At 37.7% G+C, this 57,998-nt stretch overlaps 3 protein-coding genes and 2 pseudogenes across 9 annotated transcripts; 3 read left to right on the top strand and 2 right to left on the bottom strand.

Annotated features, from left to right (window-relative positions):
* The first annotated feature begins 8,783 nt into the window (after positions 1 to 8,783).
* On the top strand, positions 8,784 to 42,132 carry LOC145815453 (alpha-1,3-mannosyl-glycoprotein 2-beta-N-acetylglucosaminyltransferase-like). 2 transcript variants are annotated; one of them, XM_082912177.1, is made up of 19 exons: positions 8,784 to 9,199; positions 14,036 to 14,086; positions 15,305 to 15,392; positions 16,917 to 16,979; positions 25,210 to 25,238; positions 25,376 to 25,452; positions 25,548 to 25,593; positions 25,718 to 25,780; positions 30,128 to 30,194; positions 30,280 to 30,348; positions 30,443 to 30,512; positions 30,630 to 30,691; positions 33,483 to 33,573; positions 33,673 to 33,766; positions 40,439 to 40,501; positions 40,605 to 40,643; positions 40,756 to 40,926; positions 41,550 to 41,677; positions 41,851 to 42,132. In XM_082912177.1, exons 1-18 carry the CDS (start codon positions 9,131 to 9,133, stop codon positions 41,667 to 41,669), a joined length of 1,332 nt encoding a protein of 443 aa, XP_082768303.1. In that variant the 5' UTR covers positions 8,784 to 9,130; the 3' UTR covers positions 41,670 to 41,677; positions 41,851 to 42,132. The 2 variants fall into 2 exon arrangements, with proteins under 2 accessions (XP_082768303.1, XP_082768302.1); XM_082912176.1 differs by having other exon boundaries at positions 8,789 to 9,199; positions 25,210 to 25,244.
* On the bottom strand, positions 19,970 to 23,692 carry LOC145815427 (uncharacterized; annotated as a pseudogene). Its single transcript, XR_014358363.1, has 2 exons — positions 23,573 to 23,692; positions 19,970 to 21,289 (listed from the first exon to the last, which is right to left on the bottom strand). The product of XR_014358363.1 is annotated as an uncharacterized LOC145815427 (transcript).
* A 464-nt stretch (positions 42,133 to 42,596) lies between the features above and the next one.
* Positions 42,597 to 49,255, top strand: LOC114264779 (glutamate receptor 3.1). Of its 3 annotated transcripts, none has more exons than XM_082912173.1 (7): positions 42,597 to 42,853; positions 45,456 to 45,771; positions 45,947 to 47,295; positions 47,373 to 47,650; positions 47,794 to 47,825; positions 47,939 to 48,333; positions 48,424 to 49,255. In XM_082912173.1, exons 2-7 carry the CDS (start codon positions 45,519 to 45,521, stop codon positions 48,862 to 48,864), a joined length of 2,748 nt encoding a protein of 915 aa, XP_082768299.1. In that variant the 5' UTR covers positions 42,597 to 42,853; positions 45,456 to 45,518; the 3' UTR covers positions 48,865 to 49,255. The 3 variants fall into 3 exon arrangements, with proteins under 3 accessions (XP_082768299.1, XP_028061276.2, XP_082768298.1); XM_028205475.2 differs by lacking the exon at positions 42,597 to 42,853 and adding an exon at positions 44,420 to 44,540; XM_082912172.1 differs by lacking the exon at positions 42,597 to 42,853 and adding an exon at positions 44,953 to 45,275.
* Positions 49,256 to 50,400: 1,145 nt separating this feature from the next.
* Positions 50,401 to 52,369, top strand: LOC145815454 (homoserine kinase pseudogene; annotated as a pseudogene). The gene has a single exon (XR_014358385.1). The product of XR_014358385.1 is annotated as a homoserine kinase pseudogene (transcript).
* A 237-nt stretch (positions 52,370 to 52,606) lies between these two features.
* Positions 52,607 to 57,638, bottom strand: LOC145788570 (monosaccharide-sensing protein 2-like). Of its 2 annotated transcripts, none has more exons than XM_082912174.1 (6): positions 57,392 to 57,638; positions 56,476 to 56,575; positions 55,611 to 56,177; positions 54,519 to 55,438; positions 54,105 to 54,292; positions 52,607 to 53,193 (listed from the first exon to the last, which is right to left on the bottom strand). In XM_082912174.1, exons 2-6 carry the CDS (start codon positions 56,552 to 56,554, stop codon positions 52,773 to 52,775), a joined length of 2,175 nt encoding a protein of 724 aa, XP_082768300.1. In that variant the 5' UTR covers positions 56,555 to 56,575; positions 57,392 to 57,638; the 3' UTR covers positions 52,607 to 52,772. The 2 variants fall into 2 exon arrangements, with proteins under 2 accessions (XP_082768300.1, XP_082768301.1); XM_082912175.1 differs by lacking the exon at positions 57,392 to 57,638 and adding an exon at positions 57,075 to 57,213.
* Between the last annotated feature and the right edge of the window lie 360 nt (positions 57,639 to 57,998).

Here is a 57,998-nt window from a genome sequence, read left to right as displayed (position 1 = left end):
ATTATTATTATTATTATCATTTAAATATGTTTCTATTTAGGTCATATTTGGAAATTGACTATTGTAGTTACTTTTTAGGTTTTTTTAAAAAAAAAATAAAAATAAAAAAATAAAGAGAGTGGTGTGATAATTTTAATAATTGTTTTGCTAAAAGCCCAAGTCCCCAAATGGCCTTAATTTCAAAATAAAATTATGAGGGATTTACACGAATATCCTTTAAACTATTGAGAAATATTATTTTGATCTCTTAAATTATAAAAACATATCAATGGACTTCCTAAACTATTCAGATGTATCAATTTGTCCCTAAATTATAAAAATGTATAAATTAACCTCGTAAACTAAAATAAAAAATAAAATAAAAGGTACAAATTGGACCTACGATGGAAGGGGTCAAAGTGAAATATGCCAATAGTTTGAAGATAATTTGCTCTTCGGTTAAACTAGTCAACACTCGGAGTGAAGGTGACGTGACCCGAGAAGTTATTGGACAATTGCAATAAGACGTCTTGTTGGACTACTCTTGACCCATTGGGATGTTAGGGATTCTTGGTTTGATGTGACTAACGGGAAAGGTTCTCTAAGGAGTTAAGAATGTTCTCGGACCTCCATTAGTCTCAGTAATATTTGGGGAAATGATGAGAGATGTCCTTGGGAATGCAACTTTCCTCAAATAAGGCAGTTAGCGAGAGAATAATTCCTATATGATCCCTTGATCACATTGGCTCAACCTTGACTAGTTACTACTTTCTCAAATATTTACTTTTGGGGGCTTGTAAATATGCACCCAAGTCATAACGTTCAAGGGAAAGAATGAAATTGGAGAGAAATCCATAGTTCTTTATTATTGAGAGGTAAATGTGAGGATCCTATGGGAGCTATGCCATTTTTATCTCTCTAGCCTCTTTCTTTCTCTTTCACCAAACCATCCATCCTTCTTCATATCTGTAAATCAAATATCACAAAACTTGCAGCGGAATAAAATGTTTAGATCATACCTGATTCGATCTAAAACCTCATGGATAAATCACGTGCTTCCAGAATCTAATCAATCAATCCCAGCAGTGGGGTGATATTACAATGGTGAATATCACCCACACAAACCACAGTGCAAAATGACTTGATCGTTGTTTCTTGGGAGAGAGTCAGTTTATGGGTTGAAAAACAAAAACTACGTTGTTTCTCTCTTAGGTTACCCATAACCATATATCAGATATATATTATATTATTATTATTTATCCATATCAGTTAAAACTGATAATATCTATATCCTGAGTGGTTATCCTAAATAGGTTTGAATTTAATTCAAAACCTATTTGGATAAGATCCAAATTATGTTCAAATGGTCATGCCACATGGGCGCCCGTTACTAACATCTCCCACTCGCACATGAGTTGGCATGACACTGCCACATCTCTGTCTCAATCTCCCAAAAATAAACAATCTCATACTAGCCACTGCACCGTGCGACTGCTGAGAACACCTGCATGTGGGAGCTCTATACTAGAAACTCAAAATGAGCCAGCATAGAGACATCAACCCAAAAAGAACAGAAATAGTGTCTCATATACCCCAGACCCATCTAATTACACCGGTCCAAAAAACATCTCTAATCCCTCAAAAAAGAGCATGTTTGACCCTCTCAATTCTTGCAATATATTCACACTCAATTCGCCTCTCATACAGAGCGATGTGAGTTGCCGGCAGTGAATATACAACAGTGGTGTAATACTAGATGATCTTCCCTTTGCACTCATGCCATTTAGTTTAGGATTGACCGCTTTCCCAGTGATGTCCCTTAAGGCCGAATCATGCATGACCGCAGGCAACATACCAAAGTAGCAGAACATCAACCCCTTACCTTATGACATAGTCAAAAGTCACAAAAGGGTACATAAATGAAAGTCATATCAATAATGACACGTAAGACTCACACGGTGAGGAAGCAGGGATCCATTCTCTCACCTCATTACCCGGTCGCCAAGCACATATAGTATGAATACATGTTACGGTGGAGTAACTCTTCCATAAAGAGTGATGTCATACTCGATACACCGTACAGATATTAGTCTAGTCGCTTTCTAGCGCCTAACCCGAATTCTCTATTTGCTCGCCTTCTAGGCGCCAAATGAGATCTCGTATCTGGCTAATCATAACAGGCACAACATGGAAAGTGGGTACTAACATCCATGTTTGGTCCTTAACATGACCTCATCTTGGTTATAACCAAGGCGACATACATAGTGGATGATTTAAGCCTCTCTTGGCTCCAAATAAAATAAACCACCAGTCTCATCCTTGCTCGCTCCCAAGCGTCAAGGGCGATTGCTCGTGTGAGTGAGCCAATCTTGCCTGCTGACATCATCATTTGCTAATCATTATGACACAAACCGTAATAGTGTCAACATCCCATCATCTCAAAATAAGTGACCGATTTTAAAAAAAATTGACCACAACTTGCGCAATTATAGATTCCAAACATAAGCCTTATCAGCACCTCTTGCGATAAGTATATACAACGGAATCCACCATGTGCGCCTCACATGAAATGATTTAAGATCACTACCTCTTGCGCAATAACCTCTCTAAAGATATTTTTGGTGACCAATTTACGTTCATTCTTAATGCGCCCAACTAGCGCAGATGCGCCCAACTAGCGCATTGAATTTTACAAGGAGCAAATTAATATGCTTCTAATAAAGCATTTTATCCACAGTCTAATGAGCAAGGTCAATGTCTAAACAACTCAGTTAACCATTTATCAAAGATAAAACTTATCATGCCGAATACGCCCACATAGCGTACTTTAGGCTCCCACAACAAAGAAAAAATCAAGGAATATAGGTCATCTGTTTCTCCCAAAGACAATCCGAGGATTCACTCAATAGCTAAAGCTCTGGCTTTTACCGATAGGTAAGTCAATGGGTTTGCAATTTTGCATATAGAATCGTTCTAGGATATTCCTTATGTAAGTCATCGAAGACAAACCGAGAATTTTCCTAAAACAATCCCTAAGGATCGTACATCCGAGCATATGAATTACATCACCCATGTCCATCATATCTAAAATGGAGGACTGCCCACCCTAGGTGGCGACAACCTTATAAATTCCTGGCTCATAATGACTAAGTAAGGAAAAACTTCTTTTGGACCATTGATCATGCCTCAGTGGTCTTCATCGATCATCGTTGCCCTATCATGGCTTGACGAAATCTAAGAACCACTGTTTGGATAACTGCTTTAGGCTGTAAAAGATTTATTGGAACTAGCAACCTTTTTGCGCTCCTAACTTTTCACCATAAAAGCAGAAGGTAAATCCCTACGGATCTACTTATCCAATTCTCTAATGAGAAATCGGGTCACAATGTCCACAAATCAATGTTCCGAACTTATGTCAATTATAGCCTAAGTCAAAATAACCTCACTCCCTAGGAGGAAGTCTTCTCATGGTCTACATTTTCCTCAATGGTGCGACCATTCGGTATCTAGCGAGCCTTATGCCTCAACAATGACTATCCAAATTACGCATAACTTTATAACAGTTTTGCGTCATAATGGAAAGTCAACCAAATTATAAAAATGGTTAATCCTCAAAGACTTTGTCTTAAACTGCGCAACATTGATCCACTTTTTAAAAACAGGGGACTAGAGCCTTTGGCATTATCCTAGGCTCTTTATCATCTTGCAGAGCAATCATGAATGTTTCCCTCTCAATCACCCAGTGATGACGTGGAAAATTTTCACATTTGCTACCACGCAACTAAGAATGTAGAGTATTCTGCTCTAATGGAGTAATCCATTAGTAGACACATCGCTCTCACTATCCCTAGGATATTAGAAATTTCTTTCCATTCTCAACTAGGCTACATAGAGTGCTATGCTTGGAATTCTCCATCTTATAGAGTTCCAAAAACTCTATTCACGTCACCTTTACTAATAAAACTTTATGTGACTTAGTTACACTACCACAAAGCTGCTTACCTATATGCACATGACCCGGAGGGTTTGCATGACCGCATACAATAATGCGCCACACGACCCTTTGTGTTTACAAGACAGCATACAATAATGCGCTATAGAACCCTAGGTCTTAACTTCACAATCTTATGAGAAGTAGAATAAAGATAAGCTGCTTAATGGTTACAGATCGCCCATAGATGGCTCTCTGCTAACCCATTACTCAAAATGGAGTGTAAAATCTGATATGGAGGGCACTTAGTTAGGGATATAGGCAACAAACTAGTGCAATTCCCAATTGGGAAACATTTTGCGCCATTATCTACCTAACATTAACAATATTTAATTCCTTATCTCTACTACACAGTGTGTTGTTGAGTACTAGGAATAATCAATTTTCTAAGCATCCATCTCTCTTCACAGAGTTTTTCTGAAAAAATAACTCAAATAGATACTCGCCACCTTGGTCAAAACTAAAAGCACAAAAAACTCTTATCTAATTGATCTCGACCTCATATGTGCAATGTCAAAAATCGTCTCAAAACTTTTGACTTATGGGAGATCAAATAGTCTTGACTCAGATGCGTATCGTAATCTATAAATGTGTCGAGATTGAGGCTTAGCTATCATACCCTCACACATATCTAGTCACAAAATATCATAGTGGACTAAATGCGCCAAAACAAATGACCTTCTGCGGCTTTCCTACTTACTTGTGCGCACCCATTGCGAACAAAGTTACACATTCACATGAGAGCAGGATGTCATAAGCGAGTGGGTCCGAGAAGGCCTACTCAAACCATCGTGTCATCATCTCATTAATGTGATTAAGTATAATAAGCCACTGGTTCATGACCAATGTCATAAACTAATTCCAATCATCTTAATGTGTGAGTTCTCGAAGACAAGTTTTAAAGGTTCAGGCCCAACTAGGTAATGACTCACGACTAAGTCATATTCACTAGATCATAAAAAGGATGTCATGGAGATATCAACTGCGCCTAAGTCGCAAATTTAACTAGTAAGTGCTAATCCCCTGCACCTTCAAGTCAATTTTATTCTTCATACACTTTAATACATCTAGTTGAAAGATGACGATACTCCTGTTGCCATCTCTATTTCTCGCTTCATAGTTACTTGCAATTAATTCTACTATCCACAAGAAGGAGAGAATAAGCTATCAACTATGATAGCTCCTGAAGTAACTTAAGCGCGAATTAGGCTAAAGAGTCTAATTCAACACAATGCTCTTACAAGCGATGCGTTAAATTCTTAGAGTCATAACAACCTTGTCAGCCTTAACCTTTTCATTACTATGCTGCAACGTTTGCGCTTAGTGGTAAATGTTATTCAAAACGTTAGCCTAGTAAAGGAATCACACAAAGAAGCACCTCATCCATGTTTCACACTCAAGTGTGGAAACAGTAAGTGTCCACACTTAGACAAGTTGGCAATGCTAATAGATTTTGCAGCCACTAAGCGCCAATCTTTTCACTCAGTGTTAATAGATTTTGCAGCTTCTAAGCGCTAATCTTTTAACTTCACGTGATATTTCAACGCACACTATTATAGTGCATGAAATTTCGCTCAATCCACTCCCAATAATTGGGTAGAGAGCAAAACACTGCTCGTACTGGCTACTCGTCTTACACTTAATGACTAATTTATTTAAGCTCGCATTTCTTGGATGACGTGACTCTTGAATGTTACTTCATCCAATGATGTAACATTATTTACAAGTCAAATTGTAAAGTCAATCCGCGCAGCTCATTAGTCAAGATCATATACAGATCTATTGAGGGCTTACTAATTTCATAACTCCAAAACTCGCCAACCAAAACTATGTAGCGTGCCGCTAACTATAACGCACACATTAGTTTTTATTGTGCCAAACAAGGCAACAAAAACACGGCGACTTTGAGTCATGTTTCCTTACTTTGGCTCAATTAAGGTTTGACCTAAAGTCTCCAAGACTTTTGCTCATCTAAAGAATGGGATTAGTTTATTCACATTTGAATATCTCTACTAAGTTTAGGTCAACCAAATTAACTTCCATAAGCTAAATCAATTTAGAGAGAAATTCGCATTGGGATTAATTTGATTAGCATAATATAATTTTGCCGCAAAAATCTAAATTAAATAGTGACAATATTACACAAGTCGCAAGATCGAAAATCCGCTATGCTCTTGATCATCTCTTGCGCCACAAGTGACAATTATCCAAAATTTAGTTTAATTTATGCGCAAAATATTGGTTTTCGGGAGTTAATCTACAAAGATTTCTCTCAACCGAATAACCTCCCACTGACTATGGCATATACAAAGTATGATAAATTCCATACAATAGCATCTTAATGTAAATCTACAAATAACTCATGCTATATTTATTTAATAATGGAATTCTAATAAATAAATAAATAATCATGCTCTTGTAATTACAACATATTACAAATCCAAAAAAAAATATGTTGTATTCAATATTCAGATTATGCCATAATTAAAGTACATCATCCTGAAATTTTCTGGAATTTTTCTGAAATATTCTGGAATTTTAAATAACTAATAAACACACATAAAATTAGAAAATAAAAAATCCAGAAACTGATAAACTGAAACAATATTACCAGTAGATAGTAAAACATTTCAGAAGTCCACAATAAAAATTTCAACCCCAGAAAAATAATCATGCAACACCAGATGCATTTTAAAGCAAAAAAAAAAACATTATTAACACAGGAAAAATATTACATATTTTCGTAAAATTTTCAAAATTTTACAGAATGTAGAAAAATTAATTCTGAGTCTAAGGGTACCAACCATGCTTAAAACAAAGCTATAACGAATAAATTATGGCCAATTAACGCAATGCAGAATTAAAAAACAAACAAACAGAGCCTTAGAGCCAAGCCAGGCGGAAAAAACGGCTCGGCTCGGCTTGGCGCCGCTCAGCGCAACTCGGCGCGAGTCGGCTTAAGGGGCGGCTCGGCGCTCGGCTCAGAGCGCGGCTCGGCGCTCGACTCCAGCACGCGGCGCGCGTGCGTGGACAGCGCCGCCGACGCGCGCGTGATGGCGCGTGCAGGCACGTCAGCAGGGCATCTGGCGCGTGGCTGCGCATGGTGGCGCGTGGCGCCGCTGGGAGGCGTCATACAGCGCGTGTATCATACGCGCCGCCTTCCCGGGTGTTTTCTGGTCCGATTTTTATATTGCCGGACTCCTTTTTCCAAAATAAAATCATTTATGCTCTTAAAAATGACATTAATGATCATAAAAAATGAAATATTTTGGATCTCTACCTCTTTTATAAATATACCCATGATAAAAGAAAGCACGAAAATACCCATCAATGGCTCTGATACCAATGTAAATCAAAGATCACAAAACTTGCAGCGGAATAAATTGTTTAGATCATACCTGATTCGATCTAAAACCTCATGGATAAATTACGTGCTTCCAGAATCTAATCAATCAATCCCAACAGTGGGGTGATATTACAATGGTGAATATCACCCACACAAACCACAGTGCAAAATGACTTGATCGTTGTTTCTTGGGAGAGAGTCAGTTTATGGGTTGAAAAACAAAAACTACGTTGTTTCTCTCTTAGGTTACCCATAACCATATATCAGATATATATTATATTATTATTATTTATCCATATCAGTTAAAATTGATAATATCTATATCCTGAGTGGTTATCCTAAATAGGTTTGAATTTAATTCAAAACCTATTTGGATAAGATCCAAATTATGTTCAAATGGTCATGCCACATGGGCGCCCATTACTAACATCAAATTCCTTTATCAAAGCATTTCCACGAGCCATTCGTAGCCTTTACTTTTCATTTTCCATAGTTATTTGTAGATTTATGGGAAACTTTGTCTTTTCTTATTAGTTTTTTGGCGATCTGTATAGATTCTGACGATCTCTTTTAATCCTACTACATACATACTTGAAAGAAAACATGTTTACATAAATGGAGAAACTCTGACGTAGTAACAGAAAAAGAAGAAAATGAAGAATAAGAAAGAGAGAAGATAAGGAGAGGGTCGGGAAAAAGAGCGACGTTAGAGATAAAAAAGAACTTCAATGGATGTGTGGACTTCTTCTATCTCTCTTCATTTATCAGCGTTCTTTCTTTCTTTCTATTATTTTATTTTTTATTTTTTCCCTATTAATCAAACTGATGTCGGTTTGAATAACTCCACAAACAATCTAAAAAATTGGAATCGACAGGATCTGAACGCTGTTCGAAGATTCAATTTTTTTTACCAAACAGTCACGTCACTATGAATTCCACATGTGTGGGTTCATATATATGTGTGGATTTTACATGTAAGTATTTGATAGATTTTTTTGGGGCAAATTTCACCTATACACCTCAACTATTATCGTTTTTAACTTTATCCTATTAAATTCAAAATTGATACAGCATACTCATTTTATTTTTTGAAAGTTTTCAATATAATATTTATGTTTCCGTGCACATGTCACATTTATGACATATCGTTAAATGATATTTTTGTTTAAATATGACATGTGCACATTATATGCACATTTTCTATTTGTTCTATTAACATAATAGAAATGTAAGAGTTAAATTAAAAAATTTAGAAGATGAAAGAATACATTATATCAATTTTTAATTTGAAGAGGTAAAGTGTATTTTACGCAATTTTTATTTTCAATAATATTTGGTAGTCTAAATTTTCATGACTTGAATATCTCAAAATAATGTCATTTTAAAAATAAATTGATATTATTTTGATACATTCGAACAATTCACGCCACACAAATTTGAATTACCAATTATTTTTCTTTTAATTTTATAACATTGCTCTCATAGGTGGGCCTGCGTGCTTAGGCGGTGCACCAAGTTTGATTTCGGTAATTTGTTCGGTCTATCGGTTGGTGTCCGTAGCATCTTTGAATGACCAGGAATACGATACGACCCAACGAACACGCACGACTGTCGTCCGTCTTGGTTCGCACGCACAGACGGAGGTGGCTTTAGAAATCCGATTGTGATTGTGTTGAGTCGTGGACCGCGATCCGATTGAATTCCAGAGCTTCCCCCGCAACATAAACCAAAAAAAAACCAAATCAGATTCCGTTATTTGCGAGATCGAAGCTTCTTTTTTCTGAACCTTTTTTTTGATTGACTCTCTAAAAACGATGGTGAGATGTTCTTGCGATTACCGATACCTTCTCCTCGTTGCGGCGGTTGCATTCATCTACATCCAGGTTACGCACTTTTCTCTCTTTTTCTTCCAGTTGTCTCTTTGTCATTGCTTTGATTATTCTCCTTTTAGATGGTTCGAAGCCCTAATCGGCGTAATATATATGCGTATACGTTTGTATAAACTAGTTTATATATGCTACTTGTATGCAATTATTGAAAATTCTATGCTATGGAATGGCGTTTGTTTGTTGTTCGCTAGCCGCTCTTCATATCGTTGTAGTTAGTCTGTCCTCGTATGGATCATAGATGGAAGAATCGTTGCATAGCATGTTCTATGCACTGTAATTTGCTATTCTAAGTTCTCAAGCCGTGTCTTATATTTTGGCTCCCTACTTGGGTGATCTTTGATTTTTATTTTTATTTTTATTTTTAAAGTAAGCGTCTTATTACAATATATATATATATATATATATAAAAAAAAAACAAAAAAACAAGACTACAGAAGATATACAACAAAGTTCAATACTCATGTCCAAAGGCTCACAACTTTACAAAAAGGCAACACAAAACAAACCTAGCTTAGACAATAACCACTCACAATCCAAAGAGTCTAGGCCAACTGAATTAAACACTCTCTAGCAACATAACAACAAACACAAAACCAAAAAAATTAGATTAGCCCCCCATCACCTTCTTCTAGCAAGCTCAAGGTTGCAATTTTTTTTTTTTTCTCTCAAGTTTATTTTGGTTTTTATTCCTGGAAGGATGTGTGTTCTCCAAGTTTTCCATCACTGCATTAGGTGGATCATTTTCCTCCCTTAGTCCCTTAGAGGAGATTATCACAAGAGCACCACTACCTTCCATTTCAGCAAAGCCCCTTGAACCATATTCTTTGGTAGAAGAACTTGCTTCTCTCTTGTTATTTAATTCGTCACTTGATTCATTTCGTCATTAGGAATACATGAGGAAAGCATGGGGAAACTTTTCCCTTCGTTTGATCTAGCAATCACAACACAATTGCCTTTCCTCTTCTTCCCTTCTTTCCAATCTCTATTTTTGGGCTCAACTGACCCCTCATTTCATACTCCATTCTTGTTTAAACTTCGATACAATTGGAACCACCGGCTTTACAATATATGCGCATGCCTAGGTAGAATGACCAAAGGCCTTACATTCATCACATTTTTAGGGCTTCCATGGAACTTGAACTCAAATTTCATAATGTTCCCTATACCCTAAATTAAGTCTGAAAGATTTTGGGATCGCAGTGTTTGCTTGAATTTTAATACACACCCTTGCAAAAGTAAGTCAACTAAGAGATTGGGTGTAATCATCAAGGTACGAAAAGTGTACCAATTACGCTAGCTACATAGCTTAAGCCATCATTTGTCCATAACTCAAGAGGAATATTATAAAACTTCACTCAGATTGGACACTGGGAAATTCACTCTTAGACAAATAAATATCAGGATTTCATATTTTCAGAACAACTAGTTTACTTCCAAAATAAAAAAGGTCCATGCTCAAGATATTCATAACTTCACTTTTAATCTTGAAAATGAAGAAAACTAGTGTCACTGTCAAGGGTGACAACTTCATCATGACTATCCACCCATAATTTTCAGCCCATTGCTTAACATAAATCCACTTCTAGATATTTCTATGGGAATGTTCTACTTATTATTCTCATACTTCATCTTGAATTTCTTAAGCTTTTTAGCTAATTTTGGGATCTTTGAATTACTTTTAAAAAGTTCATTCTGAAAAAAAATTTGATTTTTGGTAGGGAGATGCTCACTTGGTTCAATTATTTGTAGACCAAGTTTGTGTCAGATCCCCAGATTTGGTCACCTTAGATTACATGTGCATAGCCCCAACCTTCTCTTCATGCGCATCACCCAAAGAGTCATCACTAAAAACACTTTGTTTTATATTTTATTTTTATTTATTTATAAATTTTGAGGGGTTAAATTGGTACCCAAAAGGACACTTAGTCCCCCCCTACTCCTTTGCTGCCATGACTTCCAACCTAAGAAGTACGGACACTTCTAAGAAGGTGACGTATCCGTGTCGGACACCGACACTCTTTGAACACTCTTAGGACACGTGTCCGACACTCTTCAAAACGTGTCTTATTTTTAAAATTTTTTTAAAGACCCGAACACTCTTTGGACACTTAGAAGACACACATGTCAATCGCATAAACACACATGTCTATCGATTGGACACATGTGAAACTAATTATAAGTTTAAACAAAACAACTTAAGGTACAATAATAAAACAAAAAGCATATAAATTTATAAGAATTAGTATCATATTATATTTTTTATTATCTTTGAATGATATATTCATATATATAACATATAATAAGTATATAAAATTGCATATTTCATGCGTGTCCGTATCATATCCGTGTCGTGTCACGTGTCCATGCTTCTTAGCTTCTAGCCACATCCAAATCTATTTTGTCTAAACCACTCAAGCTAATGGGTCTCACTGACAAATGGGACGAAGACGTGAGATGACTTTTTGTTGTACTGGGCATAGTTGTCAAATCGGGATTCATATCGTGAATCGAAATGGCCTTGTACCGAATCGCGAATCGAATCAAATCGTGAATCGTAAAGATTCAGTCACTTTTTCTAAATTACTTAAAAATATATATCTACACATTTAGATGTTAAATATATCTTATGAATATAAAATATTTAGACTTAAATCAATGAAAATGTTATTTTAAATAATAATCACGTAGTTTAATAGGTAAGAAGTTAACAAAGGTTCCTATGTAAGATCACCATATTACATTTTTTCTTTTTTAGATATTTCTTATCAACCATTCTTAATAAAGATGTAATATCATCATCTTGTCTTTTTTTTTTTTAGATATTTCTTATCAGCCATTCTTAATAAAGATAGTAACCAAATAGACAAATTATCAATTTTCAAAGTAACAATAATTAACAGCAATGTTGATATTTGGACAATAAGTATATATACTTTTCTAAGTAACAATGAGCAAATAATAAGAAGGAATTATTTAGAATCTTTTATTTTAAAGTCTAAAACATTTAAAAAAATATAACTAACCTCACACATGTAATATTCAATTTAATAAAATAGTAATAAATAATTTATAGTGTAACTTTAATCTTAAACATCTTTATAAGATATATTATGATTTTTTAAAAGAAAAAAAATGAGAAGAAAGGTTAAAAATATGTCGGGTCTGACTGAATCTGATTGGATCCTATTGAAAACTTCATGATCGCTAAAATAACAATAAATCATGTATATATGTTGGTTATTTTGGTATTAAACGCTATTAAAAGTTGTATTATGCCATTTTCACTAAAAAGATGGAGAAAAAAAGAGTCGAAAATATGTCGGACACAATAATTTCAAAAGTTGCATGAATCGTGAAAAGTGAATCGAATCGTGAATCGATTGTGAATCGTGCGATTCACTAGAGATTCACTTCCAAAATAGATCCACCAATAGATTCGTATCGATATTGCAAAAATTGCGAATCGAATCGTGAATCGTAAGATTCTGATAACAGAGGTACTGGGGACCACCTCCCCGCCATGGTGTATTCTTGACATTCACAAAGGTCTCCACTTCATCCCTCTTTGAAGCCCCCAATTGAGGTCAACCAAAGTTACCGCATGAATAGAAGCCCACACAATCACTCAAATCATCTGTAACAATATCAGAATCTGTATCATGAGAATTGTTTCCTTCCCTCTTGTTGCCGGAAGTTATTGAAAGATCCATCTTATGCCATTGCCCAATGAAATCACTTGCTGATAGAGAGTTCAGAGGTCTCCGGTTGAAATTTGAGAGACAAACCATCTCCCAGATTAAATGGAGAGACTCGCCGCCAAGGAGTTGCTACTTCTTGCCTTGAGTCTGCACTAGCCCGGCAGAAAGAGTGGCTATTAGTGGAATGTTTGTTTTCTTTCATTTGGTGGTGTTGTGCCATACATAACAGTGCAAGACCTTTGGTAGTGTTTGATTCACAGAAATGAAGGTAGAATGGCCTCCTCATGAAATGATCATTTATTTACAATGGTGAATAATGATTCCATTTGCAATGCATCTTTTATAATTTTTTTCAGTGAACAAATGTGAGAATGGACATTCCACTTCCGTTCTAATGAACTAAATACTATCTTAGGGTGCGATAACGATTGGCAGCATGGAATTGGAATTGCTTGTATTTTGGTCGCATACTAATCTGTTTCAAAGAATTAATTTTTTCATGATTGTTGCAAATTTTTATGGAATTTTTTGGGGTATTTGACTTCATGGGAGGGTGAATTTTGTTATTCAATTTGTTTTTTTTGCTTAGTTTTCTTCACACACACACACACACACACACACACACACATATTTGGGTGAAGATCTTATTATGTTCTCATAGATTTCTTCCAAAACTGCCACAATTCTAGAAGGTTTGATTTTCTCCCAGATGATAAAATCTTAAAAAAGCAAAGCATATTTGGTCAAAAAATAGAACCATTTTTTTGTCAAGCCTTTTCAGACTTGTAGCTTTCACATTTTTCTTAAACAAATTCATTTCATTGTCCCTGCCATTCATTATCAATTGTCAATATTGTGAACAAGTATCTGTTTTATGTTCATTGTTGTATACAATTTTGCAGATGTGATATAGCATGACTGTTTTGGTATTTGCTTCCTATTTGCGCATTTCACCTGCTTCTGATGTTGTTTCACTTTGCATTCTTATTTGATATAAGCTAATCAAATTTGCTTTTTTCAAGACTTATATTCGCCTATTATTGGAGTTATATATATATATATATATTTCTGTTATTACTAATTATTGCAAGTGTTTTTTTCCCTCTCTTTTTTTCTTTCTTTCTTCTTCCAGATGCGCCTTTTTGCTACACAGTCAGAATATGCTGATCGGCTTGCTGCTGCGGTATGTACAGCCAATTTCACTTCAAGACTGGCATTTGTGTATCAATTATTAACCTTTTTTAAGAATATGAGTGATATATGTGTGTGTATGTAGTCTGCGATTTTATGTTATGTTGCTATTGTCTAATCTCTAGGATCATATTCATGGTTGACCATACTATGTTTTGATTAGCACTCAGGCTGTTGTTTTTATTTATTTATCAGCAAACCTCTTTGATAATAAAATCATCTTTGTTGAATGTTATATGAAACATAGATTGTTATGATATGTGGTATGCTTCTTACAAATATTTTGTCATGCTCCTGTGCCTTGGACATGGGAATTAGTTCATTTGGATGCTTAGATTAGACACAGACCCTGCACTCGAGACATGTACCTGAGTCCATGTAACATAGGCCACTAAATATTTAGGAGTTGTAATGCATTCTCTTACTCATTCTATCAATTGTGTGGGAACTATATCATTCCATAATATAAAAGAGAAGTTCCCAATCTATTGAGTCATATGCTTTCATGAGATGTATTTTGATAGCACATCTAGGGGATAGATCTTCTATGTGGTAGTTTCTCTTGAGCTCTTTGTGCAATCAACTACCTTTCAGGTTGCGTAACCTGGATTTGATATTGATTGTGTAATCCATTTTCTGGTTACATTATCTTGGTTATGGTGTTGTTTGCATACAAGATTACTTCGTCATGGATGCTTGGCATCACATAACAGAATAGTGCTTTATGTAGTAAAACATACGGATATAAATTCTTTGGATTATACACCAACTAAATAATCCTATTTGATTAGAATGAAGCTGGAAGTGCAGTATAAGCTTCAAAAAGGGCACAGGTGGTGCAATGTTATTGTCAATGTGGGTGGTGTGATACTATTGTCAATGTGGTTGGTGTGATACTATTGTCAATGTGGTAATTAGCTGATTCACTAGTGTTCATCCCCTTCAGCCAACCCTTTTTAAATTTGATCCAGATTAGTGCACTTGAATTCTTGTGCATGTATTCGAAGCAAACTATCATAAATCCATGTGTGTAGTTTTTTATGAGAAAAATTATAATTCATTTGTTAAAATGCTTAGTAATTTCTTTATATTCCTTTTAGTTAATAGTCTCTGGGTGTCTTTGGATCTGTTAATCTGGCAAAATTTTGATCATTTCCAGACGTGCTAGTTGTCCACTTTCTTATATATGATGTTAATTTGATCATCACAGATGGAATCAGAAAGCCATTGTACGAGTCAAATGCGGTTACTAATTGATCAGATAAGCATGCAACAAGGGCAAATTGTGGCCTTAGAAGGTGTACTGTATTTTGAAATGCTATACTAGTCTCTCTCTCTCTCTCTCTCTCTGATTTTATCTGTTACTTCCATTCAAAGGAAGGAGTTTGAGTAAAGGCAATATGAATCTTGTTCTAAGTAAGCATGTTTGTTGTTTGTATTTTAGTTGGATTAAACATGTGTACAAAGATGCTAATGATTGTTGGCACTTTGTTGTTTCTTTTTTTTTTATTTGCTCAATGGTACATCTAAATGGGTATGTAATGAGCATCACTTAGCCAACACCTTGCCTTGTAGATTGAGACTCCTTAGGTTATGCTTGGGCATCAATACTGGTTGATTACAAAGTTCTTTATATTATTAGAGATATCTATACAAGGCACTAATAATGTGAAAGGGAATGAAATTATAGTCGAGCAACATAGGACCTTTTGGTATCACTTTTGTTTTTTGTGTTTTTGGAAACCAAAACAATGAAAGGTTTGAAAACATCCATTGTTTTCATTTTTGGTATGAAAACAGTTTTTGAGAATTCAAAAACAACTTTTGGGGTTTCCTACAACTGGGTTGGTTTCAAATAGTTCACCAAACAAGTTTTATTTATTTTATGTAAAATGAAAACAGAAACAGAAAATGAAAATGATACCAAACAAGCCCTTAATTATTGTTTATTGGGTCTCTTTCATGCTTCTTTACGTGGGTGGTTCAAGGACCAGTTTTTGGGCCACAAGTGTATATGAAATTACACTTTTGTACATAAGATCTATATATAGCTTGAACGGTGAGAGAGTGAGAGAGCTTCAATTCAACAGTTTTTGCTAGAAAATTGTAGGGAAAACTGAGGGTGTTTGACTTTGGTTTTTTTTCCATGTTCTCATAGCAAACTACAAATATATATAAAAGAAACTAAAAACGAAAAAAAATGAAGTATTTTTTTATTGACGAACTGGAGATTTTGTTGTATTCTTGGATTTGAATGAGATATTCTTGTCACTATGTTTGAGAGTATTTTATGCTTTTCAATATGGAAAGTAATGAATTTAGGAAGATTGATAATTGCTAATCTTCCATATGATAAATTCATTAAGAAAATTCAACATATAACAGAAACATCTGGAGTTTGGGACATGAAGCGAATCTCCGCTTCTTTAAAAGACCACACAGAGTTGTTCTTGCTGGACAGTTGGTAAAATAGTTATTTAAAATAGTTATTCTTTTGTAATGGCATTGCTAGCTATTCTTAGTTAAGGCATTGCCAGTGGTTAGATCTGGTAATCTTGTTATTACGATGTATTAAAATATCCCTTATGCTGTTGTTACTCAATAGGCCAACTGCATAGCTTTTTTTACTCGAGCTCATTTTTATTTTTTTCTCTTTGCCTTTTTTTGCCACTTTTTATTTTGAATAATGGTAGAAGTAGCTGATACTGACCCATTCAATCTTTTCTTTGATTTTAGATTTCAAATTTTGATTCCTTTTATTAGCGAAGAGAAATCCATTACTTATCTGGCATTCTACAACTAAGACCCTGTTACTATTTCAGAAAAAAGGAATCGCCAAGACCAGGAGTGCAGACAATTGAGGTCTCTTATTCAAGATCTTGAAAGTATGTTCTTATTAATAAAGGCCTCTTTCCCCTTGTTTGTTTCCAGAGTAGTTGTTTTCCCCTCACTAAAAAACACATAACAAGTAGTATTATCTGTAACAAGTAAATCTAGTAGTAATTCTTTGTGATAATATTCAGTCTAAATGCAGTGTGATCTTTTCCATTCGGTTAGTCTATTGAAGATACACATTATATAATTGGTTGTCCATATGGTGTGTGCAAGGTCCTAACCATATACAACAGACTGATCTTCTGGATTGCACAATATAATCTCAAAAGAATAGGAAAATTGATGATGTATTGATTATAATGTCATTTGTTAGGCAAAACAATGAAACATTATAGCAAAGTAGGCAAAAACATGAAAGTTTTGTGAAATTTCAGAAAATATCAGTGTAGAAAATTTAAAATTTAATGTATAAAGAGAAATAGAGAATTGTATTATTGATTGATTGATATTTTTTTACAAATGGTGAGGGGCTCCTTATATAGGAGATGTAGTGGAGTAGGTGGTAGTAGGTGGTAGTGGTAGGTGTGTAGTAGGTGGTAGTAGGTGGTGGTAGGTGTAGTAGGTGGAGTAGGTGATGGTAGATTTTAACAGCCCCCCGCAAACTCAAGGGGGATAGGAACTAACCAACTTGAGTTTGGAGAGAGTAACAAAACAAGAAAATAATCTGAAAAATAAAAAATGGATAGGAGACACTGTATGGTCGTGTCAGACCGTTGTAGAAGACTGTATGGTTATGGCAGACCGATGTAGAAGACACTGGCTCGTGTTGGACCGATGTAGAAAACAGTTTATGGGGTCATGTCGGACCGTTGTAGCAGACAATGTTGTGACAGTTGTTGTGACAGTTTACGGAGTCTTGCTGGACCCTTGTAGAAACTAACCGGAATCAATGTCGGGACAGTTTACAGAGTCTTGTCGGACCCTTGAAGGAGCTAACCGGAATCAATGTCGGGACAGTTTACAGAGTCGTGTCGGACTCCTAAAAAGTCGCACCCTCAAAAGGTGTGCCCAATCTTTCAAAAGGCGTGTCATCAAAAGGCGTGCCCAATCCATCAAAAGGCGTGCCATCAAAAGGCGAGCCCAAGTGTAAAATTTAATGTATAAAGAGAAATAGAGAGAGAATAAATTGTATGTATTATTGATTGATGAATTGATATCTTCTGTCTATTACAAATGGTTCCTTATATAGATGTAGGTGTAGTGGGTTAGGTTTAGTGGAGTAGGTGAGGTGGTAGTGGTGGTCTATTACAAATGGTTCCTTATATAGATGTAGGTGTAGTGGGTTAGGTTTAGTGGAGTAGGTGAGGTGGTAGTGGTGTAGTGGGTTATGTTTAGTGGAGTAGGTGAGGTGGTAGTGGTGGTAGGTTTATTGATAAATTTTAACAGCCCCCCGCAAACTCAAGGAGGATAGAAACTAATCAACTTGAGTTTGGAGAGAGGAACAAAACAAGAAAATACATAAAAATAAAAGAGGATAAGAGACACTGTATGGTCGTGTCAGACCATTGGTGAAGACACTGGATGGTGGTGTCATAACGTTGTAGAGGACACTGTATGGGGGTGTCATAACCATGTAGAGGACACTGTATGGTGGTGTCATAACGGTGTAGAGGACACTGGATGGCGGTGTCAGACCGATGTAGAAGACAGTTTATGGGGTCATGTCGGACCGTTGTAGCAGACACTGTGTGGTCGTGTCAGACCGATGTAGAAGACAGTTTATGGGGTCATGTCGGACCGATGTAGAAGACAGTTTACGGGGTCTTGCTGGACCCTTGTAGAAACTAACCGGAATCAATGTCGGGACCGTTTACAGAGTCTTGTCGGACCCTTGAAGGAGCTAACCGGAATCAATGTCGGGACAGTTTATAGAGTCTTGTCGGACCCCTGAAGGAGCTAACCGGAATCAATGTCGGGACAGTTTACAGAGTCTTGTCGGACCCTTAAAAAATACACTGTATGATGGTGTATATAGGCTGCCCAAATATATATATATATATGGATATATATAGTGAGCCCTCAAAAATCGCGCCCTCAAAAAGCGCGCCCACTTCATCAAAAGGCATGCCCGACAGAAAGCGTCGAGCCATCAAAAGGTGAGCCGGAGACGCGGCGAGGCACGTGAACGACAGAGTGGCGTGTCGGCCGCATCGTCAGTGTCGATATAAACCAATGCGGAGGCTGTGCTTGAGGCAGAAGCGAAGACAAAAAAACCTGGGAAAAAACTTCTGAAAAAAACTCTTCGTTTTGCTGAGAGAGATAATGCGTTTTGCTGAGAGAGATAGTCTGTAACACGCTGTTTCCCAGAAAATGGCCTCGTCCTCGTCTGCCCGTGGACTGCTCACCCTCTTTCCCGACCTCAACAAGTCAACAAGAGAGAGAACTGGTGCGGTGGCACTGGAACCTCAACCAAGCGCCCTGGAGTTTGCTCCGTTGAACTTTCCGATGCGGTCTGTGGAGCAAAGAATGGCAGTGCAGTCGGATGTGGAAGCCAATCAGTATACATTGAAGTCATGTGTAGAAACCATGACTGCGGTTACAAACTTGTCGAACCGGCTGCAGAGTAGGGCAAATGAGGTGCAGCAGTTAAACTCCCAGCTGGCTCTGCTCCAACGCATGTATAAGGATGCGCGAGCAGAGATAAGTGTGCTAAAGGCAGAAAACAAGGAGCTGAAGCGGAAGGCCACCGTAATATTCCGTTTTGGAGGTCCGCCATATTCTGCAGTGGAGGAGCAGGGAGTAGTGATCATGCCCAGTGGAGTGGGAAACACGGAGGCAACACCGGCAAGGGCCGCCCAGGACGGAGGCAAGAAGAAGAGACCGGCGGTAGAGTAGAGAAGGGATGTCGGCGTGTGGCCGTCTGCAGAAAAGAAAACAAAGCCGTTGTGGTGTTGGTTGTTTTTTTTTTTTGGTGTAAAATGGTGATCGGGGTGAGTCCCGACATGAATAAAATGAGTTTGTGTGCAGTTCGTCTTCTTCCTCTGTTTTTTTTTTTTAAATGAAAAAAAAAATAAAGAAATAAATAAAATAAAAGAAAGAAAGTGGAGTGGTGTCTGCCATGTGCATGCGTGTGATGAGTGTTTGGGAATATAGTATAATAAAGAGATATAGATATATATATATAAAAGATAAAGAGGGTTTGAAAGTGGCAGAGAGAGAGAAAAGAGATATACATGGGCAAATCAATGTGTGTGTCGGTGAGTGGTCTGGAAAGTAAAAGAAGTTTGGTGGTGTAAAATAGATGAAAAGAATATATATATATATATATATATATATAATATAATGAGAGATGGAGAGAGGTCCAGCTTGTCTGTGTGTCTTCAAATTCTTACCATACTTGACCAATGATTCGAGAGTGCTCATTTTCTGTTCTGCATTTAATGGTGATCTCACTGTGACCATTGCCTCCTCAAGGCAGGGAATCACAAATCTCGAATCCACCTTTTTCAAGCTGTTTTTCTGACAAAGAGCAGCAAACATGGCACCATGCATATCGAATTTTCGCAGCTTGGGATGGCTGTTAAAGAATTCGACAAAATCAATCTCCGGAAAGGGCAAGAGGGCTTCAAAATCCCCCGTGAACTCCACCTTCATATAGAGATGCTTCACTTTATTTGCCAATTGAAGCATTTTGCTTATTGCATCCCAACACCACTGCACCCCTCTAATGGACAAGAACTCAAGACCCACAAGTTTTCCAAAATCCACCATGTAAACTCTCCCGGAATTATTGGTAATGGAAAGATTTCTTAAGCATTGGGTCTCTCGAACCCTAATCCAACTACAACCTTGCACCTCGAGCAATTCAAGCTTTGGAGAAACAATGGAAAGTGAGCAGTTACCCAAGCCATAAAAAATCAAGTCTGCATTGCTCTAGCTGGGGCAGCTCAATTGAAACAGATCTCAACCCCTCACACGCAAGCAGAGATAGATGCGTCAGATTTGGGCATGCCTGAAGTGCATCGGACAATGCGGGGTCCTCCAATCTTGCACCAACAACTTGCTGCAGCAGAGTTTGATGGCTATTGTGAAGGTGAGCTAATAAAGGTAACACTTTCTGGTAACCAGCAGCCTGTGCGCACTGAGATAACTGAGGCTGCAATGGAGTTGGGAGCTGAAAAAACTCTCCCTTTTGGTCACTGAAGCATACAAGGATGCGCACCAGAAGAGTGTTGAAGCCATGAAAGAAAGGATGAGTAATCTTGCCCAGAGCCTGGGAATGCCGCAGGGACTTGGTGAGGGATTGAAGTGACGCTGACCCATTAACGGAGTCAGGGTATGTGTAGAGAATTTTAGCGGACTAGGTTGAGGTCCGGCGGGCGGCTAATGCGAGGTTGCCGCCCGCCGGTGAAGCGAAAAATACTAAGTGCTTAACCTTGCTCTGATACCATGTAAAATTTAATGTATAAAGAGAAATAGAGAGAGAATAAATTGTATGTGTTATTGATTGATGAATTGATATCTTCTGTCTATTACAAATGGTTCCTTATATAGATGTAGGTGTAGTGGGTTAGGTTTAGTGGAGTAGGTGAGGTGGTAGTGGTGGTCTATTACAAATGGTTCCTTATATAGATGTAGGTGTAGTGGGTTAGGTTTAGTGGAGTAGGTGAGGTGGTAGTGGTGTAGTGGGTTATGTTTAGTGGAGTAGGTGAGGTGGTAGTGGTGGTAGGTTTATTGATAAATTTTAACACCAAGTCATAAAAAGATGTGCCGGACATGATGGCGAGGCGCGTCACCACATTGGCTTGCGCGCCCGTTTTGTCGTCTGGCGTCAAGTGGTGCATGATGCGCGTGTCTGCCTCTTCGTCATGGTCTTTATAAACCGAAGCGGAGGCTGAGGCTGAGGCAGAAAACTTGCTAAAAAACTCTGAAAAAAATTCTTCATTGTCTGAGAGAGAAACTCTGTAATACTCTGTAACAACTGTTGCCCAGAAAATGGCCTCTTCTTCCCGTGGTCTACTCACTCTCTTTCCAGACCTCAACGAGTCAACAAGAGAGACAACTGGTGTGGCGGCCCGTGAACCTCAACCAAACACCTCTGGTTTTGCTCCGTTGAACTTTCCGATGCGGTCGGTGGAGCAAAAAATGGCAGTACAAACAGATATTGAAGCCAATCAGTATACATTGAAGTCATGTGTGGAAACCATGACTGCGGTCACAAACTTGTCGCACCGGCTGCAGAGTAGGACAAATGAGGTGCAACAGTTAAACGCCCAACTGGCTCTGCTCCAACGCATGTATAAGGATGCGCGAGCAGAGATAAGTGTGCTAAAGGCAGAAAACAAGGAGCTGAAGCGGAAAGTCACCGTGATGTTTCGATTTGGAGGTCCGCCATATGCTGCAGTGGAGGAGCAGGGTGGAGTGATCGTGCCCAGTGGAGTGGGAAACACGGAGGCAACACCGTCAAGGGCCGCCCAGGACGGAGGCAAGAAGAAAAGACCGGCGGAATAGGCGAAGAAGTGAGGTCGATGGGTGGTCGGCTGCAGAAAAGAAAACAAAGCTGTTGGTGTTGGTTTTTTTTTTTTTTTTTTTTTTTGTGTGTGTAAAATTGTGATCGGGGTGGATCCCTGAGATGAATAAAATATGGTTTGGTGTGCAAAGCTATATGGTATGAAATGAATTGGAAAAAGATTAAAAATAATGTGAAAGAAAAATAAAGAAAAAATAATAAAAATATATTTGAAATAAAAAATGAAAGATGGGGGAAATAAGGAAAGTGGTTTGGAGAAAATAAATAAAAATAATGGAGTTGGAAATCAAACGGAGGAGAGCACCAATTAAGTTTTATAATAAAAAATAAAAAGGTCGGGAAAGTTAAAGTAAGAAAAAATAAATAAAAAAAGAAAAGATGAGATTCAAATATCTATACAAGAAAAGGTGAGATTCAGAATATATATATATATATATATATATATTTTTATTGGTATTTATTTTTATTTATTTATTTATTTTGTGTGTTTTGTTGTTTTATTTTATTTTATTTTATTTTTTGTTTGTTTTTGTTTGGGGAAGTGAATGTGTGAAACCGTGTGAATGGTTCACATGGGGCTGTCTCCCTTGTGTGATAAAATAATAAAAAGAAAGTTGGGTGGTTTGGGGAAGTGAATGTGTGAAACCGTGTGAATGGTTCACATGGGGCTGTCTCCCTTGTGTGATAAAATAATAAAAAGAAAGTTGGGTGGTGTGGTGTGGATGGATGTCTCTTAAAATGGGTGTGTGTATGGCCCTCTCCCTCCCTAACCCGAGAGAGAGAGAGTGAGGTGGCAGTGCGTGTGTTTGCAAGTTCCAACTTCTGCAATGCTCTGTGAGAGATAGAGAGAGAGGTTGATGCCGAGAGAGTAAAAGAAATTGAGAGAGAGAGTAGATGTGCCAAGAGAGAGCCAGCCTCCCCTCATGCACACCACCGAGGAGAGGAGGTTACTTGACGAAGGGCTGAAACTCTTCCCGTCATTTTTCAAATTATGGTTGATGCTTGGGCAGCTGGAGGAACGGCTTGGTAACTTGGAACAGGCTAAGGAAGCCTATGAGTCAAGTTTTGAAGCACTGCTCCAGTTGTATTCCCCTTTGGCTTTCGCTTGCTAACCTTGAGGAGAAGATGAATGGATTGAGTAAAGCTCGAGCAGTTCTCACCATGGCCAGGAAGAAGAATGCTCAGAACCCTGAACTCTGGCTTGCTGCAGTCAAACTTGAATTTGAGAACCATGAACCTGAGAGGGCAAGAATGCTTCTTGCTAAAGCTCGAGAAAGAGGAGGTACAGAAAGGGTATGGATGAAATCTGCCATTGTTGAGAGAGAAGAAAATTCCAGCGGGCAGCAGAGGCAAAGTTGCCGGCCGGCTGCCCGCCGGTGAGAAAAAAATACAAGTTTAAATCTTATAGCTCTGATACCATGTAGAAAATTTAATGTATAAAGAGAAATAGAGAATTGTATTATTGATTGATTGATATTTTTTTACAAATGGTGAGGGGCTCCTTATATAGGAGATGTAGTGGAGTAGGTGGTAGTGGTAGGTGTGTAGTAGGTGGTAGTAGGTGGTGGTAGGTGTAGTAGGTGGAGTAGGTGATGGTAGATTTTAACAATCATAATGGGAATAATTTATGTTTGGACTGGTGATTTTGTTGGAAAAAATTCATGGAAACTTATGTTGTGTTGAAGGGCCCAGTTTCTTGTGCTTGCCTCATTTCTATGCTCATGTTTGTTGACATTATATTGTAAATGCAATGCAAAAAATGATAAGAGCTAGAAGTCAAAGCATTTATGGAAAACCCAGAGGTTATACTAGTTCGTTTACAAAGGACCAGAGTCCATAGATATTGGTTCATGAGAAATGATGACTGAAGAATCCAATAGCTGGTTTGTAACTTGTCATCCCTATTGGATTCTCAACCCAACCAGAAAATAATCGGATGCAGCGTTAAACTCTCCCTTCATCTTCATAAACGTGTCAGGCAGTTGGTAAACGCGACCAGTAGATAAAGAAATGTGAACAAAAAGAGAGATGAAAAATGCTTTTTTGGTTGATTGCCTCATGGAAAAGTCAAGTGGTGACACGTCTATCAGTGATTTCCTATTTTGAAGGACATTGATACAAAGCTGACTTCTGAACTAGTCACAGATGTCTCTTATTAAAGTTGTTTCTGCTTGACATTTTGTTATATTAAAGATAACATGAGCCATACTGTCATGGTACTACTGCTCTTAAACAAGACATCTTCTCTACCTCATTTCAACATACACAGACAACAACAACCAAAAAAAAAAATAAAAAAAAGGAAAAGGAGAAAAAAAGAAAGAAAGAAAAAAAAGCAAAAAAAGACAAAAGGAAAAGCAGTGGAGAAAAAACGTCAGTGTCGTGTCGCGTGTTTGTGCTTATTAGATCCTACTTACAGACTATATAGTATGATTGGAGAGAGAATGTGGTGTTATTTGTGGCCTTCTCTTCTTCTTTTTTCCCAGCTAATATTCTTGATACAAGGTACTCTAATACATATGTCACAATATCAGGTGCAGCTGTTTGGCACATTCAGGAAATATTCACATCATCTTTATTTATTTATTTTTAATAAAAGCAAAACTAATATAAGCAAATGTGCCTTAGTGGAGGTGAACCTTGTACACTGAAAAGGACAGTCTGTTACACTATTTCCCTGCACATTATTTCCCTGGTATGTGTGTGCTTGATATGAGTCGTATGACAGTTAATATGTTTTCATGTTGCAGGGAAAGGCCTTGAGAAAATAATTGACAAAGTACAGGTTTGGATGGAGTGGAGGTTTTCTTTTCAATTCTTCTATTTTGTTTTATTTTCTCTTTTTTCTATGGAGGTTTCCTTTTAATTCGTCATTGGTTCTAACCATGCAATGCATGCTCTTTTCTCAACTATAAGGTGCCAATGGCAGCAGTCGTGATTATGGCTTGCAATCGTGCTGATTATCTTGGAAGGACTGTCGAATCTATACTAAAGTATGCCTTACATTTGTGAGCTTTTTTTAGTGCTTCTGATTAAGTTGAGCATACTTCAGTGGACCCATTTTTACCAAATTCTTTGTGTTCTCCAGGTACCAAAGTTCTGTTGCTTCAAAGTATCCCCTTTTTGTATCCCAGGTACCTATATATGTATAGAGATTCTTCTAAACACAAGTTTAGATTTGTTTGATTCGTATAAATATTACTCGTTTGACAAGGATTTAGGATGGACAAGGCACCTAAAGCTTCTACTTTTTTGTAGGATGGAGAAGATCCTCATGTCAGAAGTAAGGCTTTGAGTTACAATCAGCTAACTTACATGCAGGTAAATTATTTTCATTTTCCAGCATGGCATGCTGATAACGAACATGGTTCAGCAAAATTTCATCGACTCGTACTTCTGTTGAATGAATTATGCCATCAAATGATTCTTTAGAGGGACAAATAAAGGCCTTGTTTGGCAAGAGGCTTTTTGGCTTTTTTTTTTGGGGCTAAAATTCACAAAAAGACAAAATAGGCTAAAATAGCTAACAAGACAAAATGTCATATCAAACCCATAATCATTTCACTTTTTCTCTCACATACATTACATCCAACTACAAAAAAATCTAACCATCTTCCCAAACACACAAATTTTAGCCTACTAAAATAGCCAAAAACTAAAATGACCTACGAAAATAGCCAACTTCCCAAACGAGGCCAAAATATTGCATTTGTGTGCTTATGCACTTATCTGTGGGGTGTTTTGGGAAGTTGGTAAAAAGCTAGCTTTTGGCTTTTTACCAAGTTTTTTGGCTTTTTTGGGGGTGATTTGGGAAGTTGGTAAAAAGTTGGCTTTTTTGATTTTTGGCTATGAAGCACGGATACTTCAAAAAGGGTGACGTATCCGTATCGGATACTTATCGGATACCGATACTCCTCGGATACTTGCGGATACGTATCGGATACTTCTTAAAAGTATCGGATACTTCTTAATTAATTTTTTATTAATTTTGAAGTATCGGATACTTAATTTTGAAGTATCGGATACTCGAAGTTACATATTACTTATAATATTTTGTTTAGTTCTTTCATAAGAGGAATATAGTGAGAGCTTAAGTAATAGAATTTGTCAAATTGATGTATCCTTGTTGTCTCTCTCACTTCTCTCTCGCTTTCTCACTTTCTCACGTTTCTTCTCTCTGCTCTCATTCTTTTTTTGGTGTTGGCATGTAAGGATGATGTTTAATTTGCATTTGCATTTGCATTTGCTTTTGCTTTTGCTTTTAGTTTTGGATGTTTTATGAATGTTTGAGCACTTTTAGGTTAATAGGAATCCCTCTCTTTATTTATTAATTTACTTTAAGTTTTATTTTCATGCATATTACATTATTAAAATCACAAAAAAAATAAAAATAAATTATGAATGTATCCCCGCTGTACCCGTATCATACTTTTTCAAATTTTGACATATCGCCATATCCACATCCCCATATCACCATATTTGTATCCGTGCTTCCTAGGCTATCATTGATGACTTAAAAAAGTATATTTGCTGAAATTTTTATTTAAGAATGGTTTTTTGGCTTTGGCTTTAGCTAAGGTCTTGTAATATTCACTGATGAAGGGGAACAAGTTGAAACTATTGACCTTGAAGACTCTTAGTTTTGTAGGAATCTTTCTTCTTTATCAAGTTGTCTTTTGCTTTAAGTTTTATTTTTATGCATACTGCATTACTAAAAATTATTAAAATAATATTTTTTACGAACGTATCCCCGCCGTACCCGTATCCTAGTTTTTCAAATTTTATCGTATTGCCGTATCGTATCGTATCCGTATCCGTATCCCGTATCTGTATCCGTGCTTCCTAGATTTTTGGTTTAATATTTATTTATGGCATCAAATCAAAATAAAATGACCAATATACCCTTGCCAAACTTTGAAATTTTAAGTAATTTGTTAACATGGAGGGTATTTAGGTAATTTCACAGGGTAACTTTTTTGTCACTCGCCAAATGCAACAAGGCAGCGTTTTCGGCCAGACAGCTTTTTTTCACAATGCCAAAAACGCGTTTTTGGCATCTTCCCAAAATGGCACTGTGTCAAGAGTTGGCTTTGATTGTCAAATTGTGATATATTAGCCATAGCATATTGAACATAAAATGTTTCCATGAGCTAAAATACATTGAAATTATGAAATAATGAAGAAAGTAAACATATAAAAATTCATTCAAAATGCATGATATGTACATTTTTTTAAATATTTTAACCGTAAAATAGAAGACCTGTTTTTATTTAGGAAAGTCAGTTGCTCAATTTCGAAAAAGATGATATATGAGGCTGATTCGATTAAATTCTAATTATGTACATACATTTGGTTAAGTGTGAGACCACCGAGTTGGTTTTGGTGGGTTTTTTTTTCGGTGTCCATGGATTTTCTTAAGGTACAAAAGTTTCTGTACTAGTATTATTATATTTTTTAGTAAGCACTTGTATTATTTGGAGTCAAGTAAAATAAATTAAAATCTTATATAAATCAACTATAATAGAAGACATAGGAAAATTTTGGAGAGAATAAAATTTAAAAAATATATATTTTTTGAATTTTCAATTCCATCTTTCCTAGTTTTTCTCTTAGAGCCCAAAGCTTACGAGTTCGATCCTATATATGTAGGGAAAACAGATTTCTGAACAAAATCATGTTCTATGAGCATTTTCAGCCTTGATCCGAGTTTATTCAGGTCCACTTATAACTATAGTTGGTGGGGCTGCAAATGGCTAGGTCACTATCCTCCATTAGCATAAGAGGTGCATATTACAAACAGAAGTCAAAGTGGAAGTCTGATGAGTGTCTCTTACTTGGTCTGAAAGCCCGTTAAGCCTCAAGGTTGTGCCTTGAGGTTCTTTCTTTGAGCATCATCTAAAAGAATGAAAAGAATTATTTGGCTTACCCATTAATAAGGTAGATGCTATATATATATAATAAATTTATGATACGATTTAAGAAACGATATAAATCATGAAACGATATAAATAAGGAAACAATATTACATCAGTGATTGACACAATCACAGATTATATGTTTAATACTAAAAATAAAAAGATTCTATCTACTTTAATTTCTATATTCAACACTTCCCTTCAAGCTAGTGTGAAGATGTTCAATAATCCCAGCTTGCCAATGGATGACTGGAAGAAGTTGGAAAAGACTCAACGGTTAGTCTAAATAAATGCTACCGAACAAATCTGGTAATCCACTAAATAAAAAAAAGTCAAAAAGTACTTAATACATCAGCACTACACCCTAGAAAGGGGGAAAAAAATAGGGACTGAACTACCCTAGAAGAGTTGCCGAAGTGTCTATGGCTAGGAAACACTCTGGTCGGCAACCAACAAGACCCTAGTCAGCATTAGAGGCCAGAGCTAATGCCGGGAGATAGTTTATGGTCATCCCAGACCGTTGTAGAAACTGGTTGGAATTAATGTCGGAACAGTTTAAGGTCATGTTGGACCATTGTAGGTACTGATCAAAATCAATGTCGGGACAATTTATGGGGTTATGCTGGACCATTGTAGGAACTAACCAGAATCGATGCCAGGACAGTTTAAAGGGTCATGCTGGACCGTTATAGGAACTAACCTGTTTCAATGTCGGGACAGTTTAAGGGGTCATGTTAGACCGTTGTAGAGACTAGCTGGAATTGATGTCGAGACAGTTTAAAGGGCTAATACAGAACCGATGTAGAAAACTAGATGTTGAACCACCAAGCGTGGCGCACACATAACTTATAACGTGGTGTTGAACAATGATGGCAACAAATAACTGAGTGCGCCAAGTGGCGGCTTATTAGAAAGTGTGTCAGGGGGCGGCTTTGGTGGTGCACCAGAGGAGGCGGCTTTAGTTGTGTGCCAGAGAGGGTGGCTTAGATGGTGCGCCAAGGGGGCGACTTGGGTTGTGAGCCGGAGGGGGCAGCTTGGGTGGTTCACATGGTATATTACCATGCTCACCATAATATAGGTATAATACCTCCTCTCAAACTCAAATAGGTTTGAAGATAGAAACCTATTTGACCTATTTGAGGTTGAAATAGAGGGAAAGACAAAGTGGAACAGAAACACACAAAAAATGTATTGCAAGTAAAAAAAAATATATGATAGAGATATTTGGGATAGGAATAAACTAGTGGATAGAGGAAGAGATCACAAAGTGATACTGAAAGAAAATATGGCAGTGGAGTGGGTTGAGGTCCGGCAAGAGGCCAAGGCAAAGGCTGCCGCCTGCCAGTGAAGCAAAATTACTAGGTACTTAACCTAGCTCTAATACTAAAAAGAATGAAAAAAATTATTTGGCTTACTTATGATTGAAGTAGAGATCATTTATATATAATAGATTCATGATACGATTTAAGAAACGATTTAATTAAGGAAACAATACTAAATCAGTAATTGATACAATCACAGATTATATACATAATACTAAAAATAAAAAGATTCTATGTACTCTAATTTTTATATTCAACACATGTTGCCTTTTGCCTTGTGCTTGAGGTTTAACATGGAGAGCCTTTTGAACCTGTGCTTGAGAATATTACCCATGTTCCACAAAAAAGTGGATTGGCTAACTTGTTTCTAACGAAAAGAAGCTTTTCATATTTTAAATATATGCTTGAAGAGTAACTTCAGTTGGTTGCAGCACTTGGATTTTGAACCAGTGCATACTGAGAGGCCTGGGGAATTGATTGCATACTACAAGATTGCACGTAAGGGTTTCTCCTTTTTCTTAACTTTTGTAAGTTTTCTTCAAGCTTCATTGTTGAACATTATGTTAATGCTTGTGTTTTCTAGGTCATTACAAATGGGCAATGGATCAATTGTTTTACAAACATAATTTTAGTCGAGTTATCATACTTGAAGGTGCAACAATCTTGCCTTGGACTATCTTCTTACCTTTTCTTTTTCAGTGGGAATTGTGAAACAATTTTCTAAAATTTATTTTCATGGAATACAGATGATATGGAAATTGCCCCTGATTTCTTTGACTATTTTGAGGCTGCAGCCACACTCCTTGATAGTGATAAGTGAGTCCTGTTATGAAGTTATGATCTTAGCTACATTTCATTATTTGAACTTCAAGATCAGAGCTCCACAATCTCTAATTATCTTTTTTGCATTTTATTGTCATGAATCCATTATAGGTCCATCATGGCGGTTTCTTCATGGAATGACAATGGACAAAAGCAGTTTGTGCATGATCCTTGTAAGTTCATTTGGAAGTTTTATTGCTATATATTTTTTCTTCTAGCATAGCTGATTGAGAAACCAATGTAATACTTACCCTTAGTATAATCATTTTGCTTTAAATCCAGAGATATTTTTGCTTCGCTGGTTCTTGTGAAGCATTGTAATTGTTATGTTGACCAGATTAGTGTTATTTGCTCCAGCCCCTTCAAAGAGACACGTTTAAAAATTGATCTTTTGCATTTGCTTTAATTATGTAATTTTGTTTATGAATTTATTATTTCTTTTCTTTTTTGAACCTTTTTTGGTTGGAATATAAATATTAGACTTGTTGGAAAGGCAACTTTGATATTGAGAATAAAATTGAGTTGAGAATATTGTCAATTTTGTTATTTTTATTTATATTTTTTTCCCTGCTGATTTTTTGTTATTGAACTGGGTTGACTGGGTTTGTGGGTTTTGGTCTGGTTTCTGGATGTAGCTTTGTCGGTTCGGGTTTAAGGGTTAGGAAGATGGTTAAAAGCTGGCTTTTTGGTTCTTTTTGGCTTTTTAAAAAAATTGTGTTAAAAATATGAGAGATTGTGAGACTCAAAATGGTTTAAAAGCTGGAAGATGCTTTTAACCATCTTCCCAAAATAGGGCTCTTTTGGGAAGATGGTTAAAAGCTGGTTTCTGGATGTAGCTTTGTCGGTTCGGGTTTAAGGGTTAGGAAGATGGTTAAAAGCTGGCTTTTTGGCTCTTTTTGGCTTTTTAAAAAAAATTGTGTAAAAAATATGAGAGATTGTGAGACTCAAAATGGGTTAAAAGCTGGAAGATGCTTTTAACCATCTTCCCAAAATAGGGCTCTTTTGGGAAGAGTTAAAATAGCCAAAAGCCAGCTTTTAACCTATTTTGGATCATATCACCTCTCACATTTTTTACACGTTATTTCAAAAAAAAGTCAAAAAAAGGCCAAAAAGTCAGTTTTTAGCCATCTTCAGTCGTCTTCCTTAGAGACCATGATAGAAACCAACTGCTTTTATGATGGGACATGGCAGCAGCGATGATGCAAGGCAGCAATGGTGTAGTTTCAACTGAGATTTCTGATGGTTATTGTGGTTGCTTTCTTGGTTTAGAGTGTCTAACAATGTGCTACCAATGAACAACAGTTGCTGAATCGACTGTGTTGAAGTTCCGATGGATTATGGCAGATCAGACGTTGGCTGAAAGCTTCTGTTATGAGTACTGCTCTTGCTGAGACAATCGATGAGGATATGATGGTGTGAGTTGGTGGTGATAGTTTGCGGTTTTGCTCTTGATGTCGGATGGTTGGCGTGAAACATGCAACGGAAAGAAAAGAAATAAAGATCCATAAAAATAAACCCCTAACAATGACAATATTCCCACCTCAATTTTATTCTCAATATCAAAGGTGTGTTCCAATAACAATAAGCCTAATATTTATAGGCCTACCAAAAATAGGTCAAATAAGAAAATCCCAAAAATAAATGAAATTGCATAAAATGAGTTGAGAATATTGTCATTGTTAGGTTTTTCTTTTAATTTGTTTTATTTGTAGCTGTTTATTTATTTCCTTTTGTTGCTCCTTTCATGTGGACTGTCCGGCATCATTAATTCTAATCATTTGGGGACTCACGGAAGATTTGGGGTTGGTTCCCAAATTCCAATCCCACAAAACCTTGTTCTAATTATTATGGATTTGTGAATTTTGCGATTGAATCCAAAGAATCCAATTCCAAGGCTCCTCTCTATGAAACATTTAAAGTAAATTGTTGATGGTCTTGTTTCACTCTATACTTCAATGCATAGCCTTCAGCTTATCCTCACCCTCTAGTTCCTAAAAATTTGCCGGCAGTGTTTACTTTTGCAGTTAGTGGTACTTTTTTTTTTTTTGATTACTCAGGCCTCGTTTGGGAACAGGCTAATTTAGTAACTTTTTGGTTATTTGGCTAAAAAGGTAGGTAAAAAAAACTTATATGTTTGGGATGACTTTTTGGCTAATTACGAAAAGATGTGCAAAAAGTAGAGAGAAAAGAGAATCTTTGACTTTTTGGTATGAGTTGTTGGCTTTTTGGCTAAAAAGGTAACTTTTTGACTTTTTGACTAAAAAGACAAGTCTCCAAACGGGGCCTATCTGGCTCAATCAAACTGACTGGTCCAGGGGACCAATCCCACCATCCACTAGTGGGGGGTCCAATTAAAATCGGCCAAAGCCCTATATAGTCTGCCCCAAGAAATTGTTTGCAACTAGAAGGTTTTGAACCTGAAACCACGGAGGGAACACACCCCCAAGTCCCAGGCCTTGATCATCAGGCCAACCCCTTGGTGTTAATCAGTGATACTTATATATGGGATGCTAGAAAATTGGTGCCACCTGTAACCTCTCGTAATTTCTTTCCCCCCATTGAGTTTTCTATGTTTTGAGTGAGCACACAAATGGCACAACTCATCAAGCAATGAACTTTTCACCCTTGGATCACTCCGTAGTGGTGATGTCAGCGAGTTTTATTACTCATGAAATCATTGCCTAGGTCCTCGTTTTATCTTCTCGCTGCTTTACACTTTCAGTTAGTTCCCATGAAAACAATGAGTTTCTGATTCTAAGATAGTTTTTTCGCTTATCCATAACGTTTCTATTTCAGTTAGATGCCTTATTTTATGGACGTTTTTGTTTGTGTGCCGTTGTATCCCTTTATACTTGTATCTGGAAATTATCCTGGCAGGCTGGCGAATATAAATTTTTCCTTTGACAAATGTTGCATAGTAAACTTGGAAAAGCTCTTTCTGATCAGCTTTATAATACTCTGCAGATGTGCTTTACCGTTCAGATTTTTTCCCCGGACTTGGGTGGATGCTGTCTAAATCTATATGGGATGAACTCTCTCCAAAGTGGCCAAAAGCATATCCTTATTGATTTAGTGGGTTATAGTTTGTTGGTCTAACCTACATATCGTTTTGATGCATCTCTTTTAAAATATTTTCTTTGACAAAAAATTTCACTTACTGGGATGATTGGTTGAGGTTGAAAAAGAATCACAAAGGTCGACAGTTTATTCGTCCTGAAGTGTGCAGAACATATAATTTTGGTGAGCATGTATGTACACCTACAATTGTGTATCAGTATCATAATATTAATTATCCAAGCCATTATTGTGTGTTCAAATTGGAAAATTTATGCTTTGAACTATTTAGTCGTATACTTCTAAAAGTCTATTTATCTGTATGTGTTCATGGCACCTCCAGAATTGCTACTCTTTCTTGAAGCAAGAAGCTCACAGAAAAACATAAATATTTTATTGTTTTGATTGCTTTAAAGTGTCTTTGAGTTAACTTTTTTCTTTCTTTTATTAACTACAAATCTGTATGCTGAAACGACCTAGATATGCACTGCTTTCACGGTGTACCAAATCTCATCTAATGATATCACGGAGAAAGATTCTTTTACATATCGTAATATGTGGATTCTTGACAGCTGTGCTAGTGACAATGCAAAGATTTGTGCAGTTGTGTACACTTCGTTGATTGTCTAAATAATAGACATGATCTTCTAACCCAGTGTACACTATTGGGTCATGCAGTTCCGGAAAAGTTAGTTTTAGGTTGAGTTAGAATGTAAAATGAAGGAATTTAGGGTTGGGATTTAGAAGGAAGAAGAAGAAGAAGTTTATATATTGAAATAAGCATTAGCCTCAACTTTACATCTGTCAAATATATATACAAAACCCTAACATAACATGACCATCTTACCCTCAACTTAAGTAAATATTAACAATAGAACAAAAGAACAAAATTCAGTATTCTAACACTCCCCCTCAAGCTGGAGCATAGAGATCGAACATGCCCAGCTTGACGGATAAACGATGAAACGAAAGCCGAGCCAAAGGCTTGGTTAGAATATCACCTAATTGATCTTCAGAACGAACATAAGGAGTCACAAGTTGTTTGCGGAGTAAGAGATCACGAATAAAATGGCAATCAACTACGATATGTTTGGTGCGTTCATGAAACACAGGATTATTGGCAATGAAGATAGCAGCCTGATTGTCACAAGACATGGTTATGAGAGTGGGAACAGAAAAACCAAAATCTTGGAGAAAAGATTGAACTCAGAGCATCTCAGAAGCAGTATGAGCCATGGCACGATATTCAGCCTCGGCACTAGAACGAGCAACAACAGTCTGTTTTTTGCTACGCCAAGTAACAAGATTACCACCAACAAAAGTACAATAGCCCGAGGTGGAACAGCGGTCAGTTTTATTACCAGCCCAATCGGCATCACTGAAGCCAGTGACAGACAAAGAGGAAGAGGGGCGATAGAGCAAACCCTGACAAGGAGCACGCTTTAAGTATTGCAAGATACGACACACAACCACAAAATGGGGTTGACAGGGAGCATTCATAAATTGACTGACTACACCCACGGCATAGGTAATATCGAGACGAGTGACAGTGAGATAGATTAACTTCCCAACCAACCGACGATAACGACCAACATCGGGTAATAAATCTCCAGTGTCACCATCAAACTTGACACTAGAATCCATGGAAGTATCACTGGGGCGAGTGCCTAAGAGGCCAGTCTCAGTAAGAAGATCAAGAACATATTTCCGTTGAGAAAGAAACAAGTCCTGAGAAGAGCAGGCAACTTCAATCCCAAGAGAATATTGAAGAAGGCCCAAGTCTTTGGTGTGAAATTGTTGTCCCAAATACTGTTTCAAATCAGCAATACCAGTGGAGTCACTCCCTGAAGTGATGATGTCATCCACATAGACAATAAGAACAATACTCCCAGTAGACGAGTGGCGAACAAAAACAGAGTGATCAAAGGCGGAACAGTGAAATCCATAGGCAAGCACAACAGCAGTGAAGCGATCCAACCAGGCACGAGGGGACTGCTTAAGACCATACAAGGCCTTCCGCAATGGATAAACAAGATGCTCTTGGCCGGGAACAACATAGTCAGGGGGTTGATCCATATAGACTTCCTCTTGGAGATCACCATGGAGAAAGGCATTCTTGATATCAAGCTGATATAAAGGCCAAGATTGATTAACTGCAACAGAGAGAAGAATCTGAACAGAATTAAGACAAGCCACAGGAGAGAAAGTCTCCAAGTAATCAACACCATAGGTCTGGGTGTAGCCTTTAGCTACCAAGCGAGCCTTAAGTCGCTCAACAGTTCCATTAGGAAGATACTTAACAGTATAGATCCAACGAAAACCCATAATAGATTTGCTAGACGGTAGAGAGGTAAGTTCCCACGTCTGATTCTGATGAAGAGCGTGCATTTCCCCATCCATGGCATGCTTCCAACCAGAGATGGACATAGCTTGCTGATAGGTGCGGGGATTGGAAATACTAGACAAGCTACAAGCAAACGACTGAAGGCCAGGAGAGAGGCGATCATAAGAAACGAAATGAGCAATAGGATATTGAGTGCAAGTTTTGTTAGAATACTTTCAAAAATCGAAAACTCACATCAAGGATGATCAAAAAATTCTACAAAAATCACCATAAATATCAGGAGGCAATTTCGAGTCTAGGGGTGAAGGACTCGTCCGTACAGTGCTTACGTTATACTGACGTCATTGTACGACTGGTGACATCAGCACATCTCGGTCACCTCAGATCGATCTCCAGAGTCTGTAGAAACCTTTTTGATGAAGAATAGGTTGCTCTGATATGATACCAAGTTAGAATGTAAAATGAAAGAATTTAGGGTTGGGATTTAGGAGGAAGAAGAAGAAGAAGTTTTATATATTGAAATAAGCATTAGCCTCAACTTTACATCAGTCAAATATATATACAAAACCCTAACATAGTAATATGACCATCGTACCCTCAACTTAAGTAAATATTAACAATAGAACGAAAGAACAAAATTCAGTAGTCTAACAAGTTGGAAACATGTTCCTGAGAAACCCATGTAGAAGGCAACTTTAAAGAAATTTTAAGGGAAACCTCTGAGAAACAGTTTGGATACATTCTAGGAGTTCTTGTGAAACTAGTTGGGAGCTTCTTGAAAATGCTTATAGGAAATGGGAGGGAAATTAATTACAATTGTTTTCCCCATAATTTTTTTTTTTTTTTTTTTTTTTTTTTTTTGCTTTGTTTGTATTTTTGTAGTCCTCAATAATCATGAGATAATTCTGTTATAAGTTTCTAAATTTTTGTTTCTTAGTTTTCTTTTGGAACTTCTTTTGATAGTCATATTAGTTTACACCACAATTTACCACACAACTTTCTTCATGGTTGTGTCGGTTTGACTAAAGGTTTTTAGTTGTCCCAGTAAACTTTCCCATTTGATCCCCAATTTCCCAAATAGTGTCTTGCTTCATGTTTGCCATGGCAGTGATTGTTTAAATCGTGTTTCTTTTTTTTACTTATATTTCTATTGACTAGGTTTTCTAATATGGTTATTATTTAGGGGGAAAAAATGTATGCTAGCCTAAATTACTATCATTGCATTTGTAGTTCTGTAATTTTTGTGGGATACAAACAAATTATTGAATATGGCTCTCTCTCTCTCTCTCTCTCTCAAACACACAAACATCCTTAATGCATGCACCCATGCACACACTACATTGTTGTTAAAATGTACCAAAACCTACCATTACACCTACTCCACCCACTTCACCTACTCCACCTACTACATACCTACCTCCTTTAATCTTCTATATATAGGACTCATTGTAAACACAATATATATAAATCAATAATACATCAATTTTTACATGGTATCAGAGCAGGTTTAGAACCTAATATTTTCGCTTCCCCGGCGGGCGGCAACCTCACCTTAGCCGCCCGCCGGACCTCAACCTAGTCCGCTAGAATCTTCTTCACCGAATCAGTTCTTCTGCCGCTTGAATATTGCTGTACTCTAAGAAAATGACCCTCCGATCTACTTCCCTCTCTCTCTCTCTCTCCATACATATACACCCAAATCGAAGATGTATATGGCATATGGATGGCCAGAGGTCATCCCTCTCGAATCTGGTCCCTGTCCTTCTTCCAAGCGGATCATCTATCTCAAACTCACCGATCGCCTGTTGCTCGTTGTCGCTCCTTCTCATTTGGAGCTCTGGAGCTCTTCCCAGGTTAAGCTTTCAGACAAGTTATCACATGGGCAGTTTCTCTGTATTCATGAGATGACTGTACAGGCTTTTAAATGCGTTCTGCGGGCAGTGGTTGCTGCTACATTAGTTCTGATGCTTGGAGAGCCTGAAAACGGGCCAATTAAATCGATCCTGTAAAAAGTTTAGTCTCTCGTCTGGAGGCAGCTGGACATAGTTTTAAAGAAGAGATATGAATGGAATCTCTGCAGCTTGCGAGGAAATTTGCAATTCTCTCTGGCTTATGCCATAAAGTGAGACTCAGAGTGTGTAGACAAAAGATGCATAAGAAAAGCAACAAAAGATTCTTCTTGTTGCAGGTTTGTGTTGGTGACAGCTGTGGGATATGAACCCACGCTCTTTTTCTCATCTATCACACATCCACCACCCACGTTATTTCACACTTTTCTTTTATTTTAATATATATATATCTATATTTTTTTATTATAATATATTTTTCTTATCCCTACTTTTATTTTATTTTCTTTTTCCATCAATATTTCCTTCTTCTACAACTCGTTAGTGAGCATCACCCTTTTTCTATTATCTTATTATTATTTTTTATATTCCACAAAAAAAAAAAAAAAAAAACCATCCCCAAATATTTTTTATCCGTTGTTTTATTTTATTTTATTTTTATTCTTACACAAAACAACAACACCAAATAACACCACAAACATTCCACACACTTGTCATTTCTTCATGCCGGGGATCAACCCCGATCACCATTTTACACCAAAAAAAAAAAAAAAAAAAAAAAAAACAAAACAAAACAAATAAAAAAAACAAAACAAAAAAACAAACAAAACCCAAACAACCCCATCCACAGGCGGGATTTTTCTTCTCTACTCTGCCGCCGGTCTCTTCTTCTTGCCTCCGTCCTGCGCGGCCCTTGACGGTGTTGCCTCCGTGTTTCCCACTCCACTGGGCACGATCATTACACCCTGCTCCTCCACTGCAGCATATGGCGGACCTCCAAATCGAAACATCACGGTGGCTTTCCGCTTCAGCTCCTTGTTTTCTGCCTTTAGCACACTTATCTCTGCTCGCGCATCCTTATACATGCGTTGGAGCAGAGCCAGTTGGGCGTTTAACTGTTGCACCTCATTTGTCCTACTCTGCAGCCGGTGCGACAAGTTTGTGACCGCAGTCATGGTTTCCACACATGACTTCAATGTATACTGATTGGCTTCAATATCTGTTTGTCCTGCCATTTTTTGCTCCACCGACCGCATCGGAAAGTTCAACGGAGCAAAACCAGAGGTGTTTGGTTGAGGTTCACGGGCCGCCACACCAGTTGTCTCTCTTGTTGCCTCGTTGAGGTCGGGAAAGAGAGTGAGCAGACCACGGGACGAAGAGGCCATATTCTGGGTAGCTGAACGGGAAGACGAGGCCATGTTATGGGTTGCTGAGTGTTTCAGAGAAGGGTTGGTTACAGAGTGTTTCAAGATTTGCAGCTCTTAGCGACAAGCTCTCAGAGAACGAAGAGGTTTCAACTGGTTTGTTATGCTTCCAAGCCTCAGCCTCCGCTTCGGTTTATAAAGACCATGATGAAGAGGCAGACACGCGCATCATGCGCCTGTCGGTGCTCGCCGACAACTTGGGCGCGCCTTTTGATGGCACGTCTTTTGATGGCACGCCTTTTTATGGATTGGGCACGCCTTTTGATGGCACGCCTTTTGACAGATTGGGCACACCTTTTGAGGGTGCGACTTTTTAGGGGTCCGACAAGACTCTGTAAACTGTCCCGACATTGATTCCGGTTAGCTCCTTCATGGGTCCGACAAGACTCTGTAAACTGTCCCGACATTGATTCCGGTTAGTTTCTACAAGGGTCCAGCAAGACTCCGTAAACTGTCACAACGACTGTCACAGCATTGTCTGCTACAACGGTCCGACATGACCCCATAAACTGTCGTCTACATCGGTCTGCCATAACCATACAGTCTTCTACAACGGTCTGACACGACCATACAGTGTCTCCTATCCTTTTTTATTTTATGTATTCGTCTATTTTCTTGTTTTGTTAGTCTCTCCAAACTCAAGTTGGTTAGTTCCTATCCCCCTTGAGTTTGCGGGGGGCTGTTAAAATGTACCAAAACCTACCACTACACCTACTCCACCCACTTCACCTACTCCACCTACTACTCCACCTACTACATACCTACCTCCTTTAATCTTCTATATATAGGACTCATTGTAAACACAATATATATAAATCAATAATACATCAATTTTTACAATTGTTCACTCATTTCCTGACCACCAATTAAATTCTACATATCATTATCTTTGTTTTGGCAGAATTTGTTTGGTTGAGTTTTCAAAATTTGTTCTCTCTCTCTTTTTTTAAAGTAGAAACTAGTTTGACGAAAAAGCACCAACAAAATGTTTTCAAAATTTCAAAAAACATTTTCACCCCAAAAAAGGAAAAAACTATATGAAAATGATGAGTGTTTTTTATTTTTTCAAACTAGTCTTTAGTTTTTTAGAAAACTCAACCAAACAGGGTTGAGATATCTTATATTTCCTGTACTGTGAGGGCGTTTCCTTTAAACGATTTTGACATTTAACATCAATTATAAGTCATCATTCCCTGCTATTGGTTTTCTTAAAACCTTTCTTCTCTGAGTCTTACGGTGGTTTCCTTGCAGGGTTCTAGTTTGGGCCAGTTTTTCAAACAATATCTTGAGCCAATTAAGCTGAACGATGTCCAGGCATGTGACTATTTCTTCTGCATTTTAAAAAAATTAAAAAAATCTGGTCTTAGTTTGTATAAATTTCTCACAGCATCAATGATTTTTTAATTTTGCTGAAAAGGTTGATTGGAAGTCGATGGATCTGAGCTACATGATGGAGGTATAAGATACATGCAGCTTACCAATAAGATATATGCAAAAATGATCATCTGCGATGAACTCAGTTTTTTCTATATTTTTGCCTAATCCTTTTTTTTGTTATTATTTTGTAGGATAATTATGTTAAGCACTTTGCTGACATGGTTAAAAAGGCAAAACCTGTCTATGGAGCTAATGCTGTTCTGAAGGCATATAATATTGATGGTGATGTGTGTGTCCATTACAAAGACCAGGCAGATTTTGAACGCATTGCACACCAATTTGGCATTTTTGAGGAATGGAAGGTACTTCAATTCATATTCTTTTGTCTAACTATAACTAGGTGGTTTTTAATTGATTTGATTTGATTTGGATCTAGTACAGGCTCGGTTGCTAGATCAACAATGAAATGCATTGGAATTTTAAAATGAGAGAGTTGGGTCATTATTTTGGATACAATACTTAAAGCTCAATCTCAATTCAGCTATTTGAACCGACACACACCTTTTTTGGCTCTTAGAAAATGATCAGTGGAACCTATGTCATTTAAAACTTTTGGCATTATTCTTCTTCTCCATTAAATAAAGAAAATCTTAATGTTACATTGTTGCTATTGCCTCCTAGTGACTAATTTGTAAAGCAATATCCTGTTGTGTGGTGTTTTGATTGTGTTAATTAAGCACCCTGTAATGAAATTATTTTCTAACTGTAACTGATATCAAAATTATTTTCTCCCTCTTTCTCACCCATGCTCTGATACACTTAACACGCAGATATAGAATATAGTTTTCCTAATGATGTACAGTAGTAAGGTATTTTCCACGTGTATTGTATGCCTGTTCTGCCAGTAGTTCTCATCGTTTAAAATTGTTTGTTTGCATTCCCTCTTCCTAGAAATGACTCCTTGTATTATTTCCTTTTTTCTCAGGACGGTGTGCCAAGAACAGCATACAAAGGAGTAGTAGTTTTCCGATACCAAACCCCAAGACGTGTATTCCTTGTTGGCCCAAAATCTTTCCAACTGCTTGGAATTGAACATGCTCAGTAACAATTGAGGTTAGTGATTGCATGCCTTATTTTATCTTGTTTGGTAGCATTGGTTTTGAGCAATAATCTAGAAGATGCATATGCTTCTTTTTCATTTATGTCAAAATATGTGAACTAATGATGAATGTTCTCTCTCTCTCTCTCTCTCTCTCTCTCTCTCTCTTTCTCTCTCGTACTGACAGATTTTGTTCAGAGAAAATAATCCAAGAGTTAGGCTTCTGCAAAAGAATTGCTTTGGAGACACGGAAAGTTACACTTCTAATCAAAAGAGAGAGAGAGCCACAACCATGCTTGTTATTGCTTGATTTTCTTGACAAGCATGGATTTTGCTTTAACACATGTAAGACCTTCAAATTATTTGTAAAAAATGCCACATCTTTATGGTACTCAAAGTTGTTATTTTCCTGAGACAAGTAAATACACAACACAATTGAATACAGAAGAAAATGATAGTTTTGTGGGTTTTTGAATGTTTTTTTAAAGTTATTTTTATGTTGAGTTCAACCCATATCTTCAAAGCGAGGCATTACACTATTTCTTGGTATGTGCCTCATTTGACTTAGGCAAGCTTGTTTTTCATGTTATCTTGTTTTTTACTAGTACGGTCATCTGTTAGACAATTTAGATATACATCAATGCTGGTAGAGCCAGGGTGTAGTTGCAAATCTTCTCCACCTATTATGGTGAATTGGACTTGATCCTGTGGTCCAATTTGTTGATTTTAAAATAGTACAAAAAGTTCACCAGACTGCTTTTTGTCTTTGGATTACCCAGGCGTTATTATCCTCGAGCATGTTTTGAGTGTGGCAAACATTTTTGGCACTCACTATTGTTTGGCTTATGGTGATTAAAATGGCCATAGATTTGTAATTCTTTTTAGATGTTTTTACACACACTATTATAGCCAGAATGCTTCTCTTTGCGTTAGGCTTTCCTGATCATGGAACTGGTAAGCATGCTGGCTGCCAAATTCGGCAAGTCTGACCGTATCAGAAGTACACATGGCTTGAGAATCAAGATCGAAACTGCCCTGGAAGTTGTATGTGAAACAGAAAATACTGGTGGCATACTTGGTGGGTATGTCTTGCTTTACTGTTCTCTCTCTCTCCCCCCACCTACAGGAGCATCTCACGGCCTGGACTTGTGGTCCTGGCTGGGATTTTTCAGGGATACAAATGTTCAGGGGTAAGTTTTAGGCCTCTTTGAACTCATTCAGCCGTTGGTTTCATATAGAAATTAGCAGATAACTGGCCCCCTAAAGTTTTTACATGGTAGTGGATGAGTGAGTGCCTTGCAATTTGACAAAAAGGAAAAAAGAAAAAGGAAGTCTTGAAATATTCATAGTGCCGACATGCGGGATACCACCTCTTTATTTCTCATTTCTCACATCACGTGGGTCTCACATTTTTCTCTTGTTTGTGTCTCATTTGTAAAATGTTCCTAGCTTGACACATAATCCAGTTGTGTTGCTGTCATTCCATTCCATTCCATTCCATTGATCCTCCTCTTGCTTGCCTGCCTGCTGGCCTCACCCCTCTTCACACGCAAAAATAGAAAAAAGAAAAGAATATTAGTAGGATGAAGATAGATTGATGGTGTTTAGAGCAACAAGACATTCCATTTATTATTTTAATAAATAAATAAATAAGTTGGTGGCAGCATGAGCATACAGGACAGTATGAATGTTCTCATCATGGAACTAACCCCTTCGAGTAGTTCAAGATCTGATTCTCTCCCAAATCTCTTACCTCAACCATGCTTTTCCAAAGTTGGTTGGGGGACCATTGTGAAAATGGGTGTGCAATCCAACATCAAATGGCTGAGAAACATCGGGTGATGACAATCTTTTGAAAGAGAATATTATATATATATGTAACCAAATATATGGGTATACTACCAGACAAGACAGACACCACAGGCAAAGGATGATAAGAAAGACCTCTAAACCTCAACTTCACAAAAAGATAAAATAATGTTTAAACCATGTTGAGTTTGGTTGGGATTCTTTCAAAAAAAAAGTTTTAGGCTTATTGGGTTCTCTCTCTCTCTCTCTCCACACCACCCATGACCCAACCAAGCCACCAGCAGGGAGAGAAGAGTGGTAGGGGTCCCACCAGCATACATACAGTACAGGCCAGCAGCAACAGCAACCCATAACAAAATCCCACCAGCAACACCCCTTCAATTGTCTATTTTGGTGGTTGAGTGGAGAGACGAAAATGGAATAAAATAAAATAATTATTTTATTAAAATATTCGTTCTTTAAAAACCTAATAAATTATGATATTATTAAATCTCAACTCATTTTAATGAAACAAATAAAACATTAGAATTGGGTAGAGACCACACCACCTACAACATCATCAGCAACAGAGAAACACTTTTCAATCATACCAATGAGAATATCTCATATTCCTGTCCTCGTCGTTATCATCACTTCCATAGTCGTTAATTCATGAAAACGACACCATCCAATAATAAAGAAAACAATTTATCAGTCATTCTGGCAGTATGTGTGGGGTGGGGTGTATCAAATTGTCTTATATTTTTCATCAGCTCTCTTAACCAGTAGCTCCCATCCCATCCCATCCCATCCCATCCCCATCATTTTCCATGGTTGTCATTACCGTATCTACGATTAACACGTCATATTAGATTCTGTGTCTGTCCTGTCTTGTATACACACGCATCACATAGATGATACATGTGTTAAATTAAATCTGCAATTCAAAACTAGTCTTCCTCCATCTACAAGGATTTCAACGCTGTTAATATTGATGGGGTTGACTGTTATTCCCAAAAAGCAATCCAACTTAACTGGTGGAGGTGGTGGTGGAGGTGGTGGTGGAAACTGGAATACCCAACTTATCAAGTTGTTCTCTCTCTCTCTCTCTCTCTCTCTCTCTCTCTCTCTCTCTCTCTCTCTATTGTCTTGTCTCTGTCTTTGTGTTGAAGTATTCCTTATTTCTTTCTTTCTTCTTCTTCTTCTTCTTCTTCTTCATAATTAAATATGGGATTAAATATGGGAAAGTGCCGCTGTGCCCCACTTCTAAGCCCAGGTTGCTTTCTTCCCTTTTACGTGAAACTGTAACCCTTTTCACTTCTCCATTGCTTGGCTCTCTTTTGTTTCCCTATTTATTTATTTATTTTCTATCTCTAATTGGTTAATTTGTTTATTCCCATTATTTCCCTTTCAATCCTTTGTAAGCACTTGCATCATTCCTACCATCATATTCCTCCCTCTCTTTTTCAAGTGGAAAATCCGCATGCTTCCCTGCCCTACCACTGATTTTGATATAAATCTCTTTCCTTTGTGAATGCTTGTTTTGGGGTAGGCACTAGTAGCAGTAGGTCTTCTTGAAAGAAACAACCCATCTCTCTTTCTCCCCCTTCCTGCACAAATATTGATGGGTATTTCTAGTTTATCCAAAGATGCTCTGTTTTTTTGATTTATAGTAGAGACAGATTTCTCTTTTTTGAAAAACTGGTTAACTGGATGCTTCTGAGTTTCTTGAGTTAATTGACTTGTCTGTGCTTTTCAGAAATTGGACCACCCCAATTTCTTCTTCTCTTCACAGCCACTAATCCATTCCTCTGTTTTTTCAAGGTTAATTCCGAGTTCACTGAGGTTTTTCAAATTTTCCCCCCTTTCTTTTTAGAATTCTGGCTAGTGGTTTTTAAGGTTCTCTTTTCCTGTTTGTTCCATTGAGAGTTTCAGAAAGAAAAGAAAAAAAAATTCTATTTGCAACTTTGATTTTTCAGCTAATATTCTCTTCAATTTTGATAGATGTTTGGTTAGGGAAGGCAAACAACAGGGGCTAGGTTCTTAACCATTTGATATCGAATCATCATGGGTTTGGTTTGGCTGGTGCATATATCATCCCTTCTCTTCATTGGTGCATTCTGTGAAGAGATTTCAAAACCCGATGTCATTAATATTGGATCTATATTCACATTTAGCACCATCAATGCAAAAGTTGCAAGGATTGCCATGAATGCTGCGGTGGAAGATGTCAATTCTGATCCCACCATTCTTGGTGGTAAAAAACTGGCCATTTCCATGCATGATTCCAACTATAGTGGATTTCTCGGCATTATTGGGGGTAATTATCTTAATTTATCTTTAGGATTTTGTGTGTGTGTGTGTGTGTGTGTGTGTGTGTGTTTTCTTTCATTTCATTATATACCCAATTAAAGTTCATTATCATTGTTAGATGGGATGGGATGGGATGATCTTTGTTTCTCATGACTAATTCATTTCTTCTGTTGCTCACACAGCATTACAGTTCATGGAGATTGACACCGTTGCTATTATTGGTCCCCAATCCTCGGGGATGGCCCATATACTTTCGCATCTTGCAAATGAACTCCATGTCCCACTCTTGTCATTCACAGCATTGGATCCCACACTCTCACCGCTCCAATACCCTTATTTCATCCAAACCGCACCAAATGATCTATTTCAGATGACTGCTATTGCAGAAATGGTTAGTTATTTCGGTTATAGAGAGGTAACTGCCATTTTCTCTGATGATGATGGTAGCCGAAATGGCATAACTGCACTAGGTGATAAGATTGCAGAGAGGCGTGGTAAAATTTCTTATAAAGCAGTACTCCCCCCTGATCCCACAGCAACGTGGGATGATGTTAAGAATGAATTACTCAAGGTTAGATTGATGGAATCTCGAGTAATCGTTCTGCACACTTACACAAAAACCGGTCTTCTTGTTTTTGATGTTGCCCGGGATCTTGGGATGATGGATAGTGGGTATGTTTGGATTGCCACTACTTGGTTATCCAGTGTTTTGGACTCCTCTTCAATTTCTCCAAATACCACCAAATCCATCCAAGGAGTACTCACTCTTCGTCTCCATACCCCTGACTCAGAAAGGAAAAGGGTGTTCTCATCTCGGTGGAATCAGCTGAGTAATGGTTCTACTGGGTTGAATTCCTATGGTCTATATGCTTATGATGCTGTTTGGATGATTGCTAATGCAGTTAAAACGTTTTTGGATCACGGTGGCACTATTTCATTCTCGAATGATTCAAATTTAAGTGATCTGGGGGGAGGGGCCTTGAATCTTGCTGCATTGAGCATTTTTGATGGCGGGAAGCAGTTACTTAGCAACATACTGCAGACCAATATGACGGGTCTAACTGGTCCTCTTGGGTTTAATCCAGACAGATCTCCAATCCATCCTTCGTATGATATCATTAACGTAATTGGAACTGGGTTAAACCGGCAGATAGGATACTGGTCTAACTATTCTGGGCTCTCCATTGTGTCACCAGAGACGCTTTATGCCAAACCACCTGACCGTTCAAGTTCCAACCAACAATTGCATAGCGTGGTATGGCCCGGTGGAACAAAAATTCAGCCTCGTGGATGGGTGTTTGCAAACAATGGGAGGCAGTTAAGAATTGGAGTTCCACACCGTGTTAGTTATCAGGATTTTGTTTCACCAGTCAATGGTACTGATAATAATACAGTCCAAGGATATTGCATAGATGTTTTTCTTGCTGCAATAAAGTTGCTTCCATATCCTGTGCCTCATCAGTTCGTTCTGTTTGGAGACGGTCACAAGAACCCAAGCTATACTGAGCTTGTAACAATGATCACATCCAATGTGAGTAGAAAAATTACTAATACTTCTATTAGGATACAGAGTTTCAGAATTTAATTTTTGCAATTTTGTTGTTGTAGGTCTTTGATGCTGCTGTTGGTGACATTGCAATTATCACAAACCGTACAAAGATTGTGGATTTTACACAGCCTTACATAGAATCGGGGCTAGTCATCGTAGTGCCAATCAGGGAGTTGAACTCAAGTGCTTGGACTTTCTTGAGACCATTCACTCCGCTAATGTGGGGAGTCACTGCAGCCTTTTTCCTTATTGTTGGATCAGTGGTATGGATTCTAGAACATAGGATAAACGACGAATTTCGCGGTCCACCTAAGAAACAGTTGGTCACAATTCTGTGGTGAGTACTTTGGTTTTGTTATGAATTATCTTGATATAGATGTCTACAAACTTGTATTTTTGCGTATCTGGTAATCTTTACCATAACTTGCTCACCGTGCTCTCTTGTAACTTCTCATCTGCCTCGGCTTTCTTATCTTGCAGGTTTAGCTTCTCAACTATGTTTTTTGCCCACCGTAAGTAGACGTCCTGAAGATCTATGTAGACTTGTTTTTTTTTACTTCAAAAGAGTTAGTAGTGTAGGCTAGTCAAATGGTGTAGGCTCACAAATTGTGCTTCAAATTCTCAGGAGAAAACACAATGAGCACGCTTGGACGCTTGGTTCTACTCATCTGGCTATTCGTGGTTTTAATTATTAACTCGAGTTATACTGCAAGCCTGACATCAATCCTCACGGTGCAACAACTATCCTCTCCCATTCGAGGAATCGAAAGCTTGATAACTAGCAATGGCCGGATTGGATTCCAAGTAGGGTCTTTTGCTGAAAACTATTTAAACGAAGAGCTCAACATTGACAAATCTAGGCTTGTTGCGCTTGGTTCACCAGAAGAATATGCTATGGCCTTAGAGAAAGGAACTGTTTCTGCTGTGGTTGATGAACTACCATATATAGATCTCTTCCTCTCCACCCACTGCAAGTTCACTGTTGTAGGCCAAGAGTTTACTAAAAGTGGGTGGGGATTTGTAAGTATCTCATCACTAAGCAATTACTAATTTCAAGCCTTCCTCTATTTCTTATGCTGATAAATCATTTTTTTCCCCCCCTGCTATTAGGCATTTCCAAGAGACTCTCAGGTTGCCATTGACATGTCAACCGCCATTCTCATGCTGTCAGAGAACGGTGATCTTCAAAAAATCCATGACAAGTGGCTAAACAAGAGAACTTGTGGTTCGCAGAGCACTCAGCTTGGATCGGACCAGCTTAATCTAGGGAGCTTCTGGGGACTTTTTCTAATTTGTGGGATTGCATGCATTCTCGCTCTGCTCATATATTTCTGTTTGATGCTGCGAAAGTTCAGCAAACACTTTCCTGAACTACACGATTCTTCTAGTTCTGGGGGTGGCAGTTCTCGTTCTGCGCGTGTCCACAGATTCTTGTTGTTTGTGAATGAAAAGGAAGAGGTATCAAATAGCAGGTCGAAGAGAAAAAGGACAGAAATGTTATCTGGTACTAGCAACGGGGCGATATTGGAATCAATGAATGGATCAAAATGAGAAGCAGGCAGACATAGGAATTTCGGAGGAGAGACAACATGGTGTTTCTTAAATTCATTAGCGAGTCTAGTAAGTCCTAATTGCATCTCAATTTTTATCAGAAAAACTCACTTCACAAGACTGTAGTTGGTGAAACCATAAATGTGTGTATCTGTGCGCGCGCCTGCTGTGCTTCCAGATCATTGAAGGAGGAGTTTGAGAACTGGGAGGGAATGTATAGAAAAACATACAGAGCCAAAACTAACAAAGAGAAACTTAAATAGTGCATAAAAGCTCATTCTGTAGAATTTTTGTTTGGCTCATCAAGGGAAATTTTGTTATTCCTTTCCAGTTGGATTGGATTGTGTCACGTAAAAGTGTGGGTTATAAAAATCCTAATATCTTATTTCAAGTGTATCATGTGTATTGAATATAATATATTTGCGGTGATGAAAGAATAAATAATCTAATTACGAGCTTGGGACCCGATCACTTATCTACTAGTGGATAAGGTTTTGGGATTTGACTAAGTTTGCTCTCTAGTTCAAGACATGATAGCTGCAACACCTCATGCCCAATGGCAGACTCCCGCCATGAGTAGAGATTAATCGAGGTGTGCATTAAACTCGCTCAAACACCCGTGGGAAACAAAAAATAAATAAATAAATAATCTATTAGATAAGCCAGGTACCAATTTGTGGGAATGGAATCAAATCAATTAGCATGTATATCACAATCTTGGTTGGGTTATCATGTGCATTTAGGATAAATGTTAAAATACATTATTTATAAGAGTAATTATTGAAACATTCCTTTTCAATTTTTGATAGTAAGGGAGATTTAATATATATTTTTTTCTTATTAGTTAAGATCTCTCAATAACGTTACTTAGGCCTCGTTTGGGAACAGGCTAATTTAGTAACTTTTTGACTAATTGGCTAAAAAGGTAAGTAAAAAAAACTTGTATGTTTGGGATGACTTTTTGACTAATTACGAAAAGTTGTGCAAAAAGTAGAGAGAAGCCGTAATTGTTGACTTTTTGGTATGACTAATTGGCTAATTGGCTAATTTAGTAACTTTTTGGCTAATTGGCTAAAAAGGTAGCATCCCAAACGAGGCCTTAGGTCTCGTTTGGGAACAGGCTAATTTAGTAACTTTTTGGCTATTTAGCTAAAATATGAGCTAAAAAAAACTAGTATGTTTGGGATGACTTTTTGGCTTTTTATGAAAAGATGTGCAAAAAATAGAGAGAAAAGAGAATCTTTAACTTTTTGGTATGGATTGTTGACTTTTTGGCTAATTTAATAACTTTTTGACTTTTTGGCTAAAAAGTTCGGTTGCCAAACGAGGCCTTAGAGAAATTTCAGTTCATTATAGAGAAATTTGAAATCTCTCTGTAAAAATGTTGAAGGATTTGACTATTATGAAAATATTACATATCATTTATTTGATAAAATCTTAATATCAAGAAAATTAAACTAAAAATCTTATCTATAATGTACATTTTTTTAAACTAAAATTTCTTAACATTTTATTTTCAATGCTCTCACATTTTTATATTTTTTTTCTTTTTACAAATTTCATATTCAAATCAATAATCTAAACATAATCTAAATGTTTGTTTAGATCGAGTAATTTGATGAAAAATGATAAGAAATGAAGGGAAAAATAATTATTTTTTTATGTTTGATTTGTAAATTTAATAAGAAATGATGAAAAATTGTGAAAAAAAATAATCATTTGTAAGCTTCATCAATCACCAAAATTTTATTCAATAGTTAATACCAAAACAACTGAATTTGTATTAAAAAAATAATATTAATGTGTTAAAAAGAGAGATGAAGCGTGTAGTATGCAAACAGAATTGCTCCAAGTATTCATCACTGGAGTGTCGTCCCACGAGGAGTCGTCCCAACTTACTCTAAACTCTCTTCTTCTTCTTCTTCTTCTTCTTCTTCTGTAATAAATGCACTGCTACTACTACTGATATATGTAGAGTAGACCATCATCGCCACAGTAATGGCCATATGCTATCATCAATCTTCACTCAAACTCTCGTCCTCATATCCTCTCCCTAACCTCTTCATACCCAAATCCCAATCCCAAACCTTAACCTTGAGATGCAAGAACCTCTCATCTGTCTCTTCTTCATCTACAACCCTTGTTACTGAACCCGAGCCTATATTCACCTCCGTCAAGTCCTTCGCACCCGCAACTGTTGCTAACCTCGGCCCTTGTTTTGACTTCCTGGGCTGCGCTGTCGACGGAATCGGCGACTTCGTCACTCTCCGAGTCGACCCCCAGGTCCACCCGGGCCACATCTCCATATCCCACATCGATGGCGTCGGCGATTCCTCCAAAAAACTCACCAAAGACCCCCTCCTCAACTGCGCTGGTATCGCCGCAATCGCCGTCCTCAAGATGCTCAACGTCCGATCGGTCGGCCTCTCCCTCTCCCTCCACAAAGGCTTGCCTTTGGGCAGCGGCCTCGGTTCCAGCGCCGCCAGTGCCGCCGCCGCCGCTGTCGCTGTCAACGAGATCTTCGGCGGTCATTTATCGGTGTCGGATCTGGTGCTCGCCGGACTCGAGTCGGAGTCCAAGGTTTCCGGCTACCATGCCGATAATGTGGCTCCGGCGATCATGGGAGGTTTCGTGTTGATTCGGAGTTATGATCCGCTGGAGTTTATTCAATTGAAGTTCCCTCCCAACTTGGAGGAGAAAGATTTGCTGTTTGTGTTGGTGAATCCGGAATTCGAAGCTCCCACGAAGAAAATGCGGGCGGCATTGCCAATGGAGATTCCGATGAGGGATCATGTGTGGAATTGCAGCCAGGCAGGGGCATTGGTGGCGGCGGTGCTGGAGGGGGATCTCAAAGGGCTGGGGAAGGCATTGTCATCGGATAGAATAGTGGAGCCGAGGAGGGCACCGTTGATTCCTGGGATGGAAGGGGTGAAGAAGGCAGCAATGGAGGCTGGGGCATTTGGGTGCACCATCAGTGGGGCAGGTCCGACTCTGGTTGCAGTTACGGATGATGAGGAGATGGGGAGAGAGATTGGAGATAGGATGGTTGAAGCCTTTATGGAGTATGGGAACTTGAAGGCCTCTGCAATGGTGAAGAGGCTTGACAGGGTCGGTGCTAGGCTCGTAAGTTGCATCCCTGGATGATGATGATATATTAATAATGCAATGCTATGCTATGCTATGGTGATGATGATCAATCAACAAGAAGAAGAAGAAGAAGAAGAAGAACTACTGATTCAGTTCATGGTATGATCTCTATTTGTTTTTGGTTATCATGCCTTGCCAACTCAACCAAAAAAATAAACAAATAGAAATAAAAATGACTGGTCATTATTCAGTTGAGTTGTCTTCTTTTCATTGTTATTGTGAGCCAGAGAAGAGAAGCATTGTTCATATTTCTGGTTCTTATTCTTGTACATTGTTGATTTTACGCCGTGAAATCAAGAAACAAATCCAAATGCAAGTGGTGTTGCAAGTATCCTGCAATGCAACATATACTTTTAAACTTTTTTGGCTTCATTTTATTTTCGCTTTCAACAAATCTTGCATACAATGGTAGTGTGTAAGGATTGAAAAGCAGATTCTTGGCTTATATTATTATTATTATACTATTGGACTTGCACTCTGTGGAGGCTAAGCTAGGCCCAATTCAGCTCTATAAAGTCTGAAGGGGAAACCAAGGGGGAAGAAAAAGAAAAATGCCAATTAAGTGAGAGGACAGAAAAAAGGTGAAACGAGTCACTTTTCCTAAAGATTTCAAAACTATGAAACCCATCACAATTTTTATATTTATAGGGAAGAAACAAACAAACAAACAAACAAAAGGGAAACCAAATAAATCCCATATTTAGAACACCCATCAAAACCTTTAAACACAGATCAACTCAATTGTTCCTGGAAGCAGCTGCCTACTTGGCACCAACAGAAAAGAACTCAGTGATCACTTCAAGGGGGATGTCCTTGGTCTCCGGAACCTTGAGGAAAACAAAAAGCCATGATATGATGCACACAGCAGCATACATACCAAAAACACCAGGAAGGCCAATGGAGTTGAGCATCACCGGGAGTGAGTAGGTAGCAATAATGTCTCCAATCCAAAATGCAAGGGCGCATATGGCAACGCAGAGACCACGAACCCTGGTTGGGAATATCTCTGCGCATAGTATGTTTGGGATTGGCCCAAATCCCATGACAAAGCAACATAAGTAGACCACAACACTAGCAGTTGAGATGGCTGCATTTGCAAAAGCTCCCATGTTCACAAAATTTCCAATCACAAGAACAAGAAGGGTTGCTATCAATACAGGGATTGTGCTAAGCAATAAGCTCCTGCAATGTAAGAATGGGTTAAAAAAGTAATTAAAAAAAATTGAAAAATAAATAAATAATAATTGGACACAAATGTGGCCAAACCCCCAACCTCAATACCTGTTAATTAATTTAGTCTGTCGTAGAATTGATTGTTGATACTAAAGGTATTTGATAATGTTAATATTCTTGAAGCATTCTTTTACTAGGTAAAGAATGCCATGGACAGTGGACCACGAATTGATAACCATTTTGTAGCTGACTTAGCTTCCTCTATCCCTCATGATTACCTTTTGTCCATCAAATATCTAAGCTAGTGAAATTGAATTTCAGACTCATCTTTGGGTCAGAAGAAGAAGCCTTGACATTTGAGAGGATACCAAGTTAATGGCATGACAATGCAGTGGCTAGTGGATGGGGTAGCCCATACCACCAAACCCAAATTAGAGTCGATGGTCAACAACCCAACTCTAAATGCTTTTAATTGTCTCATTGCGGGGATGACAGCCAAGAGTTTGACTTGATTAAGCTGATTAAACATAAATATGTATGCATAGTGTGCATGTAACTTAAACAAAACCTTAATTTTTAGCCAGTTGAGATGTGTGCTAAAATAAAAAGTAGAACAATTTCTCATGCTCTTTAGATAAAGGCAAGAGAATAGTTCATTCTGTGCTCACATGGATGCATAATTTCTCTTGTGCAATAGCCAAACAAATACAAATTATTCAACCCAACCAGAACCTATATCACTCCCAAACCTACTTCAGTAAAAATGTCACGGAGCAAGGTAGATTATCGTCTAGAAATGAGAAAATAATGCCTTTTGCAACAAAGTGGTTTATTAAATCAACAGAATTTATTGTGATCATCCAGATTTCAATCAAGACCTGCAATTATGTAAAGACAACAAAAAAATAACAGAAAGTTACCTTCTGCCAGAGACATCCACGAGCCTCATGGCAACAGCTATACAAGGAAGCATCAACAAGGTCGTGATGGCACTGATTAGCAAAGAAGCTGAAGTTGAACTGATTCCCATATTTGACAAAAGAACTCCAACACCTGCCTGCTCCAGAATTTGTGGAGTGTAATTGAGAACCCCATTTATGCCAGAGAACTGCATAAAGCAGAGTAACCATATGAAGCTAATTAGGTGAAAAAGGAACCTAAAATTAAGTTAAGTAACCCATCAATAAGGTATACTGCACACTCCAAGATCTATCCGTTTGTTAATTAAAAAGTTATTTGGTTTGAGTGTCATATGTCTCAGTTTGAATTAGAATTGTTATTGCTTCAGGAATTCAACTTTCACAAGAGAAGAGAACCCCACAAAACTTAGTTACCTGCTGAAGTATTTGAATTCCCACCCCAACAACCAACGCACGCTTGACTCCTGGTTTGAAAAGGTCACTCCAACTTGGCCCTTTCGCTGCTTTTTCAGCTGGGTGTAACATAGCTGGTCCAACTGGATGCTCACTCATAAATTCCTTGGAATAAAGAGCTGGTTGACTCACCAAAGCGGCAGCCTGGATGAACTCACCACCTGCAGGGACATCACCACCAGGAAGAGAAACTAAATGCAAATAAATTCTTTTGAATCCTCCTTCCTTCTTTCTTTCTTGACTTTCTTTCTCAGTCCATTTCCATGCCAGCTGCCAACCCCCACCAATGCCCATGCTATCGACTGGTTCTCCAGTGTTTCCTTGTGTGCGACTATCATGCCTCATGCTTAAAATGGTTCCATGGGCAGCCGGTTGGATCATGTCTTTCTCCAAACTTGTTGTCTGGTGAGAAATTAATGGACTCTGCAAATTGTCATCAGAATCAGCAGCTGCAGCAGCATCAGATGTGTAATCCTCCTCCCTCTCTCTGACAATACTCTCTTCATCCCACTCTTCATTTTCGGGTTGCTGCCCTGAAATGCTGAACATGCTGCCGAAGTGTGGAAAGAGCATGCTTCGCATGCTTCCTGTCTCAGGAAGCTTCTCAAGGACACTGCTAAAGAGGGTGACAAGAGGGTCCATAAGGGGCACAATCTGGTTTGCAATGCTTCCCTGGCGAGATGCAAAACCAAGAGTACTCTGCCCGGTGACAGGTCGAGCCACCCAGGAGACACCTTGTTGAGGCCCATATAATCTGATTTTTTCTTTTTCAGCAGTTGGGTCCTGATCATCAGTGAGTTCGTTGGCTGGGCACATTATGAATTCCTCTATAGATGTTTCACCCCCAACTCCAAGACCTTCGACCAGCAAAGCCAATTCACCTGTAGAAAACAGGAATTCAAAATTACCTAAATGATGAAAAAAAAGATTGAAAAGAAAAGAATGTCATTATATCAAAGATACGACCTCTTTACTGTTTGTTTGGCTGCCATCTTTGTTTCACAAAACCACATGCATAAAATTGGAGGGTTTGGTAAGGGAATGGAGACTGACCAGTGACATCTTCCCTGCCACGCAATCTCTGCAACACCTGCTTGGCCTCAAGCATGCGACCTTTGCTCACAAGCCACCTTGGAGACTCAGGCAGGTAAAATACTGTTAATACAAAATAAATGAAAGAGGGAAGAGAAAGAACCCCAAACATCAACCTCCAGTTGGGTGAATTCATCAGTGACATTCCAAAAACCATGCAATATGACAAGAACATTCCACTCGAACCAGTAAACTGAGGCAAAGTATTCAATAAACCCCTTATCTCAGTTGGAGCCATCTCAGCTATATAGACTGGAACGAGAGTTACAGCCAAACCAATTCCAAACCCATCTAGAAGCCTTGCTAGCAGTAGGATATAAACATTCGGGGACCATAACATTACAAGACTGCTAACAAAATAGAGGACAGATGAGATTATGAGCATGGGACGGCGACCAAGCCAATCTGCTATTCCACCAGAGCATGTAGTGATTAATGCGGCACCAATGAGTGACATGGCCACAATAAGCCCCTCTATAGTTGGTTCACTTTCCAAGTTGAATTCCTTCTTTATGTATAAAACAGCCCCTGTTGCAGATTTCAACAGAAGAAGAAAAATGATATATGCAGATTGAAATAGAAGTTATACAACAAGTGATCAAATAAAAAACACAGATTATGAGTGGGAATTCCACAAAAAAACCCTGTGGTTCTGTGAGGGAAAATTGGATTACTGTAAAAAATACTAAAACCGAAATATTCAAAAGCGCAGAGTTGATAGGTTGTTTGATCCTGATAATAAAATTTTGAAAAATGAAATACTGTATGAAACACATCATGTAATATAAGGAGGAAGTATAATGTATAGATTGAAAGAAGGAAGTACCAGCAATAGTAGCATTATCCCATCCTTGTAATAAATTACCGATTGCAGCAGCAACAGCCACGAGCACAGCTCCGCTCATCTTCCTGGCTACTATGATAGGCTGCAGAGGAGAGGTTGCCTCAAACAAGAAATTTGTAAACTTACAGAACAATTTTAAAAAGCTGAACACAAACATGAGCAAGCTTTATTATAAATAAATATTATATTATTTATCTATATGCTGCGGTGAAACCTCAGCAAAGTATTCAATCACTTCAACTCCACTCCAATTCACTTCACTTAATGGACTATACCGCCTAGTAGGGCTTATGGAATTCATTCTAAATCGTTTTATTTTTATGGGTTCATTTGATTAAGATCAATCTAATTTTTTGATGAATGATAAGTGTATATATATACATATAAGTAGAAACTCAAAAAATGAAGCCGTGGGAGGGAGCAGCCAAACAAACTACACCTGGGCAGTCCATATGATGTAAAATTATATATGTATAACATATGTCTGTATACTATACAGCATACATACATGAAGCAAGATTAAAGATGGAAGTGAAAGAGGAGGAGGAGAAGTAACCATCAACAACGTCAGTGGATGATACCTAAATACGAAGAGTCGCATCATTTTTTGTAGGAGATTGCCAAGTCTAGTCTACAACATAATCAAATTATATATATAGGACAAGACTATGGTATCATATGTAAGAGAAAATGGCATAACTCCATATGTCTGCATCATAACTTAAAAAAAAAAAAAAAAAAATCATAAATAAAGAAAATGACATACCCAAACATATAAAAATAACGGCATAACTAACAATAAATATGGTAATGGATGTTTATTATAGAATTCTCCATATATATATATATATATATATGAAAATGAAAAAAGAAAAAAGACCAATCCTGATGGGGTTACCTTTAATTCGTGAGGGATTCCAGGGAGGAAGCGAATATTAGATAGGAGAAATAGACATAGTTTGTGTTGAGGTTGAGCGAGGAGGAGGACTCCGCCTCCGTTTGAGAAAAACACGGGGTGTTCCCCTTGAAGCAAAAGCAGTAGTAGCAGCAGTAGCAGTAGCAGATTGTTTTGCTTTGTAGAGTAGATAGATATAGGCCGAAAATAATATAATGGAATCTATAACTATATACCAGTTTACACACCCGATGTATTATAGGAATTGTTTGGAAGGTGGGTTTGGTGGTGTTGGGGTTAAAATAGTCACAGAAAATAAAATATTTTTTTTTAGTTTCAATTAAATAAAATATTATATTTAATTTATAATTATTATATTTTTTCTCTTATAAAAAAATCAAAAAACTCAAAAAAGTCAAAAATCGTTCTTAAATCAGGCTTTTTAACCCTATGCTAAAATAGTTAAAAAATCAAAAAGTCAACCTGCTTTTCAAACCAAGCCATAGTATGTTTAATTTTTATATTTTGATAATTTTTAAAAAATTAAAATATTGTTATATGAAATTGAGTAAAATAAATTATTAGATATATGATAGAATTATATGATATG

Source organism: Camellia sinensis, unplaced genomic scaffold (assembly GCF_055761805.1).
Source record: "Camellia sinensis isolate YWXY unplaced genomic scaffold, ASM5576180v1 Unanchor2, whole genome shotgun sequence".
Lineage (NCBI taxonomy): Eukaryota > Viridiplantae > Streptophyta > Magnoliopsida > Ericales > Theaceae > Camellia > Camellia sinensis.
This window is presented reverse-complemented; position numbering and strand designations above follow the sequence as displayed.

Coding starts and splice junctions, on each gene's coding strand:
- LOC145815453 (XM_082912176.1), top strand. CDS start 9,131: ATGGTGAGATGTTCTTGCGATTACCGATACCTTCTCCTCGTTGCGGCG. Junction 30,692..33,482: donor GCAGTTTGTGCATGATCCTT/GTAAGTTCATTT, acceptor AATACTCTGCAG/ATGTGCTTTACCGTTCAGAT. Junction 40,927..41,549: donor GCATTTTTGAGGAATGGAAG/GTACTTCAATTC, acceptor CTTTTTTCTCAG/GACGGTGTGCCAAGAACAGC.
- LOC114264779 (XM_082912173.1), top strand. CDS start 45,519: ATGGGTTTGGTTTGGCTGGTGCATATATCATCCCTTCTCTTCATTGGT. Junction 47,826..47,938: donor AACTATGTTTTTTGCCCACC/GTAAGTAGACGT, acceptor TCAAATTCTCAG/GAGAAAACACAATGAGCACG. Junction 48,334..48,423: donor CTAAAAGTGGGTGGGGATTT/GTAAGTATCTCA, acceptor CCCTGCTATTAG/GCATTTCCAAGAGACTCTCA.
- LOC145788570 (XM_082912174.1), bottom strand. CDS start 56,554: ATGAGCGGAGCTGTGCTCGTGGCTGTTGCTGCTGCAATCGGTAATTTA. Junction 55,439..55,610: donor TGGCAGGGAAGATGTCACTG/GTCAGTCTCCAT, acceptor TGTTTTCTACAG/GTGAATTGGCTTTGCTGGTC. Junction 54,293..54,518: donor GAATTCAAATACTTCAGCAG/GTAACTAAGTTT, acceptor TGCTTTATGCAG/TTCTCTGGCATAAATGGGGT.